The sequence below is a fragment of the Gnatocerus cornutus genome, unplaced genomic scaffold (genome assembly GCF_029298725.1).
Source record: "Gnatocerus cornutus isolate USDA-ARS CGAHR unplaced genomic scaffold, icGnaCorn1.1 Chromosome12, whole genome shotgun sequence".
NCBI lineage: Eukaryota > Metazoa > Arthropoda > Insecta > Coleoptera > Tenebrionidae > Gnatocerus > Gnatocerus cornutus.
Genome location: NW_028275360.1, coordinates 710014 through 782102, shown reverse-complemented (window position 1 = coordinate 782102; position 72089 = coordinate 710014). Strand labels below are relative to the sequence as shown.

At 35.9% G+C, this 72089-nt stretch overlaps 4 protein-coding genes across 4 annotated transcripts; 3 read left to right on the top strand and 1 right to left on the bottom strand.

Annotated features, from left to right (window-relative positions):
• Positions 1-42544: 42544 nt before the first annotated feature.
• LOC148166836 (uncharacterized) lies at positions 42545-47465 on the bottom strand. The gene is made up of 6 exons (XM_088048431.1): positions 47405-47465; positions 46874-47331; positions 45646-46830; positions 44760-45592; positions 42744-44709; positions 42545-42664 (listed from the first exon to the last, which is right to left on the bottom strand). Exons 1-6 carry the CDS (start codon positions 47463-47465, stop codon positions 42545-42547), a joined length of 4623 nt encoding a protein of 1540 aa, XP_087904557.1.
• Positions 47466-47517: 52 nt separating this feature from the next.
• Positions 47518-50416, top strand: LOC148166835 (uncharacterized). Its single transcript, XM_088048430.1, has 6 exons — positions 47518-49225; positions 49272-49484; positions 49556-49558; positions 49762-49900; positions 50326-50341; positions 50396-50416. Exons 1-6 carry the CDS (start codon positions 47518-47520, stop codon positions 50414-50416), a joined length of 2100 nt encoding a protein of 699 aa, XP_087904556.1.
• Positions 50417-54562: 4146 nt separating this feature from the next.
• On the top strand, positions 54563-55577 carry LOC148166834 (uncharacterized). Its single transcript, XM_088048429.1, has 4 exons — positions 54563-54721; positions 54776-54790; positions 55088-55380; positions 55433-55577. The coding sequence occupies exons 1-4, from the start codon at positions 54563-54565 to the stop codon at positions 55575-55577; spliced, it is 612 nt and encodes a 203-aa protein (XP_087904555.1).
• An 8027-nt stretch (positions 55578-63604) lies between these two features.
• Positions 63605-64827, top strand: LOC148166833 (uncharacterized). Its single transcript, XM_088048428.1, has 3 exons — positions 63605-63920; positions 63962-63984; positions 64042-64827. The coding sequence occupies exons 1-3, from the start codon at positions 63605-63607 to the stop codon at positions 64825-64827; spliced, it is 1125 nt and encodes a 374-aa protein (XP_087904554.1).
• Positions 64828-72089: the final 7262 nt, after the last annotated feature.

The window sequence follows — 72089 nt, the reverse complement described above, 5'->3', positions numbered from 1 at the left end:
AGTTTGCAATTCCAAACGGGCTCACTATCGAGTTAAGTAACGTAAACCCACCAGAGGAAAGTCTAGAAGTCACGGCTGAAGCCAGAAAACCTGTGAAAATTTTTAAAGGAACAACGCTAGGATTCGTAGAACCAATAGAGGACACTACATCACTAGAAGAAACGTATTTACACATCCAAGTCGATGATGAAATTGAAGATAGCGACCATAATCTCGACGGGGACGTAGAAAACGGCGTAAGAGATCAGCTGCTAAAACTACCCGGCGCCTCCACCATGTAAGATCAGGGTGTGGGGTATATATTCAGACGCTTAGTTTCGTTTATAGTTTATTCTACTCTTAAGCCTACTTAGATTCTTGAGGGGTATTCTCGTGTCGATCTGCCGCTAGCCTCCTGGACACCCCCGACACCAACAACCACCTTCAACACCAACTAACGACTGACTCTGGTCTTACAAAGTTCCATTGGTCAAGAAGCCGATGAACCCCCTCAAATCAAGACGTTGCATTTCCTATTGCTGAATTGCATCGTCTGATCGTACGACGGTTCATCGATTTCATTGACCTCACATTATGTCTATCAGGTGGTTTTGGTGTACGGGGTGTCCATATCTTACAGTATTAACATTTTTAGAACAATTTAGTTCAGCGATGTTAGGCGTATTATGTTGTGATTCATCAGAAGTGTTTTGGGATAGTATTTGAAGTATTTCTTTATCAGGAATAATTACTAAATCATTTGAACTTGGTTCTGCATGAGGGATGTTTAGAAGACTTTTTTCAGAAGAATTGGTAAAAATATCTTCTTCATCTTTCGAATTGGAACGTTTGCTCATCAGCGCCAAATGTAACAATTTTTTGCTCCGAGTAGACATCTGCAAGAATTACAGTTTCGTAGTATTTTTAAATTAATTAAATGTCAACAATTCATTATTTATAATAATCAAGACCAACTCTATCCGTATAAGAGGCCTGTTCGCTCCCTATTAAAACGGGTTCCCGTCTAGCAAGCCATGGACGTGCGGATTGTGGCGTCACCTACCTGCCAATTCGAATAACTAAATTGTCAAATCTCCGCTGTCAATCATTTTCCGAATCGTAATTCATCGTTTTGGTGTCTTTAAGTTCCTCTTTTGTGGTTACCAGCATTTCTCATCTTACAAACCAACCCTCTCTTGCGTCCTCCTGCCCACGGACTTGCTTTGTCTTCGTTACTTCGTGTTCAGGACTCCACTTGACCTTGATGCCGCAGTTTAGAAGAAACGGTGGGTGCTGTGCCGTGTGCGTCTCGTTCATTTTCATTTGGGGGGATTGTTGATCGAGTTCGTTGCCTTTTTTTCACGCGGTTTTAACTATTGAGATCGAATTTCTTTGATCTCCATCGCATGGCTGCACCCGACTACCTTCCGCGGATTGTTTCTTATTAAACGGTACCACTTTGTGAAACGGTTGCGTTATATTGTAGAAAATCTCATGTATCCGTGGATTACTACCCAAAATCCTCGCGGAGTCCCGCACAGGGGGTTCTGTTGATACTTCCGCACCGATAAGGGCTGTCAGACTTTCTCTTCGAACCCGCTTCACGCGCCTGGCGTAGAGAGTCATCATGCGTTCCCAATAATAGCGTAAAAGTGCCTATTTTCGATAAACAGTGTAACTACTGGCGTAATTGACAAATCAACATAACCTATTTGTCTCGTTAGTGACAAGGACTGTCCCAGTAGTAGTGGAAAATTTCACAAGACGGCGCCACAATCCGCACTTTTTGACAGGAACTTCTAAAAGGCCCGAGCGGACAGGCCTCTTAAGAATATAGTCGGCCTTGATAATAATAATTAATATTTTACTCGATTTTAATTTTTTGATGTTATAGGAACGTAACATCAAAGTCTGCACCAATGTGAAATTAAACAATAATGATTATTGCATCAATAATACCTATAACTTATCATACTTACAGTTATTTGTTGTTAAGTCACATTGAAAATTTACAAAACCGCACTATTTTCTATCACGATTTCCATGTAATAACAACTGATTAAGCGGGAAATTCTTGCAATGCAGGTTTAGCAGGAGAAGCGCAAACTGTTATGTGCAAGAAATTGGCAGCGCTTGGGGGACGTAATACCTGCTATGTTTTCTTCTGGCACATAACAGATATTGCGATCATCTATTCGAATATCAACACATAGCAGGTTCTTTATATTTAATTTAAAAAATAGCGGGAAATTTTTAACACATAACAGCTATTACCAGTCGACTGTTATGTGCAAGAAATTGGCAGCGCTTGGGGGACGTAATACCTGCTATGTTTTCTTCTGGCACATGACAGATATTGCGATCATCTATTCGAATATCAACACATAGCAGGTTCTTTATATTTAATTTAAAAAATAGCGGGAAATTTTTAACACATAACAGCTATTACCAGTCGATGCGCATGAGTTAATAGAATTACATCATGCTTGAACCTAAAAATGGCCAAAAAATGCACATAGCAGATGTTGCAGAATCAACGACGATATTCAACTGATGATCGAGCATGTTGTTGTTGATGTTGACATTCAAAGCGATATTGGTGTTCCCGGCTATAACATGGAGAATTCAACTCACCATAGGTCCGACCTATCAGAGACTTTAATTTTTTCAAATCAACCAATCACAACAAACTTTTTCTGGAAATTTCACGAGTGCAATTTTCAGTGACAATTCCACGCGAAAATACCACACGAGAGTGACAATTCCACGCGAAAATACCACGCGAGCTGTCAGTTGCTTGTCAGTTCGTTGAATTCTCATGACGAATATAACTCGGGAGCTCGAAATTGTGGGAAATTTTTCCTCCAGTACTCGTAGTTTGTTTCTCAGTACAATTGATCGTCGAAAAAACTACTCGTCTGTCGGAAAAATTTCCGACAATTTCGAGCCCACTCGTTATATTACTTATGACAATTTTGCTGTGCAAAATAGATTGCAAATTGTAAAAGGGTTTTTTGATTAAAAATTTATATATTTTTTTCACTTCATACACGTGCATTTTTTTGTCCACCATTAGCCACCATCTTGCCCTGTGCGTCTGCGCATGCGCCAGCGCTCGCTTGCGCTTTCTCTCTCTCTTTTTTGATTCGTCTACTTATACTCGTCTCTACATTTAATGGACAATCTAGTTTTCTAGAGATACTTATACTTAAAACATTTTCTTAATCGGTTACATAATAGAAGTGGGTATGCAATTTTAATAGTTTTTTCATAGAATTGCTATTCTAGCATAACTATCGATGAAAAGCGATTTTGCGTGTCCGTTAATGCTGTAGACCAGTGTATTACAAGCGGAATAATATTTGTACGCATGGGAAATACACGACGACTATGAAGTTAAAACTAAAATGGCCCAGAGAATGGGCGTTTAAAACGAAGTTAACGTGTGAAGTAAGTACAAGTAACTGTTTGGAAAATGTTACTTGTACTTGCTCAAAGTAAAAACAAACCAGTAAGGAATTAATCTAATTTATTATTAATTTGATTAAGAGTATCCCGAATTTCCCTCAGAACGGCGACAAGATCTCTTTGGGCCTCTAGGTGAAGGGCCCGGAGGCGATTTGATTCCTCCTCGGCTCTCAAGATTCTTGCAGCCGTTTCTCTTCTTGTCTCCCATCTTGTCCGTGTGGCACGCGCACGTTGTCGTCTTTCCACCCGAGGCCTAGGAGGAGCGTGTGTTGGTGGCGATGGAGGAGATTGCGGTGGTGAAGATGGGGCCCAAACTTGAACAGCCGGCGATGCCGTTGAGGTGGAGGCGGAGGACGAAGCAACCTATACAATTCCAATTACTATTTGACATTTACTAACTGAAATTACATACTTGAGGGGCATTAAGGACCCTGATTACTGGTTCCAGGGGACAGCCGGTCGGGCAGGAGACCGCAAGTTTAAGTTCTAAACAAACCAATGGAAACAAATTATTTTCTCCATATCTCCAGTCAAAACAAGAGAATGTGAAAGAGAAGTATATAAGTAAAGCTACTTTTGTTTTCGGGTAATAATACAGTACAATAGGCTTCATATTGTATATACATATAAGTTTTTAGAAGCAGTAATGGATAAGTTACCTGTGTTGGAACACGAACACCAAGTTCTGGCGTTCTGCCGTCCCCAGCGTAATGGGTCCCCATTATGTGGAGGATCCTTCTCTCCAAATCGGAGAGTCCCCCCACATTGGCTGGAAGACCTCTTTCGCGTTGCCCTTCTACAAGGTGGGCCCCTTTCACTTTCGTCGCACTCTTCCAGTCACTCCAAAACTTTTTTAAGAATTGTTTAGTTACAGACCACTCACAATGTTTATTGTACAAACCCTCTGCCACTGTTTTTTCGTCTTAGTGGCCCCACCACCAATGGAATTAAGGGACAACACTAGTTGGTCCCATAATTGGGCAACTTTTGTGTCGTCCCCTTCCTTTCTTTGCGCAAAATTCAGGTGCTCCTCCATATAGCTAACCAAGCTCCCCCTTTGTTCTTCGGATGGTTTTCTAGTCCGATTCATCTACGTAAATAATGTTTTCATGTAAAGTCAAATTTCATTCAATATTTTTTTCATTTCTGTATCAATTTTTTCGCTAATAAAATAAAATAAAATTTTTACTTACCTTGACGTTTTAGTTTTTTTACAAAAGTGGGGAATTAATTGAACGTTATTATATTGATCGAAGTGATTGTCACACTTGTCACTGTCGGTGAAGTAACAAATCGTAAAAAATATTAACAATTTAATCATAACGAAGACCCATAATATATGAACAACTGAAGTGTACGCTGCAAGAAGGGCTAATAACTAAAATTGATAAAAAAAAAATAGTTAAGTTTGTTTTTGCTTTATTTATCTTGTATGAAAAGTTTTTAAACTGAAATTTGCCCCTTTTTGCAATGTATCCTACAATTAGAGGTGTTGAAGGACTTACTTCGGAGAAGGTTCTATAAATTCTGAAAAAATTAACAGAGAGGGTTTTCAAAACATTATTTAATGATACAAATCACCAACTAAAAAATTAACTTGTCTCTAATTAAAATACAGTACGGTCAAAACACATTCAACTCAAAACACATTTTTTAAGCTATGATGATGTGATCGAGTTCTTAAGATAAGAACATTGCACTTTTCACTTCTGTTGAGGCTTGTCCTTTTCAATAGATTGCTTAAATCCAGGTTGGTGCTCTTACCAAGATTTGCTTCTTCAATTTCAAGTGTTTGAAGTTACACCTTTAATAAAATTAGACAAATTTGAAAATATTCCAAACATAAACGTAGTACCAACCTTTTTTATGCACTTTCTAATGTAAAGTTTTGGGATAATCCATCAAAAGGGAAGAAAAATAATGCTTCGGTCCAGTGAATTTTTTGCAGGCAATAATTTTCACGTTTACATCTGAATAATGAAAATTAAGGTTAGAAATTCATACGTGGCTGCATTTATTTAACAAACGTCGCATTTCTCATTTGAATAAATTATTGTTGCTTACCTTTAGTGGTATGAGAAGCGTAAGTAAACAAACTGTTGAGGTTATGTACTACCGAAAACACACATCGTCTGGGTTCAGGCTGACGAGAAGTTTTTTGTTGCAGTACCGATAATAATAGCTGCACAATATAACCAGTAATGTCACGGGCCCATAATTTGCGATACCAGTCCTTATGCGCGAGGGCCCGCCTCAACGGTTTTTTCTCGGCGCTAAATTTAAAATGGCCCACCTCAAGCGTTTTATCTCAGCGCTTATATGACGCGCAGTTTAAAATGGCCTGCAATAACATTTCTTGCATTAATATAGTTTGGGGACTGAAATACCTTGTTTATGACTTAACTGGGGTACTCACTGCACAAAGAGACGAAACCACCACCGTTGAAGATTCCTTTATCTTGTGGTTTCGCCTCTTTGTGCAGTGAGTACCCCAATTAAGTCATAAACACGGTATTTCAGTCCCCGAACCATACAATGTTATCAGGCGTCTACATTTTATACTTTTTTTTTTTAATTTTGAATTAGGTTAGTTTCCTTATTATAATCAGAAATACACATGTGTGTTATTATATTTTAGTATTATATTACATACTCCCTATACTCCAATTGCCTGTAAGTTATTATTGATTTAATTGAAACAATCCTACTTTAAATTTATGGAATTCAAGTTCATCTGCAAATATTTTCTCTTTATAATCAATTTATAAAAGTTCCTTTATGAATAAAAAGCTTTCCTGTAAACACTGCTGTACATAACTTAACAAATTTGTTTACTTTTTTAAAACCTTTAAATTTTGAATTAACAGCTGATTAGCGCGAACATCGTTTTCGATTTACCACTACCACAATATAACCTCCAAATGTCTCGAAATTTTGTATTGACAGCTTGGCTCGGTCATCGCGACAAATATCACTAACTTTTCCACTAGATTGTGCCAAGCAGTTCCAAGCGTTTGTCAAGGACTAGCCCGCCTCACTCAACGCTATTGGTCAGAATCTGGTACTCAAGGCCGTCTAATGCTTTCTTATGGAAGTTAAAAATCCGTGACATTACTGGTTATATTGTGATAGCTGCTTAGGTAACGAAAACTATTACGTCAGTACTGTCAACTAGTATGACGTCATTGACTTGTACATTGACTTGGACAAAAAATGTTTGGTTATAATGTTCTAAAGGCTTTCTTATGGTTTTGTTCCGTCCCGACCATAGGGCGGACTTACTCATTTACTTTGTAGTGCCCTTAGACAACATTAATTCGAACCATTTTGCATGTTTTTTAAAAATTTTGGATCGGTGGAAAACAACTGTGAAATTATCGTCATCTCGAATAATATGTGGCAACAGCACTTCAATTTTTACGGTTAGTGAAAACCGAAAAAGTAACCAAACGAAATGCTCGGTACCGATAATTATAGTTAGGAGAACTAAAGTCGCACCCAAAATAACCTATACTCAGCGCGCTCAACAGGTAAAGTAACCCCGGGGTGTGCCATGCACTAGAAATAAATCTCTACAAAGTTGCAATATAGTTCGTACAGTGAGAGATTGAATGACAGAAAATTCACTAAATCACAGCCCGTAAATCGCTAGATAGCATTCTGTTGCTACGTTACCTGCGAATTTTTTTTCTTAGATTGCACGAAGATCCGCTATGAATGGTCAACTTTAAATAACTGGAATATTATAAATACGATACGGCAATCAACTCAGATTTTGATAGAGGATTTTCCATTAGAAGGAAGTGCGAGCGTTCTGCGACACCTGTATAGTATGGAACTTTGCCAATAAATCGCTATCTACACCAGTCATCGAAACTGTGTTTTTCTTGTTCTTGAAGAAACTTCTGGTCGTTTGCCATCATGTGAACTTCTAAATCCTGGCTTTTGATTGTGGATTATATGTATTATTAAACCCAATTGGGTTTTAAATTCATGTTGTAGTGTCTTTTTAGTTGTGGTCACAATCCTTTTTACACCTTTTTCTCTAGACTGCCACATTTTAAGAGGTAATTTCTACGCAATATGCATAACGCACTCGATAAAGAGTTGAAAGTTTAAAATTGAGACGAGCAGTATTCACTTTGGCGCTTAACACCTTGTCCAGATCATTAAAATGTGTGGAATTAATGTAACACAAATAATACCTCTGAGTTTCAAACTTTGATCTGTCAGTTTTAAAATCTATTGACTAAATCCTATTTTGCATTTCAGATAATTTGGCATATTTTGATCAGTCTGTTATTTTCAAATGCTCAAGCCTTGAGGCTAGCTGCGTTTTTTGTTAACGTAGTTAAAGGGGTGGTGTTGGAGAAACGTTGTCTCACTGGCAATCAGTACATCGATATTTTTCAAGCACTTGTTTAAATGGACAAACAAGCGGTTGTTAACGCCAACGTGCAGAGGGATTTTGGTTAGAAAAGCGTTTAACGTGCTTCTCGGTGGTAACGCTAGAATCTTTGTTAACACATTATGATGGACTTCTCTTTATGCTAGCAAGGGTTATCACTAAATTTCTTCGAGTCCATCAGGTCGGCAATAAGAGTGTCTTTCAGAATTTTGCGGATTATTGGGTTTCATCCACGTTTTCTAGCAAGGCACCTAAGTAGCTTTCAGTCTAGTTCGGCGAAAGCCGCCCAATCTCGGGACAAACGCTTTCTTCCTGGGTTGGTATGAGCTGCTTTTAGTTTTCATTCTTAACCTTCGACCCTCGCCAGGGCATTATTCTCGGGTTCATTGGAGTTACTTAAGCTTCTCCACCACGGAGAGGTTGTAGCTCATAGGAGAGGAACCTGACCTGTCCTGACCATTTTTTTTTCATTTCCTGCTCTAACAATAAGTTTTCCTGCAGCCCTGGACGGAGAGGAAACCCCATCAGGTGATGATGTCGATTACCTGGGTAGTGCCGGACTCTTACCGGCTAAAGCCCCTTCGTTTCTTTCTCTGTGGTGCACCAGATTCACTTTCGGTATTGCTTCAGAACTCCAGGTCACACCACTATCCTGCAGTTTATCTAATTATCCTTTAACGGCTGGTTCTTTGTATTTTTTTGTTCTAAATGCGATGATTCTTTAATACTAAATTGCCGCATGAAATGAGGAGTTTCAAAGTGTTTTTTTTTTCTTTGATTTTCTTTTAACGAATTTTTAATGATTTTTCTTATTTTTCTTGCTATTTTTGCAAAATTTTGTTTTTATAATAGCAACAAGTTTTTCTATTTTTAAATTACTGTGACCACTTGTTTTTTAACTGTTTTAAACCAACATTCAACATTCGCATTAGAGATCATGCGCTTATTACCCCGACTCTCTTAATTAACAATTAGACGGATTACGTACTTATTCCCCCGACTGTCTTAATTAACAAATAGACAGATCATGCGCTTATTACCCCGACTGTCTTAATTAAGAAATAGACAGATCATGTACTTATTCCCCCGACTGTCTTAATTAACAATTAGACAGATCATGTACTTATTCCCCCGACTGTCTTAATTAACAAATAGACTGATCAAGTACTTATTTCCCCGACTGTCTTAATTAACAAATAGACAGATCATGCGCTTATTACCCCGACTGTCTTAATTAACAAATAAACAGATCATGCGCTTATTACCCCGACTGTCTTAATTAACAAATAAACAGATCATCCGCTTATTACCCCGACTGTCTTAATTATCAAATAGACAAAGAGACAAACCAAGCGACATTAAAAAAAAAAGACATATGTACTTAAAAACAAGCGAGTGCCACCAATAAAGACGAGCTATTGTGTTTTTGATAATTTTTGTCAACACCCAGATTAGAACCAAAAATTTTCTTTAAAAATGGTTATGAAAAATGTTAGGAATAGTTCCAAAAGTGAAAATATAAATAGCGGTTTTAAGTCAGAGTTATCGGATCAAGTTTTTGAAATAGAAAATGTTCCCAATAATACACATTTTATAAATGCGGAAAAATGGTCTTTTAGTTTAGAACTGGAAAATGCGAAATGTAAAATGAATGCGTTAATAACTGAATTTTTTGTGAAAAACAGTGAATTATGTCGAGTCCGGCAAGAGTTATGATCACCCTCAAAATCGTTTTTAATTTCAAAGATAACTATTTGCAATTTTGCATACGCTAATGGTTGATCAAGCTAAACAATCTAAAGCAAAAATTCGCGACGCGTAAAAAGGTGTAAAATTGTTTTTTTAACATAGCTGTGACCAGTTTCATTTTAAATTTAATGCAAATTGTGTTTAAAATTTGAGCATAAATTGCTGTTTTAACACGTCAGTTTTCAAAACTATGACGGGCAGTGGCAAACTACGTTTAACATCAAATTTTTACAAGTCACTTCATTCTATGGTATAAATGTCAATTTGATTAACGTTGATTGTTGCACCTTTTCTACACTAAATAGAAATCGTTAATTATTTACATTGAAAAATAAGAACTTAGGACCCGATTTCAAATCAGTGGCGCTCACTACTACTGTATATTTGCAAAACCACGTTTTACCTGAGAGACGAGCCAAAACTTTCCCAAACTATTTCTTTTCCACAGAATATAAACTATCGAAACCTGCTTGGATGTTCATGGGCATTTATACTATCCAGAATGGATAAGTGTAATCTATCAATTCAATACTTAAAATGCCTCTCCTGTAAAATTTGATGATTACATGGTTTTGCAGGTATACAGTTGATGTTCTGTTTGAATCCCTCAAAGCCGAAACGGTTTTATGGTTGCAGAATATTTAGTGTAATTTTAACACTAATGTAAGCTCGGGGTGCGGAGTATATATTCAGACGCTTAGTTTCGTTTAATAGTTTATTCTACTCTTAGCCTACTTACATTATTGAGGGGTATTCTCGTGCCGATCTGGCCCTTAGCCTTCTGGGCACCCCCGACACCAACAACCACCTTCAACACCAACTAACAACTGACTCCTGTCTTAAAAAACTCCATTGGTCAAGGAGCCGATGAACCCCCTCAAATCAAGACGTTGCATTTCTTATTGCTGAATTGCATCGTCTGATCGTACGACATTTCATCGATTTCATTGACCTCACATTATGTCTATTAGATGGTTTTAGTGTACGGGGTACCCATATCTTACATCCCCCCGTTACAAAGTCGGCTTCCAGACGACACACCCCTTACATTTACCAAAAATAAAAAATGAAGCTTAATTTAACAAAACCCTAGCCTGACTACAATTTTCCAATTTCCACAACTCTAACCTAACCTTTAATCTATTGTAGCGTTTCAAAATTTGCCGGTGAAGAAGGGCATAATCAATAATGAAATACTTTAGGGACTTCTTCAGATGCTTGGGTTCATAACACCACGGCGTTAACATCGAAGCCAGAGTAGAGCTATCATCTCATAAACTGAAACGTTAGTTTTGTCAGTATGAGATAAATTTTTGTTTAATTACCGTTCATTCCCTTTATCTAACCTTGTATCCGTGTTAGAATTTATTTTTCTATTGTGGCCGCCTTGAGGCAGCGGATCAACTACGTGTTACCGCCCCAGAATTTCAGCTAGTGGAAGTGCTATAACTTTCCACCCGAATTTCACGATGGGTTCGGTAATCCCGTTTCAACTTTCCTATCTTCTCTTATCTCTTCACAACGTTTATGTTTCGGTCCCATTCGAGTACAATGGTCCGAACTTCTTCTTCTTTTCTATTTCTATCTAAAATTTTATAAATTAATTATCTCCCCTTTGCGCATTTATTTACCATCTCTTAATATCGGTCCAGTCGCACTTTACAAGATCTAACCTCAAATGTAAACAAGGTACCGGCCTGTCACCTGTCAGGTCATAGGTTAGAGTATCTTGGTACTTTCTTCGACGAGTGTTGGCGACAAGCGTCGTGAGTGCGCATAACCGATTGTGACTTCCGGTGAATTCAAAATATGACACTTTTTCACTACGGGTTTAAGCGATTTATTTTACCGCCTTATAATATCGAGTACCGCGAGAGATTTCCGTGATGAGGAAGACATCATTGTGACTTTCGATATCGTACCACGAGGTGCGGAGAGTTATCCTCATTCCTACCGTCGATCCGCCAGTGGATGTCGTTATAATCACAGCGTATCGAATAGAAGTTTCTCTAGATTAGAGGTAATTATTAAATTTTTCGCAATACCCGTGTTTATTTTAAATTCCCGTTAGAAACTTCTTTGGGAGAGTCCCACTATACCGCTTGAAATTTCATTGAGCGCCATGAGGACATAGGATTATCGTCCAACTTTTCGGGCGTCCCGATTCTGTTTGCGGATGCCGTTGTCCTCCTTCTTTTTTTTTTCATTGTCCAGTTCTGCCCTTCCCGTTCCTCCGCCGGACGACTCATTGCTGTTTACGTTTGGAATCCTGACCATGCCTATGTTAGTCCATATTACGTCCTGTCTCGTGTGACACTTCCTTCTGGCCTTGCCTTGTTTTGCTGGCGTTGGCGTTTTCCTGATGCCATATCAGCTGCTTTGTGAGTTGGTTGGCCTTTCATTTGTAAAACTGACCCTGGAAGTCCGTTGATGGCTTCCATCTGGGACCTTAACTGGCGGACGTGACCGTAGGGCCTTTTTGGGCTCCCTTTGTCACTATCCCGGATCATGCTGTCTTGACAACTTTTTGGGTCCTCTCTTTTCTTTTGGTCGGATCTCGGTAGTCGTTCCGTGCCAAAGGTCTGAAAAGGGCTGGTTTTGTCGGCTTCATGGTTGGTTTGTGCAGACGTAGTGCTCTGGTCGATTGTGGTTCCCGTGTGTCTACAAGATGACAAGGTTTGCAGAATTAAGTGTCATGAGACAATGCGTGCGTAAGCGAAATGTTTGCACTGATTTGAAACTTAAGTAGGCTTCGCTTACGCACCGAACTTATTTTAAAGTTGAAAACATCTCCCCCTTCTCTTTTTTTTTTCTAAATAACTGAAATTGATATACTGTCTTGATACATGAGAAGATTGTATAGAGGTGAGGGGGTATCTTAAAAATTTGGTAGTCCCTAGCTAGCACTTTGCTCTTGTTCTTTTTCTCTATTTTCCTCTCGAAGCTCTATTGCCCTTAAGGCTACCTCATAGAACTTGTCAGCTTCTCTCTTTGGCATATTCTTTTCATCTCTACCAGCAGCATAAAGAGAGAACAACTCACTCCTACGATGCAGGTACTCTGTGACAGAAGCTTGAATTCTTGCATGAGCATCATCATTATTTATATAATAATTCTGGAAAGTATCACTCTTGAATTTTGCAATGGTTACTGCTGCTGTATTAGCTTGATCAAACAATCTCCTATTCAATAATACAGTTTGATCCTTATCCAATAAGAGTTTAGCAAATAACCTATCCGGTTCCTCTAAGGTTTTTAAAAGGTTTATTGCAGCTTCAAATCTTGGTTTAAGCCCCTTACAATGGATGCTGTTTATGAACTCAGGGTGCTCCTCAAAAATATACTTGTCAATTAACACCAGATGTTGCATTTCATGTCCTCTCATCATATGACGCATCTCTATGAAGGCAGATGTGATAAAGGATTGTCCACTATATGCAAGGTGCACAATCTCTTTAAAGAGTTGCGATCGAACTTTGTGATTGGCTGATGCAAAGCTGTTTAACTGTTCAATTGCAGATCGTAAAGGGTATTGAGAGCTTGTTACATTTTCCGGAGTATAATTGTCTCCAAGTGTGCCAGAAAAGGTGGCAATTCTCTTTTTGATCCAAATTTCAAAATTATTCTCGTTTAAATTCTTCGTCATGCACAAGATCAATACACAGCTTAGTATAAATGGGAGGAATGTGTTCCCCAGCATGTATTTTTTATCGTCTCTCCATAAATCCAGAAAAGCTTTATACCTCTCGTCATGTCTCATTAAAGCAGAGAACTCTGTCGGTGTCATCTCGTCTACAATCAAAGTGATCCCTGCTTCAGCATAGGCGTGGATCATGTTTTGCCATGGCCTGATAGCGTTGTAATCGGAGCAATTGGCGATTATCCCCGCGACGCAAGCTAACAACCTATATTTATTGATGCCATGGTGTGAAGGATCGGAGTAAAATCTAGAAACATAATACGATATTCAGGCCGATTCTGTTTGTATTATATTAAAGTTAGCAATGATATTTATTGTTATCTTAAAGACAGTTGCTACTGCTAACAATCTTGCTACAAATTGCTATTCTGTTTCTGTAAATTAGCAATTCAGTTAACAATTTTAAGAAAAAGATAATTGCTATCTTAGCAACACCGTTTTGACCATTGGTTAAGCGTAACAATCGGGGTATCTTCCTTTGATTGTGTTATTTTTATTCATAAAACATGGATCCTGTTGGTTGGAATTTTTTCGTTAATTTCCACAACATGTTTGAAAACGTTAATCAACGGTAAGTGTTATTTAAAATATAATAATCAAATTATTGCTTTTTGATTTTTATTTAGTGAACAATTGAGATTGAAATATAGGTATATAAGGGACCACAGTAATCCCTTTGAGATACCAGACCGTAAATTTATAAAGCTCTTCCGATCAAACAAAGAATTGTCCAGAAGAATTATAAATGAGCTGGAAGAATTGAACAATGAACAAGATAGAAGAAATAAAATACCATTTTTTTTACAAGTGTTCGTATGTCTACACTTTTACGGCCATGAAAGCTATCAGACATGTGTAGGAGAAGACATAAATTTAGCAATGAGCCAACCAGCGGTAAGCCGAATTTTGGCTAAAATAAGAAGACTATTTACAACGCACCTTCTACCCAGATATGTAAAATTTCCTACAACTCCAAATGCAATTATCGAAGCCAAGCAAAGGTTTGTACAAAATCTGGACTTTCCTACAATCGGGGCAATCGACTGTACTCATGTTTCTATTATTGCTCCCAATGGAATTAATGCACCTTATTTAAATCGAAAAGGATACCATAGCATAAATGTCCAAGCAATTTGTGATTCAAACATGATGTTTATGAATGTAAATGCCAGATACCCTGGAGCCACCCATGATGCGGCTATTTGGGAGGTGTCAACCATTCACCAGCATCTTCAAAGACGGTATGATGCCGGCCAAAGAGACACTTGGTTAATTGGAGATGCTGGTTATCCGTTGCAGCCTTGGTTAATGACACCAATTGCTGGTGCTGCTCCAAACAGTCCAGAAGGCTTATACAATACTAGGCATGCCCACGCTCGGAACATAATAGAACGCAACTTTATTGCATGGAAAGCTAGATTTAGATGTTTATTAAAACACAGAGTTTTGAACTACAGTCATGCCCCAGCTGGGCGCATTATTTATTCGTGTGCAGTGTTACATAACCTATGTAAACAAATGAATGTACCTGAAATTGACGAAGAGAACAATGACAATGACTCTAGTGATTCTGATGATGACCATGTTGATCAACCAGAGGAGAACAACATCCACATTCTTACTGCAGGACGCGTAGTTAGAAGGGGGCTTGTAAAACTTAATAATCATAATTAATATAAATTTTTATTAAAAAACAAAATAATGTTATATTTATCAGTCTTAAAAACGCAAATAAATAATCTTTCGATATATCTTCCTTAATTATTAACATACAACAAAGGAAACTAGAAGCAAACAAAAAAACAAAAAACTAGAGTATCTCTGTTTTCAGTGCTTACTCGATTCAATGAAAGCAGCACCGACTAGATTTATAACTTGTGCTAATTGACTAAAACCATAAGCCATCTCTTTGATGGCAGCTGCCATCTCTGTCAGAGCAGAGGCCATTGCTTTGTTCCCTGTGGCATATAGTTCAGCAGAGTCTTGGAGCTGACTACCGTGACTTTTCCTTAGATTTGTAGCCTCCTTTTTGCGAAATACCCTTGTTTTCAGAGAAGGCTTTTTTTTGCCCTTATTGCTAATAACTTTTGAGGTTGGATAAACTTCAGCCTCAGAATTTAGTGGTGTTCTCTCAAGAGATAGCTCTTTTTCATTAGAGGATAGCTCTTTTTCTTCATCAATTACAGTTACTTCAATCAGATGATCAGGAATAGTTAAAATCTGAATATTTTCTTGGGAGGAGGGGTTTTGTGGTGGTCGGTCTTCGTTAGTAGTTGTAGAGTTATCGTTACTTACTTCATCTGGATCAATTTCAGGCGGAAGATCATCACAACCGACAACAGATACCCATCCTAAAGCACCCATCAATTTATTTTCAAGATCTGTCAGAGCATTGTTCGTATACCCACCACCACCTGTTTTAATCAGCGAATCTTTTGCAATGCGGGCCTTTTTTTTACTTTTGATTTCCATTCAGCCAAAAACTAGAAAGGATATTATAGAACGAACGACAAATTTCACATTATTTTATGATATTTTAGCCGTCTACTAATTCTAATTACTCACATGTTTCCATTGCTGTATATCTTTTACCGCCCCATCCTTTTCCTTATTCAATAAATTCATTAATTCATTCCATTTTTCTTCCAATTCCTGCGTTTGTAAGGGGTGGCATTTTCCATGGCTGAGAATAGGATGTTTTATCATGAAGTCTACCATCAGCGTCATCTGCTCTTTCGTCGTCCTTTTGCTCCTTCTTTTTCGGACACTCATCACAATAATTAAAAGTCAGAAGTTAGGTTAAAACAGCCTGCTCTATCCAAATAAAAATGTCAGATTTCTCCATGCACCTGCGCAGGTAAGGTTTAATCCCTGGGATGAGGCTAGTATTAAAATACAATGTTAGCAATATCTTTCCGCTGGAGGTAATAACAACTTCTTTTAAAACTGCATGATCAGAATAACAATTTCGCATCCTAACCTTAGCAATGTTGTTATGAGTTACAAGCTTAACAACATTGTTACGTAGCAATGAAAATAACAATCAGTAAACAGAATCGGTAAGATTATACTGTTAAATCCGCCCAGAGTCATAGGTGTTTTGATGACAACCATGATCCGTTGTTCATTCCCGGCTATTAAACGTGGAACCATTAAAGAACTTCCTAAAAGTGTATTTGTGGGTCTTTTCCTGGTCTCAGACCATCGACTGAGGGCGCCCGGGCCAAAGGATCTGTTCTTTGATGACATCTTTTTTGACTTATATATATACTCCGTACCCGGCGCCTCCACCATGTAAGCTCGGGGTGCGGAGTATATATTCAGACGCTTAGTTTCGTTTAATAGTTTATTCTACTCTTAGCCTACTTACATTATTGAGGGGTATTCTCGTGCCGATCTGGCCCTTAGCCTTCTGGGCACCCCCGACACCAACAACCACCTTCAACACCAACTAACAACTGACTCCTGTCTTACAAAACTCCATTGGTCAAGGAGCCGATGAACCCTCTCAAATCAAGACGTTGCATTTCCTATTGCTGAATTGCATCGTCTGATCGTACGACAGTTCATCGATTTCATTGACCTCACATTATGTCTATTAGGTGGTTTTAGTGTACGGGGTACCCATGTCTTACACTAAAAAAACAAAGGTCTGTCTGAACGTATTGAAGATTGACTTCAATACCTAAAGAGAAAAAATATTGTAGCCCACACAATAAATTTAAAAGTACCGAGCCTTCAATCGTACCACTAATAGCTCAGTGAAAGAAAAGTAACCCAAAAGGTATAAGATTATATTGCATTAATACAAATGTTGACCGTCAATTATGTGTCCCAATAATAAATCATCGTTTGCCTGAACTTACCAGAACCGGCTTAAAATAAAATTAGGATTTATCTGTAATTTACCAACACCGTACCTTTTATATGTAATTTCTGTACATCTGCGATTAATAATAATCATTTTGTCCAAGTTTGATGTATTCCATGCTCATGTTTCCATTATTTTTAAATATTATTAAGCCTATAATAATTAACTTTTACACAATGGGATAATTTGACTGCTGCTGTATAGTCATACTTTTTGGGTTACTTTATATACAGTATATTTCTAATTTGAGCAAAATCGTAGTGAAAACATATGTCCAAAAACCCGTTGAATAATATTAATAAGAATCACCCTGTACTTACCAAGCTGAACGTCAAGGTCCCTTTCAGTTTGTTCGGGGTGATCATCATCATCATCATCATCATCTTCACTGAAGTCAGACCAACTTAATGGGAATGCCTGAGCTCCACTCGGTTACGTGAGCAGGTTCTCTCGCTTCGGTAGTTAAGAGTTCCGAGTTTTCGATGGGAAATGCTTCTTCTCGAAAGGTGTAAGGTTGAGGTGGTTGGCGTTTGTTTTTTTTGGATAGAGGATGTCGAATTATAGAGTTTAGTATTTTTTTATATTTTTACGTGTCTTTGGGGCTTTCTTATTAATTTTTTTCCGATCCGACTTTACGTCGACCCCATCGATTTTAACGTGAAGAAAAATCATGAAATGTCACTGAAATTTTCAATTGACAGGTGTAAATATTTTTGGATTTTTCTCAAACATTAAAGCTTTTCCACTTCTGCAAGTGTTGACCACACCTTCTATGAAGAGTTTAGAATGTATTTTTGTACCCACATCTGCATTTAAAATTCGTCAAATTGGTAAATTTTGCACTTTTCCATCATGTCAAAGCATGTAATTATTCAAACTGCGCTCGGACTTTTTGCACATCATTGGTTTTGAGACTATTAAAGCTTTTTAAGGTACAAAAGTGGTATTAGTGGATAGAGAAAAAAATTACAAATCGATCGATACCCATCAATCTAGGACAAGACCCAGAATTTTGGTAAAAATTGTAAAAGAGTTTTTGGGATTTTTGGTAAAATCAAGGAGGTTTTAAATTTGACAGTTTTCATCAAATTTTAAATAATATACATTTTGTATTTAATAAAAAAAAGTGCCATTGTTTTTTTATTGTTGTATATGTATGTTCATATTAAACTGAAATTTTCGATTTTATTATTAATAGTTTAAGGACGCTCTATGCTTCATCAACATATAATGAAACAAAAAATGCGACATTTAAAAAATGTACATGAATAGGGCAAAAAAAAAGATATTTTTTAAAAATTTTATTAATTAAAAATTAAAAGTTAAATTTGTGGCGTTATGAATACCCTGTATGGTCTATGCTTCTTTAGGTCTGTCCTACAGCTTGGTGGTCAGGAGAGGTGAGGTATTTATTTAGCTTCTCGTATGCAGATGGCGCCTTAAATCGGTAAAGTAGATCCTTGTTTTTAGGCAACGGGCCTAAAGAAGCATAAGAATGCATTAGAATACTTCTTTGGTAATCTTAAAGATAAAACGCTAAAAATCAAATTTTACTGTTTCTTTAAGTAGGCACAGTACATATCGCTGCAGCATGAGTCAAATGTTTCCCACCGGAGTTAACTGAGAACCTAGTAATACAAGTTAGACTGATTAAATAAACGCAACTAATTAACAGTAAAAATTAAATCCGATGATTGCATGCAATCAATCATGCAATTGAGACCCTAAAATGATTGATTGCATGGACTCAATCATGCAGTTGAGACCCTAAAATACAAAAAAGTCAAAAAACCGGAGGAAATCAAATTTGTGATTTTGCAAAATCAGGAGAGACTATATTCAGATACAAATGGGTGTGCCTATTTGCGATCACGAATGCTTATATAAAAAAACAGTTTTGCAGTTGCATATTTACTAAAAATCATCCAAGTCACAATTGCGAAAAGTAGTAGTAGATATTTCCACTGTTTAATACCCTTATTTTTTACAAGTGCTTACTCTTTGACAACAATTTGAAACTTCAGCGATAATCTACAATATACTGAAATTGCAATCTCATTACTTGAATATTTAAAATAACGATGACTGCCTGGCAGTCGCAACAATAGAATGATTTACAGTTTAAAAATAATTGTATCAATTGAAAACTATTTGAGAGCTATCATATTCCTATTGTATGAAAGCGATATTCGTTTCTATATCTTGCTCAAAAAAATAATTTTTTAAAAACAAATTTTTTGGCCCATCGTCGGGCCTAAAGAAGCAATTTTACGACGGTCGGGGTTTGGGAATGGAAAGTTTTGGTCACAAAAATCATAAAAAATAGCATCTAAGACTTTTAAAACAACTAATCTTTTCTGAAAAGTAATCTGTATCATTTCAGGGTTCATGCAATTTCACTAGAAATCATCTAAGTCTCAATTGAGAAAAATTGTAATAGAATATTTTTTATACGGAGTAGTAGGTATCTCCACTATTTATTACCCTTATTTTTTACAAGTGCTTACTCATTAGCGACAGATAGAAATTTCAACCATGGTCGAAAATGTACTATAATTTTAATTTCATTACTTGAATATAAAATGACAAATTTAAGAATGCCTGCCAGTCGCAACAATGGAATGATTTACAGTTTAAATAATTTGGATCAGATGATCACTATTTGAGAGCTATCATATTCCTATTCTATGAAAACGATATTCGTCGCTATCCTGCTTCAAAAATTATTTTTTCTATAACAAATTTGTTGGCTCTTTGTCGGTCCTAAAGAAGCAATTTTACGACGGTCGGCGTTTGGGAATGGAAAGTTTTGGTCACAAAAATCATAAAAAATAGCATCTAAGTCTTTTAAAACAACTAATCTTTTCTGAAAAGTAATCTGTATCATTTCAGGGTTCATGCAATTTTACTAGAAATCATCCAAGTCGCAATTGCGAAAAATAGTAATAGACTCTTTTATATAGGGACTAGTAGGTATTTTCACTATTTATTATTCTTATTTTTTACAAGTGCTTACTCATTAGCGACAGATAGAAATTTCAACCATGGTCGAAAATGTACTATAATTTTAATTTCATTACTTGAATATAAAATGACAAATTTAAGAATGCCTGCCAGTCGCAACAATGGAATGATTTACAGTTTAAATAATTTGGATCAGATGATCACTATTTGAGAGCTATCATATTCCTATTCTATGAAAACGATATTCGTCGCTATCCTGCTTCAAAAATTATTTTTTCTATAACAAATTTGTTGGCTCTTTGTCGGTCCTAAAGAAGCAATTTTACGACGGTCGGCGTTTGGGAATGGAAAGTTTTGGTCACAAAAATCATAAAAAATAGCATCTAAGTCTTTTAAAACAACTAATCTTTTCTGAAAAGTAATCTGTATCATTTCAGGGTTCATGCAATTTTACTAGAAATCATCCAAGTCGCAATTGCGAAAAATAGTAATAGACTCTTTTATATAGGGACTAGTAGGTATTTTCACTATTTATTATTCTTATTTTTTACAAGTGCTTACTCATTAGCGACAGATAGAAATTTCAACCATGGTCGAAAACGTACTATAATTTTAATCTCATTACATAAATATAAAATGACAAATTTATGACTGCCTGCCAGTCGCAACAATAAAATGATTTACAGTTTAAATAATTTGGATCAGATGATTACTATTTGAGAGCTATCACATTCCTATCTACATATAAAAACGATATTGCCGCTATCCAGGTACAAAAATTATTTCTTTTTATAACAAATTTGTTGGCTTATTGTCGGTCCTAAAAAAGCAATTTTACGACGGTCGGCGTTTGGGAATGGAAAGTTTTGGTAACAAAAATCATAAAGAATAGCATCTAAGACTTTTAAAGCAACTAATCTTTTCCGAATAGTAATCTGTATCAATTTAGGGTTCATGCAATTTTACTAGAAATCATCCAAGTCGCAATTGCAAAAAATTATGATAGAGTTTTTTATATGTATAGTTGTGGGTATTTCCACATTTAATACCCTCATTTTTAACAAGTGCTTACACTTTAGCTACATTTTGAAATTTTAACCATGGCCGAAAATATACTCTAATTTCAATCTCATTACTCTAATATATAAAATAACAAATTTATGACTGCCTGGCAGTCGCAACAATGCAATGATTTAAAGTTTAAAAATAATTGTACGAGATGATCACTATTTGACAGCTACATTAAATATTCTTATTGTATGAAAACGGTTTTCATCATTATATCTTGCCCAAAAAAATATTTTTTTTAAAACAAATATGTGGGTCCATCGTCCGTCTGAAAGAAGCAATTTTACGACGGTCGGGGTTTGGGAACGGAAAATTTCTGTAACAAAAATCATAAGAAATAGCATCTAAGTCTTTTAAAACAATTAATCATTTTCGAAAAATAATCTGTATCATGTTATGGTTTATATAAAATTTCTACAAATCATTCAAGTCATAAATAACGAGACTCTAACGATTTGAAAACGCAACACAAAATGCACCCGGATAAAAGTAGGTGGACTTTCATTTTGCACAATTTATAAATTTTGATCGCTTGGACCTTATTTTGCATGCCTGAGACTGTTCGAGCTCTAGTCAATCTGTCTTTTGCTTAGTTTGTGATTAACGTAGTTTCTAAAGACCTAAAATTTTGCTCTAAAGGATACTACCAGGTTACCTTCGTGCAGAAGGAATGGAATAGAATTTTGCTTACACTTTGGCGACCATTTGAAATTTCAACCATGGTCGAAAATATACTCAAATTTTAATCTAATTTCTTGAATATTTAAAATGACAATTTTATGACAGCCATGCAGTCGCAACAATAGAATGATTTACAGTTTACAAATATTTGGAACAGATGATTACCTGTTGAGAGTTATCACATTTGTGTTCTTTAAAAACGTTATTCGTCTCTATTCTGCTCCATTTTTTTTTTTATAACAAATTTGTTGGACCACTATCGGTCCTAAAGAAGCAATTTTACGACGGTCAGGGTTTGGGAATGGAAAGTTTTGGTTTCAAAAATCATAAAAAACAGCATCTGAGACTTTTAAAACAACTAATCCTTTCCGAAAAGTGGTCTGTATCATTTTAGACTTCAGGAAATTTTACTAGAAATCATCTAAGGGGTCAATATACAGTTTAAAATTAATTGTATCAGATGAAAACTATTTGAGAGCTATCATATTCCTATTCTATGAAAACGATATTCGTCGCTGTCCTGCTCCAAAAATTAATTTTTTTAATAACAATTTTTTGGTCTATCGTTGGTGCTAAAGAAGCAATTTTACGACGGTCGGGATTTGGGAATGGAAAGTTTTGGTAACAAAAATCATAAAAAACAGCATCTGAGACTTTTAAAACAACTAATCTTTTCTGAAAAGTAATCTGTATCATTTCAGGGTTCATGCAATTTCACTAGAAATCATCCAAGTCGCAATTGCAAAAAGTAGTGATAGAATCATTTAAATGGTTAGTAGCAGATAATTCCACTATTTAGTACTCTTATTTTTCACAAGTGCTTACACTTTGGCGACATTTTAAAATTTCACACATAGCCGAAAATATCCTCCAATTTCAATCTCATTACTTGAATATTTAAAATCACGATTTTATGACTGCCTGGCAGTCGCAACTATGGAATGATTTACAGTTTAAAAATAATTCTATCAGATGAATACTATTTGAGAGCTATCATATTCCCATCTATAAAAACGATATTCGTCGCTGTCCAGCTCCAATAATTATTTTTTTATAACAAATTTGTTGACTCATTGTCGGTCCTAAAGAAGCAATTTTACGACGGTCGGGGTTTGGGAATGGAAAGTTTTGGTATCAAAAATCATAAAAAATAGCATCTAAGACTTTTAAAACAACTAATCTTTTCCGAACAGTAATCTGTATCAATTTAGGCTTGCTGCAATTTTACTAGAAATTATCTAAGTCGCAATTGCGAAATATAGTGATGGAATCTTTTATATAGGAAGTAGTAGATAGTTCCACTATTTATTACCTTTATTTTTACAAGTGCTTACTCTTTGGCGACAGAATGAAATTTCAACCATGGTCGAAAATATACTTTAACTTTAATCTCATTACTTGAATATAAGATGACAAATTTATGACTGCCTGCCAGTCGCAACAATAGAATGATTAACAGTTTGAATAATTTGGATCAGATAATTACTATTTGAGAGCTATCACATTCCTATCTATAAAAACGATATTCGTCGCTATCCAGCTACAAAAATTATTTCTTTTTATAACAAATTTGTTGGCTTATTGTCGGTCCTAAAGAAGCAATTTTACGACGGTCGGGGTTTGGGAATGGAAAGTTTTGGTAACAAAAATCATAAAAAGTAACATATAGGTCTTTTAAAACAACTAATTTTTCCCGAAAAGTAATCTGTATCATTTTAGGGTTCAGGCAATTTTACAAAAAATCATCCAAGTCGCAATTGCGAAAAATGGTGATAGAATCTTTTATATGGGTAGTAGTAGATATTTCCACTATTCAATACCATCATTTTTTACAAGTGCTTATTTTTCGGCGACAGTTTGAAATTTTAACCATGGTCTAAAATATACTCTCATTTCAATCTCATTACTTGAATATTTAAAATGACAAATTTATGACTGCCTGGCAGTCGCAACAATGGAATGATTTACAATTTAAAAATAATTCTATTAGATGAATACTATTTGAGAGCTATCATACTCCTATTCTATGTAAACGATATTCGTCGCTATCCTGCTCCAAAAATGATTTTTTTTATAACAAATTTGTTGGCTCATTGTCGGTCCTAAAGAAGCAATTTTACGACGGTCGGGGTTTGGGAATGGAAAGTTTTGATAACAAAAATCATAAAAAATAGCATTTAAGACTTTTAAAACAGCTAATCTTTTCTGAAAAGTAATCTGTATCATTTCAGGCTTCATGCAATTTTACTAGAAATTATGCAAGTCGCATTTGCGAAAAATAGTGATAGAATCTTTCAAATGGGTAGTGGTTAATATTTCTATTTTATACCCTCATTTTTTACAAGTGCTTGCTTTTTTGCGACAGTTTGAAATTCAACCATGGTCGAAAATATAGGTACTCAAATTTCAATCTCATTACTTGAATATGTAAAACGACGCATTTATGACTGCCTGGCAGTCGCAACAATAGAATAATTTACAGTTTAAAATTAATTGTATCAGATGAAAACTATTTGAGAGCTATCATATTCCTATTCTATGAAAACGATATTCGTCGCTATCCTGCTCCAAACATTAATATTTTTAATAACAATTTTTTTGTTCTATCGTCGGTGCTAAAGAAGCAATTTTACGACGGTCGGGGTTTGGGAATGGAAAGTTTTGGTAACAAAAATCATAAAAAACAGCATCTAAGACTTCTAAAACAACTAATCTTTTCCGAAAAGTGGTCTGTATCATTTTAGACTTCAGGCAATTTTACTAGAAATCATCTAAGGGGTCAATTTCAAGTCGTTGGCGACGTCGCTATTTAGCGACGTTGCTAAGGCAGCTGTGATGTGATTGACGTTGCTACGTCGCAAACACCTTTACCGACGTCGCTAAATAACTTGAAATTGACCCCTAAGTCGCAATTGCAAAAAGTAGTGAAAGAATCTTTTATATGGAGAGTAATAGGCAGTTCCACTATTTATTACCCTTATTTTTTCCAAGTGCTTACACTTTGGCGACAGTTTGAAATTTCAACAATGGTCGAAAATATTCTCTAATTTTATTCTCATTACTGGAATATAAAAAGACGAATTTATGACTGCTAGGCAGTCGCAACAATAGAATTATTTACAATTTAAATAAATTGTATCAGATAATTACTATTTGAGAGCCATCACATTCCTATCTATAAAAACGATATTGGTCGCTATTCTGTTCCAAAAATTATTTTTTATAACAAATTTGTTGACTCATTGTCGGTCCTAAAGACACAATTTTACGACGTCGGCGTTTGGGAATGGAAAGTTTTGGTAACAAAAATCATAAAAAATAGCATCTAAGTCTTTTAAAACAACTAATCTTTTCTGAAAAGTAATCTGTATCATTTCAGGGTTCATGCAATTTCACTAGAAATCATCCAAGTCGCAATTGCAAAAAATAGTGATAGAATCTTTTAAATGGTTAGTAGCAGATATTTCTACTATTTAATACTCTTATTTTTTACAAGTGCTTACAATTTGGCGACAGTTTAAAATTTCAGTCATAGCCGAAAATATACTCTAATTTCAATCTCATTACTTGAATATTTAAAATCACGAATTTATGACTGCCTGGCAGTCGCAACAATGGAATGATTTACAGTTTAAAAATAATTCTATCAGATGAATACTATTTGAGAGCTATCATATTCTTATTCTATGAAAACGATATTCGTCGCTATCCTGCTCCAAAAATGATTTTTTTTATAACAAATTTGTTGGCTCATTGTCGGTCCTAAAGAAGCAATTTTACGACCGCCGGGGTTTGGGAATGGAAAGTTTTGGTAACAAAAATCATAAAAGACTTTTAAAACAACTAATCTTCTCTGAAAAGTAATCTGTATCATTTCAGGGTTCATGCAATTTGACTAGAAATCATCCAAATTGCAAATGCAAAAAATAGTGAAAGAATCTTTTATACAGGGTCCGGCAACACTTGTGTCCACCCCCAAAATCGTCATTAATTTTAAAGATAAAATTTTGAAAATTTGCATACGCTTACAGTTGACAAAGCTCTAGAAGCTGACGCAAAAATTTGTTTTTCATCACCGATAGTTTTGGCGTCGCGACGCCTTAAAAATGTAATTTTTAGGTAATTGTGAGGGTTTGTGATATAAACCTCTAATTTAATTTTTTTTCAATATAAATATGTTAAAAATATCTCAGTTGTTATTTTAGATTCAATGCAAATTGTCTTCAAAATTTAAGAAAAAAATGCTGTTTTATCAAGTTAGTTTCCAATTTCATTACGTCAAAATTGGGAACTACGTTTACACCCATCTGTCAACATCTTGTGTCACAAATGACATCTATCCTTTGGCTCGCTTTAGATTGTAACAAAAGTTTTAGTTGGTGAAATTGTCGCTTTGTCGATGTTAATTAACGGTTTCTGGTGTCCATAAAGTGCGCCATGCCCGTGTTAATCAAAATTAACCTTTATAAGAGTGAATGAAGTGACTTGTGAAATTTTGGTGTAAACGTTGTTTGCCGCTGCGCTGTCATAATTTTGAAAACTAACTTGATAAAACAGCGTTTATTTCGCAAATTTTAAACACAATTTGCATTAGATTTAAAATAAAAACTCAGATATTTGTATCACAGTTATGTTGAAAAAAAATTGAATTTGCGAATATTTTCGCAAAAACTCAAAAATCGCTAAAAATTAAACTTCTTAGGCGTCGCGACGCCAACCAAACCGTGATAACAAACAAATTTTTGCGTCAGCTTCAAGAGCTTTGTCAACTATGAGCGTATGCAAATTTTCAAAATTGTAACTTTAAAATTAAAGATGATTTTGAGGGTGGACACAAGTGTTGCCGGACCCTGTATAGGGCGTAGTAGGTTTTTCCACTATTTATTACCCATATTTTTTACAAGTGCTTACTCTTTGGCGACAGACAGAAATTTCAACCATAATCGACAATATACTCTAAATTTAATCTCATTACTTAAATATAAAATGAGAAATTTATTACTGCCTGGCAGTCGCAACAATAGAATAATTTATAATTTAGATAATTTGGATCAGATGATTATTATTTGAAAGCTATTATATTCCCATCTATAAAAACGATATTCGTCGCTATCCTGCTCCAACAATTGTTTTTTATAACAAATTTGTTGACTCATTGTCGGTCCTAAAGAAGCAATTTTACGACGGTTGGGGTTTGGGAATGGAAAGTTTTGGTAACAAAAATCATAAAAAATAGCATCTAAGACTTTTAAAACAACTAATCTTTTCTGAAAAGTAATTTGTATCATTTCAGGATTCACGCAATTTTATTAGAAATGATCCATGTCGTAATTGCGATAAATAGTGAATAAATCTTTATGTAGGTAGTAGTAAGTATTTCCACAATTTTAATACTCTCATTTTTTCCAAATGCTTACACTTTGGCGACAGTTTGAAATTTCAGCTATGGTCGAGAATATACAGGGTGTCCCAGAACTCACGCCTAGCCGAAAAAGGGCGGATGCCGACAGCAATCAGGACGCCAAAAATGCAATTTGTTTTGTCCTGATGTGCATTAAAATTGAGAAATTGCTTAACGAAACTGACCAATCCCAGACGCTCAAGCACAAATAATATTAACGTTGCTAGGTTTCATAATTAAATCCTAAAAAGGAAAATTGATTTGGTCCACTACATTTTTATAACTGACATTTAATGTCAATTTGACAGATCAAAACCACACAATGACGATTCTAAAAAGAACCCTTTTATTACAACAAGAAACAGAACAAGACACATGATGTAATAGTTAAATCAAATGTTTGAACAAACCACCATTATTTTGGACACACAGATGAGCTCTTCTAACCAAACTTTGACATGGTACGGGTGCCGGTGATCTGTCGCGAGAATTTTTTGTACAGAAGGTTTTCCGATTTCTAACTGGCGTGCCACAGTTCAGATACTTTGCGTGGAGTGTTCGTTCATTAACCGCTTCCAAAACGGCTTCTTCATTTTCAACAGTTCTGGCCTGTCTTGGTGCTCCACCAACTTCGCGCCGATCTGTTAATAACTGATCAGTGTGTCCAGCTCGAGAAACAACACTAAGAATCGTTTTGTTGTCCGGATAATAATCACCACCTGGAAAACGTCCTCGGTACGTTCTTGCTGCTAATACTAATTTCGATAGCACTCTTCAAAAATAAGACGCATTTCGAGACATTCTGCCGCCGAGTACTCCTGAGCAGTTTTAGGATATTTGTTACCACCAAACATCAACTAGGAAACCAGCAAGCAAGGGAAACCAAAAGAAACGCCGTTTCACACTCCACTTGGATTTTCACTGTGTCAGTTGTCCTCCAGGTGTGTCTCTTGTCATTCAACGCTCGTCAACCAGTAGTCTTCAACCCTCTAGTCAATTTCTAAAGTACGCTGAGCCGTTTCTGCACACTAAGTTCAATATGAGTTAGATTTATTGAAGCCTGTCATTCTAACGTCAGTGAAATTTATAGTGGACCAGATTGTTCATACAAAATTCAAAGGAGAAAATTTAAACTGGTTTCTTAGCAACACGCCAGTGTATCCTCCAGACCATCTCCACGCAGCCTTGTGATTGGTCAACTTTGTCATGTCTTTTCTCAGTTTCTGTTGGAGCTGGAACTTTTTTTTCAGCAATTTACACATTCACATCTTTTCCCGATATCCCCGGTTTTCGGCTAGGCATGAGTTCTGGGACACCCTGTACTCTAATTTTAATCTCATTACTTGAATATTTAAAATGACGAATTTATGACTGCCTGGCAGTCGAAACATTGTCGAGCTGTAAATCGGTGAACAGTCACTTAATTTTTCATTTTTAACCCCCGTATAATCATCTCATAATCACCAACAAAATGTTAGAGAGTACAAATGTTTTGAAAATGGTATATGTTTATTGTTATATCAAATAACAATAAATGAATGTACAATAGTTATACTATTAGTGATATATCTAATTCAGATCAGTATTACATTAAATCGAGTAAAAAAAAAATATTCGATTTGTTTTACATTTTTTCATTCATTCATTCCTATTTATTCATGAGTTCTTTCGATTAAAATTCGTCTGACATGTGATTTATCTTTTATTGATTTTTCGAAATTTGATTTGACTTAATTTCTCTTAAATCAAGTTAAACTGCCTAAAAATGATCTAAACCGCCTTAAGAAGATTTTTTTGAAATTGCTCTTATGGTCACATTTACCTGTACATTTCTAATTTTTACGATTGAGTTGTGATGATTTATTGAAGTTGGTGTAAGTTAAACAACTAATTTTTGCTAATTTTTTTTTTTTTTTTAAGAGTACATATAGTTTTTTCTGCATAGGCCCGCCTTTGACACGGGGCTAAACACTCAAATTATGTCGAAAAACGGGCCTAAAGAAGCAAGTCTAATAATAATAATTATGTCTTTTTTTTGTTTGAGAGGAGGAGGAGGAACCACCGGGGTCGGAACTGCTGCTGCTGAAGCGGCTTCGGTCGCGGCTTTTTTTGCAATTTGTTTTCTGTAAACGTAAATGTTTAATTTTTAAATTACCGAAAAAGAAAAACATTTTTTTTTTATTAAATAAACACCATTGCCAGTGTTTATAAAATTACAATCTGATCATAGATGTGATCAATAAGCAATTTTGGTCTAACTTATTCTACTACATATGATACGCTAAGACTAAAGTGCCATTCAATAATGATCTTTAGGTTCTAATATCTAGTTGCCCACTAATTTTCGTGGTCACTACCGCACTTTGCTCTGCTTTTGACGACACTTATTCACGAACACTAACTTTCGTGAACACTACCGCACTTTACTCTGCTTTTGACGTCACTTACTCGCGTACTTACACTAACTCGAACGGTTTCCTCCTTCTGAGTCGTCTTGTCAAATCTGTAGTATCGAGGAGCTGGATAGCCTCGACGTTTATATGGTCGTGTAGCCGTTGTTCGTGGCTTCTAGCGTACTTGGTAATGGTCTGGTTAACGGTATCCATCTCTAGATCCCTATGAAGGTCATCGTTTCTTAAGTACCAAGGGGCATCAACTATGTTTTTGAGCACCTTATTTTGGTATCGTTGTATTATTTGCACATTACTTTTGCTAGCACAGCCCCATAATTGGATGCCATAAGTCCATATAGGTTTAAGAGTCTGTTTGTACAGTAATAGCTTATTGTATGCGGATAACGTAGAGTTCCTTCCAAGAAGCCAATACATTTTTCTGTATTTAATTTCAAGTTTTTCTCGTTTCTTTTTGATGTGAGTTTTCCAGCGCAACTTTGCATCTAGGGTAATACCTAGATATTTTGCCTCATTGGCATATGGTATCTGTGTATCATTAATTCTAAGAGGTATATAATTTATTTTTTTATTAGTGTAGTTGACATGAACTGATTTACTGTCGTTCAGTTTTATTCTCTACTTTACAGTCCAGTCATATATTTTGTTTATCGAGTCTTGCAGTTTTCTGGCTACTTCTTCGCTTTCGCTGCCCACTGCTAGTATGGCAGTATCATCCGCAAAAGTAGCAATTGTTTGATGTTTAATTTCTGGTATGTCACTCGTATATAGAAAATACAGGACAGGCCCCAGTAGACTTCCTTGTGGAACACCTGCCTTGATTTCTTTTAGCTCTGTGTAGACGTTTTCATGTTTTATTCTAAAATATCTATCCGAGATGTAAGATTCGAGAATCTGAGAAAATTCTTTAGGTAGGAGCAATTTAAGTTTGTGTTTTAAACCCTCATGCCATACTTTGTCAAAGGCCTGTGCTACGTCTAAAAAGACTGCAGAACAAATTTTCTTTTCTTCTAGAGATGTTTCGATGATACTTGTTATCCTATGGACTTGATCGATTGTCGAATGTTTTTGTCGGAATCCAAACTGGTGGGTAGGAATTATATTCTTTTTTTGTATAACTGTTCTTAGTCTTTTCAGTAGAATTTTTTCATACAATTTTGATAGCACCGGCAATAATGAAATTGGTCGGTAGGAGGTGACCTCATGCGGTGGTTTTCCTGGTTTTGCTACCATTAAAACCTCTGCAACCTTCCATATTTTGGGTACATACTTAATTCTGAATGATGCGTTAAAAAGCTGTGTGATTTGAAGAATAGCCTTTTTTGGTAATTGCTTTAGAATTTCTCCTGTTATTAGGTCAAATCCTGGAGCTTTTTTTGAACTGATGTTTTCATTAATTTCCTTTGCTATTTCTTTTGGGGAAGATGGTTTGATCTCTAGTTCTTCTTCTGCATCTAAATGTTCTGTCAGCTCTTCTCCTTCTTGAGGTTTAAAGGTATTTTCTAAGTGTTCGGCAAATCTTTGGGCTTTTTGATTGTTGCTTTGAGCCCAGCTTCCATCCAAATTTCTTATAGGTGGTATCTGCATACTCGGCTTTTTTATTTGTCTGATTGCTTTCCATAGCGAGTACTCTGTATTACTACTATTAGTTAGTTTACTAAGGTGATATGTTACCTCCTCATTTTTAGTCTTTTGTATTATTCTCTTTAATTTCTGGGCAGCATTGTTTAGTATTGTTTTATCTGTTGGTGATCTGGTTTGGTGCCATTTTTTTCGCAGTCTTCTTTTCTCCGAAATTAGGTTTTTTATTTCTTTGGGGTAATTGCTACTTTTTGATGCTGTATTTATATCCGGCGTGTTGTTCCATGCCGCCTTTTGTATATTCTTTACAAGCAGTTCAACTTCATCTTCTAGTTGTTCCTCAGTTCTTAAAGGAACTGAGAGATTGATTAAGTTCTCTAGGTCTTTTCGGAAGTTTTGCCAGTTAGTCTTTTTGTTCACTAATCTTGGAGGATTTTCTTTTTGTATTGCCCCGTCGCTTAATATAAGAAGTATGGGAGAGTGGTCTGAGTGCATGTCCCAAGCTTCTTCTACGTGCAGATAATTAGTAGCAATGTTTTTTATGACAAATAAGTCGATGAGATCAGGTATTTTGTTAGGGTCAGTGGGCCAATATGTTGGTTTTCTAGTGGATACAATTTCACATCTACATCTTATACAAGCTTCTAACAATTCTTTTCCTTTGGTGGTTGTTAACCTTGATCCCCAGTAGGTATGTTTCGCATTATAGTCACCTCCAATAATATATCTGTATCCCTGAGTATTGAGGAATTCTATATATTCTTCTCTTTTTATATTGTGTCTTGGGGGGCTATACAATGCAGTTATTGTTACTTCATAGTTACTTATTTTGATTTTTACAGATGCAGCTTGTATTTGTTCCGTCTGGTACCCCATTTCTTGGTAATGTGTGACATTTTCCTTTATTATGACTGCCGCTCCACCTTTTGCTGCGTTGTCTGGATGTATGGTATGGTATATCTTGTATCCTTTAAATCGTATATATGATTCTTTTGTGAAGTGAGTCTCTGAGATGAGGCTCACGTCGATTTTTTCTATATCTAGGACTGCTTGGAGTTCTTGTTGGTGTCTAAGCAGTCCATTAGCATTCCACTCTAGGATTTTAAGTTGCTTAGCCATTTCTAATCTTGGGTTCCGCTCCCTGGGAGCGATGTTCTAAGTTGATGATTCTTTCATTCATCTTGTTTAATTTTTCCAAAATCGTTTTCAGCATCTCATCAGTTGTAGGTGGTTGCTTCTTCCGTTTCTGCTCTTCTTTAGTGTCTTGTTGTTTTTCCAGGTTGGGTTTATTAGGTATCTGTTTGTTTCTTTGTACCTGTTCTGCATATGTGGGCTTTTTTTCTTTTTTAATTCTCATTTTTTGTATTTCCTTGGCTACTAGGCAACCGCGGTAGTTGGCAGGGTGTGCTTCACCACAATGTACACACTTGGGAGGGGTTTCTCTTGTCTTATCGCAATTATTGGTGTGGTGATTACCAGTGCATCTCACGCATCTTGGTGTTTTCCCACAATATCTTTGAGTATGCCCGTAGTTTTGGCAGTTTTTGCACTGGGGCACAAGTTTGTTTTTCCTGATTGGTACCACTTCTACCTTAACTCCCAGTATATCTGTTATGTCTAATATTTTATTTATATCTTCGTCGTGTCTGAAGGATAACATGAACATGTTTAATGGTTGTTTAGTCCCATACTTTTTTTTTCGTAAGCGTGGTGGGAGAGCTCTTTTTCTTCTCCCTCTCCCACCGCCGCTGTGGCTGCCATGGCCTTTACTAGCGCCGCCGCCACCGCCGCTGCCACCGCCACCGTCATTGTCTCCTGTTCTTAATATATATATATATATATATACAGGGTCCGGCAACACTTGTGTCCACCCCCAAAATCGTCTTTAATTTTAAAAATAAAATTTTCAAAATTTGCATACGCTTATAGTTGACAAAGCTCTAGAAGCTGACGCAAAGATTTGTTTTTTATCACTAATAATTTTGGCGTCGCGACGCCTTAAAAATGTAATTTTTAGTTAATTGTGAGGGTTTGTGATACCAACCTCCAATTTAATTTTTTTTCAATATAAATGTGTAAAAAATATCTCAGTTGTCGTTTTAGATTCAATGCAAATTGTCTTCAAAATTTGAAAAAAAATGCTGTTTTATCAAGTTAGTTTCCAATTTTATTACGTCAAAATTGGGAACTACGTTTACACCCATCTGTCAACATCTTGTGTCCAAATGACATCTATCTTTTGGTTCGCTTTAGATTGTAACAAAAGTCTTAATTGGTGAAATTGTCGATTTGTCGATGTTAATTAACGATTTCTGGTGTCCATAAAGTGCAACATACCCGTGATAATCAAAATTAACCTTTATAAGAGTGAATAAAGTGACTTGTGAAATTTTGGTGTAAACGTAGTTTGCCGCTGCGCTGTCAGAATTTTGAAAACTAACTTGATAAAACAGCGTTTTTTTCGCAAATTTTAAACACAATTTGCATTAGATTTAAAATAAAAACTCAGAAATTTGAATCACAGTTATGTTGAAAAAAAATTGAATTCGCGAATTTTTCCGCAAAAACTCAAAAATCGCTAAAAATTATTCTTCTTAGGCGTCGCGACGCCAACCAAACCGTGATAAAAAACAAATTTTTGCGTCAGCTTCTAGAGCTTTGCCAACTATGAGCGTATGCAAAATTTCAAAATTTTATCTTTAAAATTAAAGACGATTTTAGGGGTGGACACAAGTGTTGCCGGACCCTGTATATATATATAAATATTGATATCTTTCCGTTAATGAATTTTTCTTAGCAAAATAATACTTACGATTGTTGCAAAAAATATATTTGTAAAAAATTTTTTAATTATAATTACAAGTAAACTTACTTATTTTCATTTTCGGATGGGTTTTTCTGCAAAATAAATTTAGTATTTATAAAAATTGTTAAATTAAAACTAAAAACACTTACTTCGGCCATGTTTTCTTTTCGAAAGAAAGACGCATTATTTTTTTCATCCAAAGCCACCTTCGTTAACAATTGAAAATCACATTCTACGATGTAAATTTAATTATTGCAAAAAAAAATATACATTCAAACATACTTTCGTTTATTCGTTAGTTTTTCGATCAATTTGAATGGTGCGGCATTTTTTGAATTATATCTTGGATTTTTAATTTTTCAAATGCGAAATTTTTAAAATCCGCTATTACAGTTTCCTACTTTTTATATTTTACAGTTTTCTACTTTTGCCATTTCGATCGATATTTTTCATCGATCGCTTAATTAACCAATTATTATGATAGAAGCTGAGAATAAATGCTATCGTTTAAATAACTACAGGCCAGTCTATCGCGACAGGTAATCAACTATTTTCATTTAAGCATTCATCTCTAATCTTTTTAATTTGAGGTTAACCTTTCACCATTTTTTTCTCATCAAAGATCGCGCGACCCACCAATAATTGAAAAAAAATAATAAATGGAAGATCATGAAGACTTTACTACCGTCATCATCAGTTTCTAACAGGTAGCAAAGTTTACGCATACAAATCGTTGATAATAAAATAGTTCAGCTACGTGTAAAACATCAAAGTTGAAGACAGACAGGCTGACGAGTTGGCTCATACAAGAAACAAACATAAATTTCTTTTTTAATATAACAGTCATGTACAAGCTGTTGCGTACAATTGGCACTTAGCTTAAATTTAAGCGGTTCGCGCAAATCGAACCAATCAGGTACGTGTTTTGTGGAACTAATCTTGAATTCTTGACAACGGCAGTTCGTACATTAGTGCTTGGAGGTTAATCTGCGTAAGTTGAATGATAAAGCGAAAGAAAAATAGTAAAACTAATACCTAACATTTTATAGCAGGTGCTCAAATGTGTTCCCATTGGCATTGATACATTTCTGCAGACGAGTTCTAAAATTTCTTAAGACATTTTGAACCATATTTTGGTCAATCGATACAAATGCTTCTCGAATTCGTTGTCTTAAATTTTCGGGAGTTGTTGGCGGCGTGGAATAAACTTTACTTTTTACGTATCCCTATAAAAAGTAGTCGCACGGGGTAAGATCAGGCGACCGTGCAGGCCAAGGTATTGGACCTCCTCTTCCGATCCAACGAGGTCCAAACCTTCCATCCAAATATTCTCTGACAGGCCGGGCAAAATGAGGTGGGGCTCCGTCCTGCTTGAAATGCTTATTTGCCACTCGATTTAAGGGTAAGTCATCGACAAGATCTTCATAGGTGTTTTGCAAAAATTGCAAATACATGGCTCCTGTTAAGTTGCCTTCAAAAAAGTGAGGGCCAATTACACGGTCGCCTATTAGTCCTCCCCAAACATTAAGTGACCAAACTCTTTGGTTGTCAATATGCCAAGTCTAATGGGGATTCTCGGTGGCCCAAACAACGCTGTTGCTTTTGAAGCGTGCTTCATCAGAAAATAAAATATTTCCGGGAAAATTGGCATTATCATCTTCAGACAATTCTTGGTGTAATGAAATTTTAAACGGATGATATTTTTTTTTCTTTTAAAATTCTTTGGATTGAAGATCTTGAAACTTGATTATTTAAAATTTGCCTTGCAACATTTCTAACACTTGTTGTTGGATTTTCTTCGAAAGCTTCAATTCCCGCACGCTTCCCATATCTTCGAATAAAGTTAGTACTCGGCTAACTTTAAATTTAGAGAATCCTTCATTAGGATGACGCTCAATGAAAAGCCTAACTGTTTCATTAATGTCTCTGTGACATTCGCCGTAAGTAAAAATTACTTCCATTTTGAAGAACATTGACAACTCAGCCATAATAATGCTTATCAATAAACACAAAAACGAAAATTAACACAAAACAAGAAAAACACGAACACGAACAAACAAAAAACCTAATAACTAAATTCAATAAAATTAACGCAAAACAAAAACAAGAAAAACACGAAAACGAACAAAAAAAAAACGTAATAACAACAATTTGAAAATACTTAGAAAAGGCACAAAAAACAAGGCAAAACTTTATTGATAAGCAATAAATGACAATAATGACATTATTAAACTATTACCAACTTGGAAATTGTTTAAAATTTTGAAAATTGCCACCACAGCGCCTCTAACGTAATGCTCGTCAATATTCAGCAAAGTCTTCAACCAATTTTAACTTGTAACTGTAATTCAACAGTAATGTATGAGACATTAGATGAGCACATCTTGCATGTTGCTAAATCTGAAATTTCTTCATTCTGCTCACACCTTGTGGTTATTTTTTATGGGGATAACTACGTCAAAAGTCAAGGTCAGTCCATGCCACCGACAAGATTTGACACGTTTGAGCGCCCATAAAATGTTTGGTATTAATTTTAACGTATTGCTTTCGTTTTATAAAATCATTCACCCTAAGCAGATTAAGCTCCAAACTCCAAGTTGCGAACGTGTGAACTTCCGTAGTCAACAACCCAAGAAGTCAAGAAGGTTCGTAGGCAATCTAGGCCGTGGTGCTATCGCAAAATGTTGGCGCAGAACGCTTAAATTGAGCTATGTGCCATTTGTGCGCATTAGGTTGAACATGACTGTTATGTTTGAATCATTCGATTTTTGAACTTGGTTTACAACAACTAGCAATTGGTAAATATCGGCGAAAATTAGGTATGCAAAAGTAACGAAGATTCATTATGTGCTGTATCGTTGAGTGGCGTAACACCTACAAGGCCAACAACAAAGACTACCCATGTCAAAATGAAGTTGGTTTAAATTCTCGAAGTTTATGGTATTTAGTGGTTATGCGACTTAAAATTTGTATGTTTAAATTCTGACCTTTTTTGGCTTTAAAATTACTCTGAGCAATACACTGAGAATGATGCAGTAGTTAAACACGGATTGTTATGTCAAATTTTGAACCAGTTCTGTCTTATTGAATTCATTCATCATCATCATCATCATAGAACATCTCCAAAAACATATGCTGCCCCTAATTGGTTGTGCTGTACATAGGGAGTCACGCTCTCAACTTCTATGCCAGTTACAGAGCCCATTTTGTTTCAAGTAAATTCAAGAAATGGGTCTACAGTAAAAAAGAAAAAAAAACAAGTCTTATCGCCAACAAGCGAAATGCCAGTGACCAAAACGCTAACAATACTTCAGCATTATTTACACTTGTGATAAATGTTCAAAGTACAGAGACATGTTGTAACCAATGTAATATTTGACACATTTGTAAATTTTTGCACATTCGTTCATTATCATTGTAGAAAATAAGATATTACACTGCTATAATTTTCACTGGTAAAATTTATTCATTGATAAAACTTTGTACCTTACAATAAAATACCTTGTGACAAATTATTTGTTAATCAAAGTAAAATTAGTTCCCTGAAAAATAATGAAATACAGCTAATTCTATCTTCATCACAAGCGAGATAACTGTTGCAACGCAATGCAACCATAGATGAGTCAAATCGCTCCACTGCATACTTGTCACTGAATAGCCATTCCATTTCTTATGAACCATTAACATTTCTAAAGTCGTGAATATTAGTTGCACCTCATTACGAACCATTCTGCAATAATTTTTCTGATGATTACCAAACTTTCGACAAGTGTGTCACTCACATTTCCTTGTAGTTACGAAAATTTTGCACCGAAATGCTGTCCGATACATTGTAATTAGTTTTCAAAAGATCGAGATAACCATTCATTCTACAACGTCAATGCGCAAGTTTAATAAATCAGTCAAATTTTACTCATCACGCTCACAATGTAACATAACCTCAAATTCTTAAATGAGAAATGTCATAAATGTCAACAACGTCACGGGGTGATCAACAGGTCAGGGATGTCCAAAATCTAAATTGGCTGTAGAAGTCGTTTGTTTGAACAGGATACAAAACAAAAATAATGATTTTAAAACGTTTATTAAAACTTCAAAGAATACAAAGCACTAACATATTTTCTATAGATTTAAATTGCACAATTTACTAATGCCAAATGATTTAATATTAAAATTACGGTTGACGTGATGAAATCTTATTTGGAGATATTTGGAAATTAATTGCTTGACCAAATAGCAAACATGATTAGACACAAATGTTTCAAATTCTAAAAGACGGTCATTTAGGCAGGTAAAAATAGTATTAGGTAAACTGGCATAGACTGTATTAACGAGCGGAATTAAAATGTTGCCTGGAGGAACACGGTTACCGGTAACATGAAGCAGTCGTCTACAACGTTTTTCTGTTTGTCTGCAGATTTTAATAACGTCTAAGGAGGGATACACTAAGCCTCCTCTGTCTTTAAAACCAATGAAACGCGAATTGACATGTTCAAAAGTGGTGGAAGTTAAAGCCTTGGCGCAAACATCGCATTGTATGATTCTGCAAAATTTTCTTACAATAAAACCTGAAATGTATTCAACGATGTCATAAATCAGATCAGACATCACAACAGTATTAATTGATGAGTAATCGTGATCTTCTAATTCGTCTGGAAACAAAATTAACCCATCTGGAAAACATCTACTTTGAGTGTTACAGTGGTTGGTAACATCGCTAGTAACACTCAAAATCGGCCAATGTGACGCAGTTGGAATTTATATGCTTAAGCTCGTGTCTAATAAGCAAGCGCTTAAAAGCTGTAATAAATTGTCTGGCTGTAGGGTTGTTATTAAAGCCTAAACGGCTCCTAATTGAAGAAAAAAACAACTCAAAATGATCTTGACTTAAGGGGATATCTAACAAACTGTAACGGTAAATTCTGCTTCAAAATTCTGCGTAAAGGAAAAATTATATGAAACATTTTAAACATCCAAACGTTAAATGCAGCATCTCCCTTCAACCCTCATTATTTGTAGACGGCACTCTTTTAGTGAGTTACCCATGGTCAGTCTGCTTACTACGGTAATAAAACCATAAATAAAAACTACTTCTTAAAACCCCAGCCCGAGTGGTTTAGATTAAACATGGGACTTTTACATCGATTTTTTATTAATATAGATTTTGCCAAAAAACATCGATTTTAAATACATTATATTTTTATTTTCGATGTATCATTAAAAATCGATGATTGCGGTTTCGATGTATGTATTTTATTTTGCACTCGTGATTTTGGTGATATTTTGTTTGGTTGGTTGTCAACGTATAGAACCAAAGCAAGGCGTGATTTAATTGTGCTGCGATCACTTTTATTCTTATTAATCTCGAATTTGTTATTTTTTTTATAATTTATTTACTTTATATTTTGTTTATAACTTAAGGCTTTTATTTATTTATTTTTTTTGTATTTGTTTATTATTTTGATGGTTTATTAAGAATTTTATTTATTTTTGTTTTTCACAATAAACTAAGCTATATTTAGTTTTTTATTTACTATTTTTCAAAATCGATGTTTTCTCCGATGTATTAGAGATCGATGTAATTGTGCTCTTGTTGAAATTGAGTTCAACATCGATTTTTTTTACTCGATGTTCCCATGTTTAGTTTAGATTATTATTACCATCATCTTGTGGGCAGGACAATAGCTAATAGTTTTGACTACACTGATGGCCAAATTATTATTGCCCATGGCCAGTAAATCTTAAATACTTTGATAGTAGAGTCCGATATTTTACAAATTACACCCGTGAAACTTAATAATTACAATATCTCATTATTATTATTTAATGTTTATCTTCATAAATAAATTAAATTTTTCCCGAAAAGGTGGGATTTGTGTAATTGCAAAAATTGAAGAATTAATGGATGTACTGGGATCTTCGAATTTTGTTCAAGATTTTTGTGAATGTAACAAAAAATAGTAAACATAATTATAAATAATTAAATTATGTATTAAATTGATCTATCTTTTAAAACCTTTCAATTACGAAAATTTTTTCAGTCTTTTCAACACCCCAAAGTCATAATTTTGACAACAAGACGTTATGTTACTGTCTGGTTGTTCTCAAAATACGTATGTGTGAATTTTGAAAAGTTTACGCATGTGGAATGCTAAAAATTATTTCGATTTCAGCCAAGTTTTCGTATTTAATTAATCAAAAAGTCATTAAATATTCACTTTACAAAAATTATATATAGCATTCAACATAGTGCACGTTGAACAGATTCATATGCAAAAAACAGAAAGCAATTTACTCAAATAGTTTTCGAGTAATCGTGTTTGGAAAAATACATTGAATTTGCCCTATACTGAAATTTGTTTGATATCCCCTTAACTTGTAAGTCAAAACATAGCTGAAAATTACATGTTAATTATGCAAATTATTAGAAAGATTAAATGTTACTCAAGTTGTGGATCTTCAGACTTGATCATATGATCATAGATCAATTGCGTGCTTTCAATTAAAGTTAGCAAGCCGATAAATCCTGTTCTCCGTTTAGAAGCAACAAGAAATGTGCCATTTACTAACTTCAGAAATTTAATGTAATCAGCACTGTCTTGTAGAAATGGACGCCAGTAATGTTCATTTTTTCCTGATAATGGGGCTTTATAGTTCTTTCCAAATATATTTTTGTTATTAAAGATATTAAACAATCTAAAAGTTAATTCAATTAAAATTAGAATATTCCTAATTTTAATCTATACCTATCACATACACGAATGAATTTCGTTGTTGCCTGCAAGTTTTTGAATTGAGGAAGTTGCAGAACTTCTCTACAAAAATCAATCGCATCGGCAACACTTGAAGATAACGTTTGGACAGCCAACTTTACTTTCATTGGCTGTCTTTTCCAATTTATATGCCTCCTAGTTAACTTATTGGCGATGTTCAGTTGTTCGTTATCTTGTAGAGTCTGCAACTTTTTAATGAAATTGACGTCGATTTCCTTGAAAAACATTTAATTAAATTATGTAAATTTATGTTAAAATTTTTACTTGGCCATTTCCGTCATAGAATTTCTCGTAATCAAAGAAAAAATTACGAATTAGTTTGATGAAGTGGCATGCATCTAAGATAAAAAATAAAGGAGAATCTACAAAAGGATTATTTAAAATAGTTTTAAAGTTGTTTATCTGGAACGAGGCCCCCATATTTTCTGCCATGGTTAGATGCGTAGATGGTCCATCACACGTTATGGATACCACCTGAAGATCTATTGCGGCCAGTTGCTCAAGTACTGCATATGTAATGCTTGATCTTTCTTCGGCATTTAGCGAATTGGCAAAATAATACGCAATAGGGATCTTCCAGCTGGCATTAAGACAAACAACCATGTACACCAATACGTGACCTGCTATTGGGGTGTTTTCGTCATATGTCAAATCGTTATCATTCATCCCAAAATCCACATATCCTCTCATTTTTTCCCATCGAACTCCACATGCTTACGAATAGAAATTTTGTCAAACATAAGTGCCACAATCGGTTTACGTTTTCTGCAGGATGTGATTCTTTTTATGGCTTCCAAAGCTTCCTGGCATATTCCAAGTTCGCCGTTTATATGGGGATACCATTTGCTTAATGTAGATCGGTGTGGCAGGACATTTTTAAAAGTTTCTCTTACGTACTCATAAGCTCTAGTTGACAAGAAATTGAGAGTTAAAGAAAATTTCCGGATTTCAGCCGGATATTGTTTCCCAATATTAAAACTGGCTTCACCCATCCGTTGTAAAATATCTTGTGGCACCCCTAAATAGTTTGTAACCCACTTTGCTCCTCGAGCCTTACCTTCCCCGAACTTTCCTCGCGGTCCCGGCCACGACTACCCCAGTGTTGAGGGGGTGAGTAAAGACAACCACGTTGGTTCTATCAATACTATCGTTTATTAAAAAACGCCTATCTAATATAATACTAATTTGAATTAAATATAACTGTGATGTTCAAAATGTGTAAATCTGTTGTTCGTCAACATAACAACCAACGTAACTGTTTTACGGTCACTGGTTTGCAACCATTTTCTGCTGTCGATGCATCCACAACTAATTGTCACATCAGGATTGCTCCACCGTGGACTGTGAGCCGCTCTACTTTCGACACTTCCAGGTGAACAATCCCTGATTAATCGATGATTAATCATATTGGCGAGGACGACGAAATGGGTTGTGGACCTCTCCAGCAGAATGTTGTCTCAGTCGTGGCATTAAAGGTTGAGTACTGCGGCCTTGATCCCCTGGATGATACACTGAAACATCAGCTGACCACAGTATTTTGTTTCACATCAAGTTATTTATAGTATATGGCATTCGTATTACAACTATTTAATCCCCCTTTAAAATAATTGCTACATGATTAAGTACTAGTTTCCCATGAATTACAACTAATTCCCATTAACAAAAGAAATCTAACTGGCTTAACTTAAGTTCGCGACAACCCTGATGTGGAGTAATTATGAAATGGATCCAGAATCCCTAACGGTTGAAGCTCCACCACTTCCTGTTGTGCTTGTCCCTTGATTATTTGAATCCTCCTGGTTTCCTGTTGGAATCTTCACCAACTTGTGAATTGGGCGTTTTGTTTCCAGTCCGGACGCTCTTCGAATTGTCACGACCCTTACCAATCCTTCTTGTCCCTTATGAACTTGTTCAATTTTCGCCAACGGCCACTTACTGGCAGAGATGTTATCTTCTTTCACTAAGACGACATCTCCTGGCTTCAAATTTTCTACTTCTGACTGCCACTTGTTTCGCTGTTGCAGCTGGTGTAGGTAATCTGTCGTCCATGCCTTCCAAAAGTCCTTTTTCATCTTTTGGATGACTCTCCATCTTCCCGTTAGACCGTTACAACTTTCTAACGCTACGGGATTGGTTGGTCCCACCAACTCCTTTCCAATGAGAAAGTGTCCTGGTGTCAACACTGATACATCGTTAACTTCTTTGGTTAATGTGCACAGTGGACGTGAATTCAAACATGCTTCTATTTGATTGACTAACGTCGTCAATTCTTCGTACGTTAATGTACTTTCGCCAATGACACGTTTTAAGTGGTGCTTTGTAGATTTTACTCCAGCCTCCCACATACCCCCAAAGTGCGGTGCCGATGGAGGGATGAAATTCCACTGAATTCCCTTATTTGCTAATTGATCTTGTATGTCGGAACCCTTGATCATTTCGCTTACTTCTTCTTCCAGCCTCTTCGCTGCGCCCACAAACGTCGTTCCATTATCTGAGAAAATGTTCGCACTTAATCCTCTGCGAGACATAAACCTCTTCAATGCTGCCATGAAGCTTTCCGATCTCATGTCGCTCACAATCTCCAAATGGATCGCCTTTGTTGCTAAACAGACAAACACCGCTATGTATCCTTTATACGACTTATTTCCTCTTCCCTTTGACACTCTTAGTTGGATAGGTCCTGCGTAGTCGACACCGGTGTTGGTGAACGCTGACACTGGTCTGACGCGAGTCTCGGGTAGTTGACCCATCAGCTGTTCTGCTGTTTTTGCACGATAACGAATGCAAGTAGGACCATTGTTGATGACCTTTTTCACGGCTCGTTTTGCGTTTGTTATCCAAAACTTTCTTCTGATGAAGGCTATCGTTTGCTGATTACCTCCATGGAGAGTTTGTAAATGCGCTTCCCTGATGATGAGACTCCCCAAATCACCTTTTCCTGAGATGATTATTGGATGCTTCTCATCATATTTGAGTAGTGAATGTTTTAATCTTCCACCCACTCTCATAATTCCTTTGTTGTCAATGAATGGGTTCAAGTTTATCAACCCACTTTGTTTGCCAACCGACCTTGCGTTCTGCAGTTTCTTTACTTCGTCAGCAAAACATTGACCTTGCTCCATTTTTACCATGTATTCTTCCGATTGAAGTAACTCCTGCACTGCCAACGGACCGCTGCTTTTTCCTTCTCTGCAGGCTCGAATGAATCGCAAACACCATGCCAAAATTCTTTTTCCTTTTGTAAACGACGAATATGCTGCAAAGATTGGGTCTGCTGGATGAGTGACCTTCACATGCATGCATCTTCTTTCTTCTATCTTCGTATCTTCTTCTACTGCGACGTTTGGCCATTTTTCCTCCTCTTTCAACCAACTTGGACCATTCCACCACAGCTCGTCTTCCTTTAACTTGTTTGCATCCAGCCCTCGTGAGATCACATCTGCAGGATTGTCCTTTGTGCTGACATGATGCCATTTAACGTTTTTTGTACGTTGGATCTCTGAGACTCTATTGGCTACATAGGTCTTCCAACGTCCTGGTTGTCCAGCTATCCATGCTAGCGTTATCATCGAATCGGACCATGCATGTAGCTCTGTTTTTTCCAATGATAATGTAGTTATTATTCGATGCATGAGTTTTGATAACAGTGCCGCTGCGCACAATTCCAACTTCGGCAAGGTTACCTTTGTTTTTATTGGAGCCACCTTTGATTTGGCTGCAAGCAAACTGACTGTCACTTCCCCATCTGGTTTCGTAACTTTCAGGTAAACCACCGCTCCATACGCCTTTTCTGACGCGTCGCAGAATGTACTTGAATTTGAACCGAATTCTTGCCTTGTTGTGTCCATCCTTTAATGACAATTTCTTCAAGCTCCATCAGAGTCTTAAGAAATTCATACCACCTTTTAGCAATCTCGTCTGGAACTTGATTAACCCAGTCTAGCTGACCTCTCCAAAGATCCTGCACAATCAGTTTGGCTGTCACTACGACTGGTGCTAACACTCCCAGTGGATCAAACAATTTCGCAACCCTTGACAGAATTGTCCTCTTCGTTAACTTCCCACTCGTTGACGTAGTTGTGTTGACCTTAATCCTGATTGTGTCATCATTGGGTGCCCAGAATACTCCCAACGATTTCTTCACCTCGTCCTTGGCGAATTCTATTTGTTTGTTGTCTCTCAGGTGCTCTGAGAGGGTTTCTAACAACTTGCTGTCATTACTGCACCACTTTCTTAAGTTAAATCCACCCGAATGAAACATGTTTATCAATTCCGATTGCAGTTCAATTGCTTCTTCAGTTGTGTCAGCCCCAGCTAACACGTCATCAACGTAGCAATTCTTTGTAACTACTTCAGCCGCTTCTGGATATGTGTCGCGTTCGTCTTTTGCCAACTGTTGGATGGTTCTAACTGCCAAAAACGGTGCTGACGCAGTTCCATACGTCACCGTAGTCAATCTAAACTCTTGAATGGGCTCTGATTCTGAAAATCTCCATAGTATTCGGTGATACTCCTGATCATCTTCATGGATTTTAATTTGACGGTACATTTTTTCTATGTCTGCATTAAAAGCTATCTTGTTGCTTCTCCATCTCAACAAGATGTCACAAAGTTCACTTTGCACTCTTGGTCCAACTAACGTAATGTCATTCGGACTTTTTCCGTTACTACTCTTACAAGATGCGTCGAAAACCACTCTTAATTTAGTTGTCGAGCTATCTTCCTTTATTACCTTTATTGGTGCGGAATGTAGTATTTCCCTGTCTTTTCCTCTTCTTTCGGAACTTTTGTCATATGACCTAGTTGCACGTATTCTCGCATGAACTCGTTGTAATCTTTACAATGTTTTTGTTGCTTACTCAGTCTTCTTTCGAGTTGTAGTAACCTTGCGACCGCCCGTGACCTAGATTCCCCAAGTTTAGAATCATCACTTTTGAAAGGAATTCTGACGACGTATTTTCCATCCATGTCTCGTTGTGTTGTTTCTTCATACCGCTTCTGACAAATTTCTTCTTCATTTGTCAGCTGCTGCTCCGTTGAAACTTCTTGCTCCTCCCAAAACTTGTTTATGTTTTGGTCTTCTTGAGCTCTTGATATCAAGCTGCACAGTTTGATGCCTCGCGTTTTTGAACCTGAGCTGCTTCCGGATATTATCCATCCGAAATGCGTATTCTGACCTAGTAGTCCATTTTCTGTTTTCTTCATTCCATCTAACAATATCTCGCGGTACTCTTTTGCACCTAAGATAATGTCTATTTGCCCTGGGGTGTAAAACGTTGGATCCGCAATGACCACGTTTTTCCAGTCGTCTTCTACGAAATTTATCTGCCATTCTGGTGTTTTTTCGGTTAGCTTCGGAAGTATGACCACATCTGTCTTTAATTCGAATGCTCCTGGCATCCTTGCTTTGCAAACAATTCTAATTTTTTGGTTGCTAGTTTTGGGTTTCACATCCCCAATCCCCGAAATTTTTGCTCTAATTCTTTCCCGAGGTAGTCCCAACTGACAGGCTGCTTCTTTCGTAGCAAACGCAGCTTGCGATCCTGGATCAATGAGCGCTCGCAAGTTCTCCAAATCCCCAGACGCATTCTTTACTCGAATTAATGCCGTCGCCAACAAAACCGTTTCGTCATGACGTGCGATGTGACTTGCTACCTTCGTCAGTTGATGTTTTGTTTTTTCTGACTCCATTTTCTTCTGATTGACTGATTTTTCTTCATCCCGATGCATTAGGGTATGATGAGTTTTCCCACATACGCGACATTTACTCTGCGAGTAGCATTTCTTCCCAAATTTATGACTCAAACAGTTGTAGCAAAGTTTCCGTTCCCTCGCGAAGTTAAACCGTTTATCAACATCAAGCGATTGCGTGAGACAAAGAACAAAATTTGCAACTTGCCTTATTTGATGTTGGAGATTCCTTGAAGCTTCTTGCGTTTTCTCGTTCCGACTTCTTTCCAAGATGATGAACTGCTTCCAATGCCTGGAATCTTTTCATCAAGAACTTCAGCACACTCTCCAAGGATTGTACTTCGAAAGGGTTGTCTATCGACGCTTCAAAGCTTTCATTGGTCCTCCAATTCCACTTGTATGCCATCACACAAACAATGATTGGATCCCACGATGAAACCTCAATCTTCTGTTGCTTTATGGCTTCTAGACACTCTTTCACTGTGTTGTACATCGTCTTCAGTTCTTCTGCTCCGTCATCCTCCTTCATTGATGGCAGTTGCAAGATCTTGTTCACTAGTTTGTTCACGATCAACCTCTTATTGTTGAACCTTTCTTGAAGTTCCTCCCAAGCACTGCTGTAGTTGTCTTCAAGAATCTCAAAATGTTGAATGGCCCGTAGCGCTTCACCGCCTACGTATGTCTTCAAATACTGCAGCTTTTCCACCTTGCTGAGACTTGTGTTTGCGTGAATGATCTTCGTGAATAGGTCCTGGAATGTGGGCCATTTTTCGTATTTGCCTTCAAACACGGGTATCTTAATCTTTGGCAGCACCACACTCGTTCACCCCGAAGTTCCATTACCTCCGCTTACCGAGCATTAAAATTACAATTTTCGACGGAAAATACGAAGACTGGATCACCTTCCAAGACATATTCACCAAAGTCATCAACAAAAACGCGACGCTCACAAACGCTGAAAAAAAAATGCAGTACTTAAAAACGTATGTAAAAGGAGAAGCTAGCAAGACGATTCAGCACTTTCAAATAAGCGAGTCGAACTACATGGCAGCTTGGAAACAATTAAAAGAATTTTACGACAACAAGAGATTGATTGTAGGGAAATTGTTAGACAAGATGATAGATCTCCCCGTGTTAAACAACGAATCCGCCGAAAAATTGAAAACGTTCTACAACACGATCAAAGAATGTTTAGAAGCAATTAAGTTATTGGGTATCGACACTAACTCTTGGGACCCAATAATAATTCATCTAACAACAAAAAAGTGGGATTCAAGAACTAAGGAGTTGTACGAGACCTCGATCAAGAATCCTACGGAGCTTCAAACGTTAGCGGACATGCTAGCATTTTTGCGAACAAGATTCCAGAGTCTAGAAGCGACTCAAGAATCGCAGAAAAGAACCATTAATTCCTCGAATTCACATTCAGCTTATACTCGGACAATATCGCCATGCAACAACTGCAACAATCCAGCGCATCAAATTTACGAATGCAACAAATTCAAATTTTTAACTGTCGGCCAAAAGTACCAACATGCTCGAAACAAGCAGCTTTGTTTCAACTGTTTGACACATAGCTCAAACAAAAAATGCACTTCGCAAAACAGATGCAGGTTGTGCAAACAGAATCACCATACTCTGCTCCACAAAGAAGCAACGCCAAATCGTCAAAACACCGAAAACACCATTCCAGAAAATGTAACCAAAATCAATGCACATGTAGGAGTAAGCAACAACACCACAGTTATTGCTATAGCTTTATTAAAAGTGCAAACCGCTGCTGGATCTTATGAATATCTTCGTGCATTGATAGATTCATGCTCGCAAAGTTCATTTATTACGAGTCAAGCCGCTGATCTATTAAGATTGCCTCTTCGAAAAAATTTGGCCCAAGTTTCAGGATTGGGTGGAAAAGAACAGAATTTAAAATATACCGTTGTGCTATACTGTAATCCAAGATGGACGAATGAATTTCAACTCACCGTGGAAGCACATGTGGCACCGAAAATTACAACAGCCCTCCCAGAAGAAGCTTTGAATATTAACATCGAAAACTGGAACAACTACATGCTAGCCGATCCGACATTTCACAAGACAGGTCCCATAGATATTCTATTGGGTGTGAATGAATACCTTCAAATAATTCTACAAGGACTAAGAAAAACCGATGATGGTCTTATGGGTCAAGATACTAAACTAGGTTGGATCATCTCAGGCACCTGTAAAACCGAAGGAAATTCTAACATCAAAATCGTCAGTATGGTGTCCAGGTCAGAACAGCAAGACATCTCTAAATTTTGGGAGTTAGAAGAGATTACAACGAAACGAAAAATGACTGTAGAAGAAACTGCTTGTGAAACTTTTTATGAAGAAACTGTGTCACGAGAGGAAGACGGAAGATACACAGTTCATATTCCATTTAAAACGCGTATTGAAATTGGAGAATCTCGCTCCAGGGCAATGGCCAGGCAAATACAACTCGAAAAGCGATTAACCAAGGGCAAGAAACTTGCGAGTGAGTACAAACAATTTATGCTTGAATATCTAAAATTAGGACACATGGAAAAAGTGCCAATTAAGCAAGAAAAGTCCGGAAAATACTACATTCCTCATCAGGCGGTGGTACGAGAATCCAGCACCACCACAAAATTAAGAGTAGTCTTGGACGCATCCTGTAAAAGCAGCAATGGCATCAATTAAACTTGTTTTGAAAAATAAAGCAATCAAGATTATTGTACTTATTTGTGAAGATTTCAATTACTATTGTTTCACTGGAATGTACATGATTTGCATCGGTGGCGAACAAGCGACAGCTAAAGAGTTGGTAGAACTAATTAGTCTGACTGTCACATGTTTCCTGCCAAGTTCTTGGTCAATTTCACATTACGGATTTTACGATTCTTGCTTAATAAATCGCTGCGTGAATAAAAAATGTATCAATATAATTGAATTGTCCTCTGCGGCCAACAATATATGTACCTAAATATAATAGATGTGAATACAGGTTGTGAGGTTACGTTAAAATTTGGAAGCTCAATAAATGTCAAATTTTAAATTGAATTTTAAAATCAATTAAGTAGCTAGTCGTGGTTACAAAACCATTACCAATCGTGTAACACGAAAATTCTTAGAATTGGAAAATTTTTATTAAAAAAAGGGTGCAAATAGCGTTGGTGCACTCGTTCCATACTGTTAGAAAAAGATTTTCAGATTTATCTGATTTCGTTTTTGAAAAAACAATAAAACTATGGCTCCGCCAAGCGGGTTTAAGGTACAGCCGAGACTGTGCAAAACTCACTGACCAAATATGGCTGCAGTGTGAAAATTGTTTTAGTCTATACGTCGCGACGTGAGAATTATAAGGTTCTAAGTAATTTTTTGTGAGAATTCAACTCACCATAGGTTCGACCTATCAGAGACTTTAATTTTTTCAAATCAACCAATCACAACAAACTTTTTCTGGAAATTTCACGAGTGCAATTTTCAGTGACAATTCCACGCGAGAGCGACAATTCCACGCGAAAATACTACGCGAGCTGTCAGTTGCTTGTCAGTTCGTTGAATTCTCATGACGAATGTAACTCGGGAGCTCGAAATTGTGGGAAATTTCGAGCCCACTCGTTATATTACTTATGAAAATTTAAATTGTTTGTCTTGCGATTTTTTTAAACATTTTCTATCATGTATAAAAAAGAAGTGAGTTAATATTTTAACAAGCCAAAATGATTTTAATAGATCCTGTCATTTTGTAAATAAATGCTTAATAAATTAAAGAGATATCACTGATAACGTAAAGACTGGATCAAATTAATGTAAATGTTAGTTAGAACCTTATAGTTCTCAGGTCGCGACGTATTATGTTTAGAATTTTTGTTATTTTTGTTTCGTTTCAATTGTTCCAAAAAATTTTTATTTTTATTTATATTCTATTTATATTATTTTTTATATTTATTATACATATGTATATATTTTATTTATATTTTTATATATTCATAAAGATGGCGCTAGCGGTGACACAGACTGGTTACTTGTTTGGAAAAACCTGGCCTGTACCCATAGAGTAAATTGTTTTAAAAAAGACAATACCCAAAAAGGGAGACAACCTTTTTACATTTTTAAAATTTTTAATCGATGCGCGTATTACTCATTCCATCAGGGATGTGTTAAATGACGACTTTCTGAATATTGAACATATCACTTCCCACGATATAATAGCCGACATTTTTACCAAGGGTCTGACAAAGACCAAACACTTTAACCTAGTCAAACTACAGGGCCTAGCGCAACCTCGGGTCAAGGGAAAGTGTTAGGGACTTTCACGCGCGACCCTCTTAGGTTGGCAACATCCCCGTATGTCAACTGTCAAGCAGATAGCGTCACTGTTCGTTCTTTCTTTTGTCTTGCATCGTGCATTGCGTTCATTAATTAGTAATGTTCGGTACGCCTGCTCAAAGCAGGTACCATCCCTCCGTACCACCCCACTTCCGAGGGTGCAAAACATTTTTGTAAATATTCTAGTTTTAGGACCATATCTCTGCTAGACTTCAAACGGTCAGGTCAGGTCAGGAAAAGACTGCAGCCCAAAAAAAAACATAGACAAACGGGAAGAAGAATAGGCAAAAGTGGACGACGCAAAGTGGTCGAAAAGGTTAATTACGAAAGTGCGACCGTGGATAGAGAGGAAACATGGAGAAATAGAGTACTACCTAACCTAATTCTTAAGTGGACATGGAAACTTTGGTACGGGAGCTTGCCTTCATTGGCTGGCTTCCGAAGAGCCAACCTCTATAACAAACCGACAGCAAAGTCGTTAAAACCTACGGGGCTCCTGGGCCACCCCGTAGTATGTGAGCCCCTTCCCCCTGGTAAGGGCGCACTGCCATGGGGTGACAATCGTCGGCACAACTCGTAGGAACAGTATGGAGAATAATGAAAAAAAGGAAAAGGAATACATCAAAAACGACTAAGGAACTCCACTACTAGAAAGAAAGGAGAGGGAGGAAGCTAATGCTTACCTCGATGGGGTACCAAGAAAAAGAAGGCTCAAGAGAGACTGAAGGGAAATATTTTCTTAGCCCAAACGAAGAATATGAGACTAGAGCGTTTAAAAGAAGCGAAAAAACAAGAAGATCCTCCACGGACTCTATGGTAAAGCATACACCAACCCTTGGAGTAAGAGATGAAGACGTAAGCCAGGAAAGAAAAAGGAAGAAAACCTCGAGCAGTCCACCAAGCTACACTTGGGGACTGAACAATGATACCAGAATCGAGGGAAAGGAAGAAAACCACATTTTGTATAGTATGAGTAATAAGATTACGGAACTAATCACATTTGGAAAAGATAACCAAAATGTACACAGAGAGGTAAAACGAATGGCGGGCGAGCTGAAAAGTCTCGTTGGTAGGGCGATCAAAGAGGACAAAGGCACAAAATGCATCCATAATATGGAAATAGAAAAAATGAAATACAAACACGAAGAAGTGAACAAATTTGTAGGAAACCTAAGAAGAGATAAAACTCTGTCAAGGCCAATGCCATAAACGAGAGGAAGAGATCAGAAAATTAAAGTTAAAAATAAGAAACGATCTCTCTATCAGAGTTATTATAGAAGAGGAAGAAATAGAAACTTATGACGAACTGGAGAAGATTGTAGATGCAAATTGGGAGTCCTACAAATACAGCACTATAAAGCAATTAAATCCGCTAAAACAAGGATGCGACGTGTTATTCCTAGTCGAAAAGGGAAGACAAGATGCATGGTTGAATAGGATGATCAAAAACGAATATCCCCTGGAAGTAGAAAAATGCATAAAAACCATGAAAAAAGCAAGAGATGGTAGTGCACTGAAAGTAGGCGAAAAGGGGAGGTTGATCGAACCTAACTGGTGGAAACCAGAACTGAAGGAATTGAAAAGAACCGTCAATATTAAAAGGAAAAAAATTCTTAGACAAGTCAAGAAAGGAGGGAAAGAATTGGGAAGGTGAGCTCGAGTATAAAGAAGCAAAAAAAGCACTCAAAAAAGAAATTTCCAAGACAAAAGTTAGAAAATGGAAAAAGACACAGGCGAGCTTGGAAAGAGAAAATAGGAAATAGTTGGTGAGGGATAAAGAATTGTGAAGCACCAACTTCAAATTAGGAATCCCAAAATTGCATTGGATGCCAAAGAAAAAATAAAGGTGATTAAGCAGCTTTTCATGCCTAAAACGGAAAAGGTTTTTGCGAAGTTTGCCAGAGAAAAACTGAACCCGCTGAAATGGTGGCAAAAAAGATTAAAAATGGCAAAGCGCCTGGCATAGCTGGTCTCACACCAGAAATAACTAAGACGGCAATATTAGATGAAATGGAATATTATCCTAACTTATTTAATAAATTGCTTCAAGACAATTCCTTTCCAAAAGTATAGAGGGACACCAAATTGGTCCTAGTAGACAAACCCAAAAAGAGTGAAAACGAAGAGACGAAATATCGACTAAATCCGGGAACATCGAGTAAAAAAAAATCGATGTTGAACTCAATTTCAACTAGAGCACAATTACATCGATCTCCAATACATCGGAGAAAACATCGATTTGAAAAATAGGATAAAAAAAAACTCAATATAGCATAGTTTATTGTGAAAAACAAAAATTAATAAAAATTCTTAATAAAGCAACAAAGTAATAAACAAATACTAGGAAAAGAAAGAGAAATAAAAACCTAGTAATAAACAAGATAATAAGCAAATACATTATAAAAAAACAAATTCGAGATTAATAAGAATAAACAAAATTGAAAAATATAACTCCCTTAAATTAAATTCTATTCTTCTTTATTTAGATCGCAGCACAAGTAAATCCCGCCTTGCTTTGGTTCTATACGTTGACAACCAACCAAACGAAATATCACCAAAATCAAGAGCGTAAAATAAAATACACACATCGAAACCGCAATCATCGATTTTTAATGATACATTGAAAATAAAAATATATGTATTAAAAATCGATGTTTTTGTGGCGAAATCTAAATCTATAATAAAAAATCGATGTAAATAAAGGACGTTGTCGCTGAGGGGTTTTAGAGTGTAAACCCTACTTAGATGGTAGAGGAGTCGACTACATTAACACCAGTAGTCGTCGTCCATAAAGGATTTCCCCTTGGCCCCCAAAAAAAAGTCAGGTCGGTTCCACCTCACTTACGAGGTTGAGAAACATTTTTGTAAATACTAGAGTTATAAGACCAGATCTCTGCTAGACTTCAAACGGTCAGCTCGTTTATTTTAAATAAATGCCTAAAAATTCAAAACAGTTTCGTTTCTTAGATCATCGCCACATAAAAAATGGTCCTTTTAGCCGGATCAGTTATCACAGAGAAATAACGGTTTAAAATGAATAATCGGAAGGGCATAACCAGTGTCTACATCTCAAGGCAAACAAGCTACAGGAATTCATCCAACCAGACGATTCCAGGAGCAAGGAAAAAAGTCAGTACATCCTCTTATCCATAATCCTAACATATAGACAAGATTCGATCCTGCTCAAAGGCAAACTAACGCGATTCGCAAATTTTTTGAACGAAGAAAATACCAACTACCAAATCACAGAAATTCAGCGACAATTAAAATAAGTAAAATGAACTGACACAGTTCCCAGACATCAAAATTTCAAAGTGTTTTACGATAACTGGTTCACAAGTTTGCCTCTTCTAACTTACCTTCACAAAGAAGGTATCTTACCTCTGGGAACGATTAGAATAAATCGTTTGCCTAACTGCCAGCTTCCAAAAGACTCTGATATCAAAAAGCTTGGAAGAGTTGCCTTTCTAGAAAAAGTTACCAAAGTTGATGTGGATGTATCAGTTGTTGCCTGCTATGACAACAAACTAGTCACTACTGCATCAACTTATGTAGGAAGTCAGGCTACAGAGGAAGTCCGCAGATTTTGGTTCCTCGACCACACGGTGAAGGTGTATACAATGCTCATATGGGTGGAGTTAACCTCCTGGACTCTATGTTAGGATATTATACAGTCCGTATGAGATCAAAAAAGTGGTATTTGCGCATCTTCTTGTATTTTGTGGATTTGATTGTTGTCAACGCATGGATACTGTGGAGAAAAAAAAACGAAAAATTCGGATGTATATCCCAAAAAAAAATCGATAACCTTATTGAGTCCATGCCTCGGCGCTGCCTGGTACTAATTGCCTCAAAGAGTTATCCAACTAAATATTAAATACATTGTTTTAAGACTAATGTTTACTTAGTTTTTTCTGGAATAAAAAAAATATATACAGGGTGGCCCATCTAAGACTTTCGGGCTCAATATCTTTGTCATTTATGAACGGATTTTTCTAAAATTTAAAATATAATTTCTTGAATAGGTAAGGATGATGTGACATTACCAGCGTCATCCTTGTCTTAAAAATGTTAATTTTACTTGTCTTATTTTAAATTTAAATTAGTTAAGATTTATGTCATTTTATAAAACATCAATAATTATCCGAGTGTGCCAAAACTCAACCGTCTAGCTAGTCAAGTTGCCGAGAAAAAGAGAAAAAAGCCCCTCAACATTTCCAAAAGATGCAAAATCATAGTCGGCTATGAAAAAAATAATTTCCCACGCCCAATTTTGGACATCCCTGCGTTCGGTCTGTCAATAATCGCTGACGTCAGTGACGTTCTTGACATTTGTAATATTTCTCATTTGAGGTTATGTTTACTTTTGAGCATGATGATGAAAATCATTGATTTAAACTTGCGCAGAACGATTTATCTCGATCTTTTGAAATTGCAAACTAATCACAATGCATCAGGCAACGTTTTGGTGCAAAAAATGCGTAGGCACAAGGAAATGTGAGTAAAAAAACTTGTTGAAAGTTGGTTATCACCAGAAAAATGATTGCAGATTGGTTTGCTATGAGGTGCAACTAGAATTCACGACTTCTTTAGAAATGTCACTGGTTTATTGGAAATGGAAATTCAGTGACACGTATGCAGTGAAGCGATTTGACTCATTTATGATTGCATTTACGTTAAAACAGTTATTTTAATTATGATGGAGACAGAATTAGCTGATTTCATCCTTTTTCGGCAAACTTCTTTACTGCGCCTATAAAATGTATGGTACTAGATACTTTTAACATTTTTCTTTTGTTTAATAATGTCATTAATCCAAAGTAGATTAAGCTCGAAGCTCCAATATGTGAACTGCCGTAGTCAAGAAGTCAAAATTGGTTCACAATACGTATGAAATCTAGGACGTAGTGCTGCTATCGAAAAATGCTGGTGCAGTCGGTATAGTTGGTATGCAAAAGTAACGAAGAATGCTGTATCGTTGAGTGGCTTAGAACCTACAAGAGCAACGGCAAAGACAAGCTTACCCATGTCAAAACGGAGTTTTGTGGTATTTAGTGGCTATGCGACTAATAAATTCGTATGTTTCAATTATGATTTGTAGAAACAAAGTCGAATCGACAAATGTAGGCACAATTCTGCACACTTTCAAGACCGCCATGCTAAAAGGTGTTATCATGAAAGTTTTTTCAAGTCCAAATTGGTCGTACAGTAAGTACCATTAATATTCCGTTTCGAAAGATTAGCATATGAAACTTTGAATAGGAAACCAACTAATGATACCAAGACGTATAAGTAATATGCAAATCAGATACATGTACTTACCGACAACTAAGCGGTTTTGGATCACCAAAAACGCATAATAGTGAGTTACATTTTCTAAGGTCATTGCAAATTGTAGGAACACTGTTTACATCTGATATTTCAGATTCGTGTTTTCGAACTGAATATGGTGCATGATGTTGCGAGTTGTATTTGTTGCTTCAACAAACCTTGCGAACTACCTAACGATCTAGGACCACTATACCCCCTCTATTATCATATGAAAAATGTGCTTGCACGGTATCAAGACAATTTCTCACTAAGAAAGAATAACGAGTCAAAGAAGTAGTGCAAGAAAAAAATGAAACAAAATGACAATGAACATCATTTATAACTGCGTTCTAATGAAAATTGCACACATGATATTTCTAACAAAGTATCGTCGGTCGACTCTTTCAATGGGATAATTCTTTAAACAACCAATTAATAACTTGGACGAGTGAAAAAAGACGAACAAGACTGAAAGCAACACACTGAAAATGATGCAGTACTTCAACACGGACTGTTACTTTCAATATTGAACCTGTTTTTTCTCAATGAACCGCCAAAAGATGCAAACATGTAAAGGACTCTTATTGACACCCTATCGTACCCTGCTGCAAGCATTAAGAACGATTGCAGAACGTTCTGGACGGTGTTGTTAACCACCATGAACGACTATGCCACTTGGATTCTTCTAACATGGGTGGATATGTTTGACGGACAGTAACCAAGCTGCTAAAAGTGCAAAACCCTGCTTGTTGATGAATTCGATGAAGAGTCGCCGCAACATTACATGGTAAGTGTTCAGCGAAGGAAAATGACTAGTATCATCGAAGCAATTGTTCCAGTTGAAAGCGACAAGCGATTTGCTCGGACCAAGGGGCCTCAAATTCATTCTTCGCCATCACAGAACATATCCAAAAACTTATGCTGCCCCTAATTGTTTGTGTCCATTTCGTTACAAGAAAGTTCAAGAAATGAGTTGCTAGTAAAAAAAAAGCCAAATCTCATCGCATCGCCAACAAGCAAAATGACAGTGACCAAACGCTTACAATATTCCAGCATTATTTGCACTTGTTATAAATGTTCAAAGTACAGACACATGTTGTAACAGTGTAAATATCTGATACATTTGTAAATTTTTGTACATTCGTTCATTACTATTGTAGAAAATATGGTGTTACATTGCTATAATTGTCACTGGTATAGTTTATTCACTGTTAAAACTTTGTACCTTACAATAAAATACCTTGTAACAAATTATTTGTTAATCAAAGTAAAGTAGTTTCCTGAAAAAGGACGAAATCTTGTTATCATCTAATTCTGTCTTCATCATAAATGAGATTACTGTTTTAACGCAAATGCAATCATAAATGAGTCAAATCGCTTCACTGCATACGTGTCACTGAATTTCCATTTCCAATAAACCTGTGACAGTGCTAAAGAAGTCGTAAATACTAGTTGCACCTCATAACGAACCATTCTGCAATCATTTTTCTGGTGACGACCAACTTTCAACAAGTTTTTCGCTCACATTTCCTTGTGCCTATGAAATTTTTGCACCAAAACGCTGTCTGATGCATTGTGATTAGTTTTCAATTTCAAAAGATCGGGATAAATCGTTCTGCGCAAGTTTAAATGAATGATATTCATCATCATGCTTAAAAGTAAACATAACCTCAAACGAGAAATATCACAAATGTCGAGAAACGATGCTCGGTTCAATGCATTGTGATTAGTTACTAAAAGATCGAGATAAAAAATCGTGAATGTGCATGTTTAAATCAATAGTCCTCATCATAATGCTCAAAAATAAACATAACCTCAAATGAATGTCACAAATGTCATGAATGTCACGGATTCATCAACAAGTCAGGGATGTCCAAAATTTAAACTCGCTGTAGAAGTCAATTGTTTCATAGCCGACTATCAGTTAGTATCTTTTGGAAATGTTGAGGTCCTTTTTTGTCTTTTTCTCGGCAACTTGACTTGCTAGACGGTTGATTTTTGGCACACGCGTATAATTATTGCTGTTTTATAAAATGACATAACTTTTAACTAATTAAAATTTAAAATAAGACAAGTAAAATTAACATTTTTAAGACAAGGATGACGCTGGTAATGTCACATCATCCTTACCTATTCAAGAAATTATATTTTAAATTTTGGAAAAATCCGTTCATAAATAACAAAGATATTGAGCCCGAAAGTCTTAGATGGGCCACCCTGTATAAAAATATATAAACTTGTTTTTGCTCATTAAATTTGCAAAGAAAAATATTTTTTTATTGAAGTATTATTTGGAACAATATTATTTTTTATTGTAAAAATCGTTTATAAAAGTTGTTAGATAAGGTATAATTTGATAACTAAAACGAAAACAAAGTTATATTTCAAAAAACAAATATGACAAACTTTTGATCTCTATTGTACAGGGTGTTAGGTAACGTTACGGCCATAGACTAATGGGTAATTAAGGAAGGCAAACTGTCTTGGAATCCGCAATTAAATTTATTTTTTTGGTTTTGGTTAAAAAGTTACAAGGCTTTAAAGTTGACCAATAGAATGACTTCAAATAACTTTTCAATTTTACAGAAATCCAAGTAGCTTTCGGACCAAACGAATAATTTGTCACTTTCCCGTCACATTTGAAGTTTTAAATCAGTGGCGTCAATAAAAGGGAAAACAATAACGCAATTTTATTCAAAAACAGACAATAAAGCAACACTACAATAGATGTTCAAAATGGCCACCATCTTGTTGACCACATAATTGTAAACGACGCAACAGTGTTTTCTTTATTGTACCCAACACATTTTCGATTTGAGGAACTTGATTTGTGATGTCCACAAAAATGGAACAAGTACGCCACTGATAAAAAATAAGAATTGTCAGTTTGACATCAAACAAAAAATTTCCTTCAGTAACTCGGATTCAAATTTTTGTAACCTTATGCAAATTGTTCCCTGATTGGTCACATTCAAAGCCTTCCAGCTCTTAAACGGTTCAAGAAAACCCGAAAAAAACTTCGAAACTTTACTTTTCACGGCTGCCTCCATCACCCCTTTTTCTGTGGCCATAACGTTACCTAACACCCTGTATATGGCACAAGTGTTTTTTTCATATTTTTTTGCAGTAAATATGTTCCAATTATTTTTTAAATGGAATGAATGTTCCGTGCGCTTCTAGAGTCGCCGTTTCTAGAAGGTCGCTGAGTCATAGGCGAAACTCCCGAATATTCTCGCAGCGCTCCAGTATTAGGCTAGTGGTAGGGGAATATCTGTCTATAGGGGAGTAGTGATAGGATTGGGGATAGTCAAGAGATAGTCTACTATTTGGAAGTCCTGTAAAGTGAATAATTGTGAAGTACGAGAGTGTTCATAGTGCACAATAAAATTGTTATTGTTACAAGCGAGACTTTTGATTTTTCGGCCAACGTGACAATATTTTTTAAAGTTGCAAGATAAGGGACGCTGAATTATATATTTTTTTACAAAATAAAAAAAAAATCATGCGGTAAGTGACGAAAAAAATTAATATCTCACATTTTCGAAATATTCATATTCCCTTCCAATTATAGTTACTCTTGGTGACCAGTTAGAGTCACTAATTTTCTCATATTTATTCTCACGACGCTTTTATAATTTCACAATTAAAAATAGATATATTATGTGAAGCGAGAATAGTACTATTTAGCGGTAAACAAATATTTGTAATATTAAAAGGTTCTGTGTAACCTTTATTTTCTCATTATAATTGTCATTTGACCACAGCCAGTGGCAAGTTTTGTAAACAGCTGTGGTGGCGCCCATTTTGAGACTTATTTAATTATGTTGTATTTTTACATAAGTTTGAAATGAGTAAAGTCTTAAAAAGGTGTCTCATATGCATGTTCCTTCATACGGCGGATGTGCCCACGTGCGCCACACAGACCTTAAAGGGCCGGGTCGCACCGTTAAAGACGGTCAGCGGACCACGACTGAAACTATGCACCGCGTTATTATCGGCGCAGTTAATCCAGAAAATAAAAAAGATTCTCAATCTGCCGATTTGTAAAGTTTACTATTGGACACCCTCAGAAGTAGTTCGGGCATGGTTTCGAACGAAACCGGTGAAATTAAAAATATTTGTTGCGAACCGCGTCGCCAAAATACGAGAAAAATCCTGCAGATTTGCTATCGTATGGCGTATCTCCAAAACGTCTGGAAACGTCCACATTACGGTGGAGTGGACCTAATTTTCTGCTTAAAGATCAAACAGAATGGCCCAAAAAGGCTGCTTTGAATCAGGTCGAATTACCGGAAACAAAAACAATTTGTTGCGAAAGTCACGCCGACGCCGGAGCCGCAGAAGGTGCCACTTGGCTGCGTAAATTTTTCTCTTTTTAGAAGTTGCTACCACACAAGGATGGTCGCCGTACTGATCACTTGTCAATTGTCGACTGCACACACGAAAACCTCTCAGTGAGGCCGGGGAAGAAGATGAAATACTTGGGGGTGATCCTCTTGGGTTGAGCACTCCAGGTACACCGCGGAACAAATCGCTGGAATGGCTCACAAGGTCAGGGCGATCGCAGGAAGGAGGTGGGGCACAAGCACGAAGACCATGAGAGAGATCTACAACGGGGCGGTTAAACCCGCTCTGCTGTACGGATCGGAGGTCTGGGGCGAAAACAGCAGGGACGTAAGAGTGAAAAAGCACCTCCAAACTGCTCAAAGGTCTTTTCTTTTAGGCATCACCAAGGCCTACAGGACGACCTCAAATGCAACGTTGGCGATCACAGCTGGGTGTCCCCCACTATGGATCGAGGCAGAAGAAAGAAACAAGAGGTGGACGAGAAGCCAAGAGGAAAGCTGCGAGGGCAAAGCAATGGAACCAACTCCAGGAGAAGGATGAGATACGAAGGAGGCTGTGGATCTTCACGGACGCGTCCAGGGAGGATCAAAAAGTTGGGGTGGGATAGGTCGTTCGCGGGGACGGAATCGCCACAAAGTGGACCAGCCGGAGACTTCAGGATGAATACCCAGTGCACATGGCGGAACTATGGACATTGGGGATCGCGGTCGAAAAGGCTTTGGAGTTCCAGAGGGCCACGGTCAAGAGTCGCACTGAACATGGTGTGTCAGAGGAAAGGAGGGATGGCTGACAACATCGACAGAGCGCTGCGCCAAATGGAAACTCGCGGCATCCACGCGAGGATCTGGTGGGCCTCCGACTCGACAGTCGGGATAACAGAGACGGACGAATTGGCGAAGAAGGCAAGAAACGAAGAGGAACCGATTCTTGCCCTCACCACGAGGCGGATGCTGAAGAAATCGGCCAGAGAAGAGTCACGGACAAGCTGGCAGGAAGAATGGACATCGGTGGAGAAAGAAAGGTGGACCTTCAGGCTCATCCCAACAGTGGATGTTGGACTTCGAACCTGGACACACTGCGCGGTGTGCCTCTTAACGGGACACGGGCCCTTTAAGGGGTACTTCAAGCGGTTCAACCTCAAACCAGGCACAGGGGTGTGCGCGTGCGGAGAGGGAGCGCAGGAAACAGCGGAACACATTCTGGAGGAATGCCAAGAGGAAAGCCGCAGAAGGGCAAGGGTGAGTTTCATGACCAGGCAGGAACAGATTGGTGGGGCTTTCCCATTTCAGGTAACGAAGGAAACGAAGAAGGAAGAAGTGGAGAACTTCAACCGATGGGCTGAAGATGTCACCATGGAGGAGGAAATCGAACCTCTCCAGTGAAGAGGAGCAGGAGAGGGTGAGAAGGAATGAGAGAGAGCATGGTGCGAATGAGGGAGTGAAAGGAGGAAAGAAACTTCCCCGCTAATTTTTGGGAGACGTGGAGGTGGTTGGGTTTCCTCGACAGTGGTTTCGATAGTGCAAGGGAGAGGGAATTCAGTTTTTGGCCTAACCCAAGTAACAAATTGTGTTTTATTCATGTGCTTAAGGTGTTTACAAAACAAATTATATAGCCAAAAGCCGTATAACTTTTTGTTATAAAAGTGTAGAGAGTGGTTACATGGCATTTATAGAACCAAAAAAAGGCGCAGCTTATAAAATCTATTAGAGTTATAAGAATTATCCTTGTAATCATTATAAGATTTTTAATAAACAATCAAGTAAATGTTCTTTCAGCAGAATAATAAGTTTACTCTAAAATATATTTATTAGAATCTACTAATAATATATAAAGCAACTATACAACACTTTTCTTATTATCATATATGGTGAATGTATAAAATATTTTTAAACTCTTCACGTTATAACTGCTGTCGTGCTTTTTAAAAAACTGCTATTTTCAAGTGCTTTAACTGCTTTCCCAATACCATTAAACAAAGACAGATAACATTTCCATATTTTTTTCTTGAAGTTTACTGTTGGAATCTGTTGTCTGTAACTTGAAATCAGTCATTACAAAAACAAAATGTCTTACACAAGAATCCAACTAAAGTGACATATAATCTGGTGAATATTGATCAAATGACAATCGATTTAGATGCGGGAAAAAAAATACTGCTTATATGCACCCTATTTAACGGCAAAATTTTCACGCGCTTAATAAAAAATGCCAAATTGTTAATATTTTGAGAAATGCTGAAAATTATAATTTTTAAACACGTCTGATTTAGGGGTTTTAAGGACATTTTTTTTATAAAACTAATAAAAAATATTTCATTACATAAAAAAGTTTTTCGCTATATGGCACGAATAAGTAAAAAATATTTTTTTTATGTTCCTTCTGATTCAGTTACAGTAATGGCTTCCGTCAAGTTCTTCTTGCAAATATGGTCGTTCAGTAGCTTTATAATTTTTGTTATAACAATAATTAGTACGTACACTTTAATATGCTTCACAATGAAATTGATTTATACCATTTTTATAAATTCTGTATAAGATTGTAATACAGCAACTCTTTTTTATAAGATATATTTAACAGCATGTTTAAAGCGTTTTTTTATAAACATGTTATAATCAAGTAAAAAAATGTGTTTTTAACCAACTATTACAAAACATTTTCATACTTATACTTTAATTGCTTTATTCAGAAATTATTGACAGCATTTTATTATTATATTATTGTCATTTTGTAAAGCAGATAGTTGTGTGAGATAAACTTCTGCTTCATCAAATTTGCTTCTTTGCTTTGTGCTTTAGTATAAAATTGAAATCTCTCGGGCAGTTGTTGGCGATGGCACGTGGCTTTTTCCTGGTCAAATAAGCGCGGCGCAGCATGTCGTTATTTTAAAATTGTAACCTCAAAACAGAAGACTGATGTTCAATTTGTTCTGATCTTTTGTGATACTTTACCTATATAAATAGTGAATATTTATAAGTATTCAGCAGTTTGCAGTTTAAATAGGTAAGATTTTATGTGAATCATTAGAATATTTCATGGCTATGTTTAAAAAGTTTTAGAAAACAAAATGTTCAAATGCGTTGAAACCGTTGAACGGGGAAATAAACTAAAATTGAGTGTGGTGCCACATCTTTGGGAGCAATCTGGTTTGCTATATTGGCCCCACAAAAACGTTGATAAATTAATCAATCTCGCTACCTCTAAACCTGCAGATGGCTGGTTTCAGATGCCCTGCAAAATAAAACGAAACTTTTTGCCTTCTTATGAGGAAGCAGATAATGAACTAGAAATAATGTTGCAACGCGGTGACACTGAAATGGAAGAAGAAGAAATAACAGAAAAAAGGAAGAAAAAAATTCGAAGGGCTGCTAATAAAGATTTTAGTGACATTTCAATTTTAACGAATTAGCACAGAAGTCTCTAGAGGTCAATGATGCTGGCGTAGTAGTGAGTATCTAATAGTTATATTTTATAGAAAGATTTTCAAAATATTTCAATTTTTAGACAACCTGCCAACCTAATGTGAGTGCCTCAACTAGTTTCATAAATAATGAAACTTCAACTAATCAAGTGAATGAACCACCTAATTTATTTATTTCTGGATTTAACTCAGACGTTATTACACTTCCTTTTGAGGATAACACCATGAAGTTAGATGAAATCTTATGTAATCAAGCCACAATTATGAAACATTTAGCAAAAATAGAAACTTCTATTGATTCTTTGGCAAAAGATATTCGAAATAGTAAACAAAATGTAACGACGCCAGAAGATTCAATACCATTTAAAGCGCCTATTGATAACTTAGCTGATTTAGAGAATTTGGAGGCGTCTTTAAAAGCAAATGAAACCACTATTGATGAATTTGCTCAGAAAATGAAATTTATTTGTGGAGAAAATGGCAAAGCCAATGGGATTACTAGTGCATACAAACTAATTGACACATTTTTCACACGGAGATTTATCACCTTATGTTCATGGGCGGGAGGGTCTAAAACAAACGTGGACAAAATTGCATTTAAAACATTTAAAAATGTCATTTTATTGTTTTTTAAGATTATTAAAATTGCCGACATACATTTTACACTTGATGATTGTGAAAATTTTTTTAAAAACATAATTCGTAATTCTACAAAGAGGAATGAAAGTAAATTGCAACGTACTTCCAGCAAAAAAAATCGACCAAATAAGTTAGATTATAAAATCAAAGGCAAACTCACAGCAAGCCAGGAAACTGACCCAGAAGAGAGAGATTTCATGGTTGAAGATACTGAAGCCGATTCAGAATAAAATATATAACGATTTGTGTGTTTAATTTTTATATTCATTTATATTTTTATATTTGTTTAAAATAAGTATTTGTGTTTTCATTTATGAATTAAAGTTATCTATGTATGTTTCAGAATAAAAAGTTTTAAATTTAAATGTTTATTTGTCCTAAAAGTCATCCAATTTTGTTTTATAAATAATTATATGTAATGAAAGGTGAAAATAAAGGATATGGTACATACATATGGTACATACATATACATTTGGTTAAACGCGATGTTCACTTTTTTGCGGAATGCACCACTACGTTTCACTTTGTTCCACATGAAGTTTTGCATACTTGAATATATCCAGAGATATTTATGAATACTTCAATGAACATAAACTTACAACATAGTTTATGTGTCAATTATTAAAAATGGCGATGAAATAAACTGCAGAAAATATCTACAAAAAAACGTTTTATTGTAGTTGTCTAATTTAATAACATGACTTTTATATAACAACTTTATAGAAAATGTTTTGGAGATATTATTTATAAACTGTATTTATAAGAAACGTTTTAAGAACACGATTTATAGTGCATTTATTATAATTTCTTATAACTGTTTTTATAACAATTTATAAAACTTTAAAAAAATTGCACTGAAAAAAAGCTGTAAGAATGTTAATAAAGAATATTTATAAAAAAATACGAGTTATTTCATTACGAAAACTTTAATAAAGACCTTATAAAACAATTTGGTCTTTTAACTGAACAAAATTGTTACTTGGGAAAGTCTTCGGAGAGGCAGGCTTGGGAGGCCTCACCCTTCAACAACATCAACATGCACACACGAAAATAATTTTACTAACGCAAAAAGAAGCATTCCACTCTGAAATAAACCATCTATTAAAACAAAAATTGATAACCTGTGAGAGTTCATTGTTGTCACTAAACCCGTTCATAGACAAAGTCGTCTGCTTAGAGTCGGTGGACGATTACGCAACGCCTCGTTGTCGCATGAAGCTAAATTTCCTATACCTAAAGGTAAACCACACAAGATCATTTTGTTTCAAAGTCCTGAAATAGATGTCCTACAACTCGACGTCTCACGTCGACTGATCAATTGATTATCTCGAGTTGGAAATTAATTTGAACCTGAAAAGTTTAGAAGTTTACAAAAGTAAGGATGAATATGAAAGATTTGAAAAAGTACAAGTAGAAGCTGTTGAAATATCGCGCCAAAGGGAACGACTGAAGCGCCATCGACATCGTTTACATGGAGTCGTATCGCGTCGTCCCACGCTACCGCTTTTATACATTTGTATTATCTTTTCCATATTATACATACTCAATCAGCATTAACCTGTGCATTATTCTGCCCAACAGAAGCCACATGTTAAGAGTGATAAAATTTTATTAAGAAAATTATAAGATAAATATAAAATAAGGAGTTAGAGAATTGGAGTTTAAGGCCTATTATATAGAGTACACAGAAATCCAGGTTTTGCAATTCTTTGTTTTCAATCCTCAGGACAGTCGACTTAGAAATGCCCAACTAAAGTTAAAGTTTTAAAGAATAAAAGAATTCGTCCAAACACAACTCTTCAACCTAAAGTTACTAAATAGATAAAGTACCGCAACCAATTAGGCCCATAAGTAAGAGATAATTATATTGAATTGGCCATAAAATGGCGGCATCGCTTAGGAATTTCTATTTGTCACAAAACTTTTACGGGCAGTCGCGGCAGTTATGACAAATAGTTAATTGTGGAAAACTAGAGTTTGTAATAGTTTCCTTTTCATAATGTTTATTAAAACAAGTGGTGCAATAATTGTATTTTTACACTGATACAATGCCTGGGTGTTCGGTATTCAACTCTAAAACCCATTCTTCCAAAAGTTTTAGGCTTTTTGGTTTACCATGTAGACAAAGACGAAATTTATGGTTAAGACTCATTAATCAACCACATTTTAGTAAACATTCTACATACTTTTATACATATGATGAATAACTGCAAGTTAAAAAAAAATTGAAACATTTTTCGGAAAATCAATTTGAAAATAATCGAGAAGACGACAGAAAACTTCTTCGCCAAATGATGTCAATAGGGTTGTAGCAAAATCTATTCTACCAAAAACTCAGGCAAAATTTTCATTTTCCAAACGAAATTCAAGAGTCAGACTCTAATTCTGATGAAACAATTGCTGAAGATGGTTAAATTTTACAGTGTTTTTTTCTTTTAGATTTTACCGCAACATGTTAAATATATAAGTAGCAGATTTCATATAAACTCACGTGAAGAAAAAAAACTCTAATCAGTTACTGCATCCTGTTTATGGATCTGATGTTCAAATTAAATTTGTATGGTATTGATAGAAAATGTTTTGTAGCGGATGGTTTTGCAGCCTATATGTTAGATAAGACTAGTCAATTTAATGATGTACATATATTTGTTGAGGAAACGCAAGCTGATGCTGGTAACGCTACTGATACATTAATACGCGCTAGTTTAATAGTTTTTAACATTATTTGGATTGGAAACTATCCTGAAATTTCAAATTTTGAATTATTTGTCTTAAAAATTATAAACTAATTTGACATGGACTTGTATAAAAGTGTGGCAGTGTGTGTAACAGTGTGGCTGTAGAGTTAAGTGAAGAGGATGAATCGGAGATTCAACCCAAGATAAAATTCCAGCACTGCCCTGTCAGAGGATCCTGGACGACCACCAAAGAAAATTCTCCAAAGCTTATCACCTTCGTAAGAAGCCAAATGGGGAAGAAATAAAACGGGAGTGGTTGAATTATTCATTTAAGAAAGTCTCTGTGTTTTGTTTTTGCTGTAAAATTTTTGGAAAATCTGTTAATAATTTTGCTAATTCAAACGGATGTTCGGATTGGCAGCATTTAGCGTTTTGGTTGCCAAAACATGAAAAATGGTTAATTCATAAAGAAAATATTCGGTCATGGTTCAATTTATTAAAGTCATTGTCGAATAAAACTACCATAAATCAGTCCTGCCATAATTGAAATGCAACTGAAACAGCTAGACGTTGAGAGAAAATATTAGTATAGTGTAATCGAAAGAATGGCATTTAGAGGCAAATGAAATAAACTTTTTCAAAATAACAATGGCAATTTTTTCAATTCGATCCGGTTAAGCTGGAACACGTCAAAAAAGTACATCAATCGCAAGAAAATAAAATCCATTTGAGTAATTATTTGGAAGAAAAGATCCAAAACGAATTGATTCAATTATTAGGCAATGCAATTAAAGAAGACATTTTAAATATGATCCGTAAAACAAAATATTGTTCAATCATACTCGATTGTACTCCTGACATAAGTCGCACGGAGCAAATTACTGTTGTGTTTAGGATCATAAATATGTGCGAAGAAATTCAAGAATATTTTATAGAGTTTTCCCCAATAACAAACAGAGAGTTAAGATTATACAGGATGTCCCAGAACTCATGACCCATAGAGCAAGGGAAGGTGCCGATAGCAATACACATACTGTCCATAGTTACCGATTTTCAAATTCTGTTCAGCTTTGGATTGGCTACCGTTTTTTCGTCTTAACTCGATTATTTTTTGAGCTAAAAATTTTTTATATTGAAATCTTGGTTCAGAATTGTTGGCTCCATAAGCCTTTTTTCTCTGGGTCACCAGTTCTGGGACACCCTGTATACTCAATCAAACATTAACCTGTGCATTATGAGGCCCAACAGAAGTCGAACCTTTCATCAACAAGATATTGTCGCCCAAAAAGGTTCCAGTTTGTTAAAGAAACTACTTAAAACTTACCGTGCTAAAAAAAAATTATACTCAACAACAAATAGACGCCTTAATGCCTACTACACACAGAACGTCTGACAAACAAGAAATTCAGATTTGGCCGCGCTTTAAACTCAGGATGTTAATTGGTAAAGCGTCGAGCTATAACAGATGCATCCACTCAAACTTGTGATCTCTGTGGAGCAACACCAAAAATTATGAACAATATTGATGCAATGTTGTTGTGTCCCGTAAAAACAGATTTATTCGAGTTTGGTGTGTCACCATTAGGTGTTTTGAATGTTTGTTACATGTGGCCTATAGACTTGACCTAAAGAATTGCCAAGTGCGAAGTGCAGAGAAACCCACCGTAGACTAGAAAGAAAAGCATTCAGCAAGAATTCAGGGATAAACTGGGGCTTCTTGTTGACTAGTCACGTTCAGGAGGAAGTGGTACATCTAATGATGGCAATACAAAACGAATATTTTTTAGTAATCCAAAAATCTCATCCGAAATCACAAGCATCTCTGAAGACCTAATATTCCGTTTTACTCTAATTTTGAAAACACTTTCTTATAATGCAAAGATTGACACTAAGGCTTTCCATACATACTCAGTCAGCACTGCTAAGCTCTTTGTAGAAGAGTATGGCTGGTATTACACGCCCATGAGTCTCAGCTTTTGGAGGAAGCACAAGAAAGCAGGAATAAGGATTTTAGAAAAAATAGGCTGCAATATACTCGAATCCATTCCTTCAAGAATAGCGGAAAATAGGGTCTTATCTTACTACAGTATTCTACCTTAGTAAATCGTATATATTTTTAAGATTGATTTATTTCTTTCATTTATCCTCTGACATATAAGCAAAGTCAAGACCATTTTTTATCAGTGAGAAGTCGCTGGGCATTTAACAACACAATTCACTGCAGCTTTTAAAAAGCTTTGGATAAATCTGGAACTGAAACACAAAACTCAAAACAAAACTTCAATTTTTATTTTTGCTACACAAAATATGAGTTGGCAGGTAGCAAGGTCCTTGTAACAATGCAAATAATGCATTGCTAGCCTTATGGCTCGGACGGAGAACAACCGGAAAGGTTTCCATGTTGCAGCATTATCAAAGAATGTGTCAGTTTTGTTTTTGTTGTAAAATATATTCACGCTGGTTATGTTAACAGTTTCTTCAGAATGTCTGTTTCACTCGTAAAAACCCCGTATCGCAAAGAAATAGCCTTTGCTTAATTTCTCTCTGGCTTCGCCTCGTCCTTCATACATACTGTTGGTTCATTACAAATTTTACAAGTCCAAATCATGTCGATCCGCCATTTAGTAGGAAGTTTATTGAAGCTTAGGCCATTTTACATTCACAAGACACTTGTGGAACGTAAAAGTTGCCCTCAAGTTGCATTTACAGACAAGCTATAAAATGTGTAAAACAAGGACCACAATAGGGAACTAAAAGTGGCACTAAAATACTATAAGTGACAGCCCCACCATTTTCAAAAGATGAATGTAGAAACATTACTTTATCATAACACGGCAGCAGGAATATGTTATTATACCACCACTAAAGAATTGGAGAAAAAATAGAACTACAGCTTCATTTATCAACCAAGTTTTTAAATGGTTAGTCTTAGGAGTAGACGTCATTCGAAAATGGGGTTTAGTGAACACGAGATGTAAAAACCTAATGACATATTGCGATTTATCCTGTATTTATGGATATTATAAGAGGCATTTATGTCACAAATAAATCGCGGTCTTTTTAAAGTGGCATATTTTTGGCTACAAAAACGACCCTTGACTTAGTAGTTGAATACTTCCAGAAATACGAATTTAAATTTAGAGCAAGACAATCACTTATATGCGGCTAGTCACATCACAATTGTCTCATTTAATAAACAAATACTTAGCTATGAAACGCCATTTGTGAGACAAGTAATAAAACAAAACAAAAATTATAAAATATAATATTATGTGAAAAATAACAGCAAAATTCATCACGATACTAAATGCAGCAGATATGGAAAATTCAATCTATTAGGATTTTTTGAATTAAGCTATTTTCTTGTAATTTACTTCGCGAATATATCTAAAAATTAGGTATTAATCCAAGAGAAGTTGCTTAGAATCGAATTTTAAATTCATTTATACCAAATGAGGAGTTTTTAAACAAAAAATTTCTAATTTTTATTCTATCACATACAGTTCTTTCAAGCAGTAATACTTTGTATAATAACAATTGGCGAACCAAAATGAGCTATGAATTCTTTAGTACATACAGTGTTGTCCATGTTCCCTTACACAATTTTAAACCACCTTCAACTTTAAATTTTGAGTTCCCATTAAGTATAATTTTATGCGAACTAAAAAATTAACAACATCATTTATTTAGCAGAAATGAACAAAATAATAATATTTCATTATCAATAATTAACGATCGAATTTAAAGATTTTAATATTTAAAAGAAATCGAAATAAGAATTTTAAGTTGAAATTATGTAAGGAATGTCTTCTGAGCAACTTTTCTTAAAAATCGAAGATGTCCAAAACCAAAGAAAAGTTCACTTGATTCAAAAACTCGTGGACAACCTATCATTTCCAAATTCTTTCTTCTAAAATTAAGGAAGATAAAAGCTTAGTCATTTAAAGTACAAAGCACTGTATTATTTTTTCGTCTAATCTGCCGATATTTCAATTATATTTTAATTTTCATCGTCAAACGCCTGTAACTTTTTTGCGTTTTTTAAAGTATCAACTTTGGAAAGTCGTCATTCGTTGGCGTTTTTGGACCACTAATTACATTAAAAGTGTCCTAAATTAAAGAATAGAGAATACATATTAAAAGATTTCAACCCAACCATTCGGCAGAACGAAATATAGTGGCGCCGCGTTGCGGAAAATTTTCTAAACTACATTTGAGGAATAAGTGAATAGTGGTGGATAGTTTATACGTGGTTTATAAAGTGTATGTCGTGACTGTTTATGGTTATTTTTTGTGTTGAACTGTAGATTAGGATTATTGTAGTGTTTAGTTGTTGTGTATTTGTGACTATTGATTTCACTTTCGTTTTTTTTGTAAATAACTAAGTATAAGTATGTTGATTTCGATTAGTAATATTTGTAGTTACGTGAGTGCTGTACAAGTTTGTGTTACCAAAACACGGCTCTTAGAAGAAGGCGAAAGACTTTATTTAGCCGGTTTAATTGGCAACTGCATTTTTGTGGGGCAAAGGGTTCATGCGCGATGTTTAACCTCCAAAATCAGTGCTGTGCCCCATAAAATTGAAATTCGATTTGGCGATTACTCAGGTGAATAAAAAATCGCAAAAACTACACTTATAACAAATACATAATATGTTCTACCAGATTACAAACAGTGGACGTGCTACTGCAGCTGGAAGGCAGGAGCTGGGGCAAAGTGTAAACACATTGTTGCCACTATGCTGTATGTTTACAAGTAAGTTGATTTATTTTAAAATTATCAACTATTGCATTATTTTTTTTGTGCTGTGAATC

What these genes read in the sequence shown, in the direction of transcription:
- LOC148166836 (XM_088048431.1), bottom strand. Translation starts at nt 47,465, where the DNA reads ATGTCTTGGAAGGTGATCCAGTCTTCGTATTTTCCGTCGAAAATTGTA. An exon ending in AAGTACAATCCTTGGAGAGT is followed by an intron (nt 46,831 to 46,873) that starts GTGCTGAAGTTC and finishes CATTGGAAGCAG; the next exon opens with TTCATCATCTTGGAAAGAAG. An exon ending in AACTAGGTCATATGACAAAA is followed by an intron (nt 45,593 to 45,645) that starts GTTCCGAAAGAA and finishes GCACCAATAAAG; the next exon opens with GTAATAAAGGAAGATAGCTC.
- LOC148166835 (XM_088048430.1), top strand. Translation starts at nt 47,518, where the DNA reads ATGCAGTACTTAAAAACGTATGTAAAAGGAGAAGCTAGCAAGACGATT. An exon ending in AGTAGTCTTGGACGCATCCT is followed by an intron (nt 49,226 to 49,271) that starts GTAAAAGCAGCA and finishes TGAAAAATAAAG; the next exon opens with CAATCAAGATTATTGTACTT.
- LOC148166834 (XM_088048429.1), top strand. Translation starts at nt 54,563, where the DNA reads ATGAGATCAAAAAAGTGGTATTTGCGCATCTTCTTGTATTTTGTGGAT. An exon ending in ATGCGTAGGCACAAGGAAAT is followed by an intron (nt 55,381 to 55,432) that starts GTGAGTAAAAAA and finishes AAATGATTGCAG; the next exon opens with ATTGGTTTGCTATGAGGTGC.
- LOC148166833 (XM_088048428.1), top strand. Translation starts at nt 63,605, where the DNA reads ATGTTCAAATGCGTTGAAACCGTTGAACGGGGAAATAAACTAAAATTG. An exon ending in GGCTGCTAATAAAGATTTTA is followed by an intron (nt 63,921 to 63,961) that starts GTGACATTTCAA and finishes AGAAGTCTCTAG; the next exon opens with AGGTCAATGATGCTGGCGTA. An exon ending in TCAATGATGCTGGCGTAGTA is followed by an intron (nt 63,985 to 64,041) that starts GTGAGTATCTAA and finishes TTCAATTTTTAG; the next exon opens with ACAACCTGCCAACCTAATGT.